Source organism: Vicugna pacos, chromosome 5, assembly GCF_048564905.1.
Source record: "Vicugna pacos chromosome 5, VicPac4, whole genome shotgun sequence".
In the NCBI taxonomy this organism is placed as follows: Eukaryota; Metazoa; Chordata; class Mammalia; order Artiodactyla; family Camelidae; genus Vicugna; species Vicugna pacos.
In genome coordinates, this window is record NC_132991.1 from 86,103,357 (window position 1) to 86,175,445 (window position 72,089).

The 72,089-nt window shown below is 43.0% G+C and overlaps 1 protein-coding gene across 1 annotated transcript; it reads right to left on the reverse strand.

Annotated features, from left to right (window-relative positions):
* Nucleotides 1–3,858: 3,858 nt before the first annotated feature.
* Nucleotides 3,859–59,984, reverse strand: IRS1 (insulin receptor substrate 1). The gene is made up of 2 exons (XM_031677936.2): nucleotides 55,236–59,984; nucleotides 3,859–5,065 (listed from the first exon to the last, which is right to left on the reverse strand). The coding sequence occupies exon 1, from the start codon at nucleotides 58,980–58,982 to the stop codon at nucleotides 55,257–55,259; it is 3,726 nt and encodes a 1,241-aa protein (XP_031533796.1). The 5' UTR covers nucleotides 58,983–59,984; the 3' UTR covers nucleotides 3,859–5,065; nucleotides 55,236–55,256.
* Nucleotides 59,985–72,089: the final 12,105 nt, after the last annotated feature.

Here is a 72,089-nt window from a genome sequence, read left to right on the forward strand (position 1 = left end):
CTGGAGTTGGCCTGACCATAGATGTTTTTCTGAAAGCTACCCAGATGATGCTACCCATCTCAGGCCCCATCCCCAGACCCCTCAGTGACAATCTGCATCAGGACAAGTGCTTGGGGCATCGGTCTGCAGACTGGAGGTTAATAAGGCGGTCCTGGTGTCTCCCAGCAGAACACATCTCTCTGCCCCTGGGAAGGATGGATTTTCGTTCCCCTTTCCCTCTTCCCATCACACCACCACCACCAAAAGCAACTCAGAATCTTTTCAGGTCTTTTTCTTTATACTCTTGGCCACTGAAAGCCAAGTGAAGAGGGACAGGGTTCAGGCAAACCTATCTGTTGCAAAATTGTTTATTAAAGTACATTACAAGGTGTTACACTGCTCTCACCCAATCAAATGCCCCCGAAAACTTTTATCAGCAGTTTCTGGTTCATGTCCCATAAGCAAATCCATGAAGGAGCACTAGCATTCACATCCGTGAATTCATTTAGACAGTTTTCTTTAATTAACGATGAAGACACTACAGATCTAAGTACCAGACAGAATCAAGGGGGGTAGAAAAAAACTGAAAATAAGCATAACACTATAAAGAAAACTTGGAAAAAGTGGATCTAAATAAAAATATATAGCTGGCCTGGTACCCATTACATATATACATAATACATATGTTATACACATATATACAATAAATGTTTTGGTAGCAATATAGACCATGCATTGGTCCTTTTGAACACAGATGAAGTAGCACCATAAACAGCACCACCATCTTAAGATGATAAACCAAACTGCACAGATGTTAAATGAAAAAAAAAAAAGATATGTATTTAATTTGGCCCACCCTGCAGCCAAGAGGTGTAAGGAAAGAACTTTGTAAGAAAAATTGTTCCAGGAACTACATTCTTAAGCCGAACAGCAAAGTTCTAAAAAAGAAAAGAAAAGAAAAGAAAGAAAGAAAAACAAAAAACCCAGCACTAATGATGTCTATACACATACAGAGAAGTTTTCCTGTTTCCCGAATTCGTCCCAGCAAGTGGTATATTGGTTAACACTGGGGAAATTTACAATGAAGACAACGAGATTGAAACGCCAGGTAAATAGCAAAAGTCTACAACACCAGATGACTTGGTGTGGACATCACAGAGCCATGTCATTGACGGATGAGGAAAAGGAAGATGACTCTCCAGCTACGCTGCATGTTTTTCTAATCGTATTAGATAATTCTAAGCTCTTGATTACTGATTAGAATTCATTAGAGTCAGACACCTCCAGTATCCCTCCATGTCCTCCCAGTGCCTGATTTGATGCTCTGGTTACAAGCAGGGAAGGAACTCAACATGCCTTCTGACTCACACCTTGCCTCTGCACCCTTAGGGGACTGATCTGCAGGGCTACCGAAGGACCCCCACTATCTTCTCAGGCTTGTCTTTGAAGGGACCAAAGGCACCAGTGCTTAACCCCTGTGTTCTGCTGATCACAAGGCTATATTTGCCCTCCATGACTAAGCTCACTGAGCGGCCGTCTTTCTCTTATTATTGGCGAGGTCTTATTTCCTCACATCCCTGGAAGTGCATGCTTCTTGTTCTCAAATTTCCCAATATCCTATACGAATGCAGCATTACCTCCAACTAACATAATGAGGCCCCAGGAACACCCACTCCCCCGTCAAGTCATTGCAAAGGAGAGTCCATATCTGGCTCCTTCCCATGCCTTCCAGAGGGTCCTGTCTCTCCCCAGTCAAGGTCTTATTTCCCAGTGTTTCTGCTTTCAGCGCCTCCTTGTGTGATGGGCTGACCTACAGACCTCTGCCAAAGTAGTCGAACACTACACATGATCCCCACTTTCCCTGCTTGTCGTCAGTGGACGATGGGCTCCCCTCTCCCATTTTGAAACTACCTGCAGTAAGTAAGTTGTCCAGTACACAGCATACTGTGTTCAGGATGCAAGATGGGACAAAACAGGGCTTCAGCATTGTTCATTACTATTTCTTACAGTATCGTAACATTGCTTAGTACTTTAAATGTCTCAGATTTAAAAGACAGCGAGGAGACAAGAGGTAGGGAAAGGAAAGTTAAAAATCTCTATTTCTGGCTAGATGATTTTTGGAAAATTCAATTTTGCAGTCAACCTAGATTAGTCAAGAGAGTCCCTGACCTTTGAAAGTTAGCAAGAAATAGCCACAAATGTATCATCAGTACTGAACTGTCATTATTGACTCAGGTGGTTGATCATTAATGGATTCTCTTCCATTTTAGCTGGTTCTGGGACTTTTTTTTCACTCAGAATGAAGATTATCATCAAAGTGGTGAAACATATTTGTTCTCTCCACAAAGGAGAATTTTAAAACTCTGCCTAAGTCTCTTAGAAGGAACACTGTGAATGGCTGGTCTCATGAAGAAAAAGCCACTAACTTATAGGTTAACCAGAGGCCACCAGAAGGCCCATTAAAGTAAGCCCTTGGCTGGCCCACAAATGCTTTGAAATGGATAAAAGGCAAGTGTCCTTAAGAGGAACCGAATACAAGAGCTTAGCAGCTGTGTCCACCCCTTGCTCCGGGTCCACCCCTCATGTAGACAGAGCACAAGTTTCTGCCTTAAATACCAGCAACTTCCAGTTTTAAAAAGGGGTGAAGTTTGAGACCACCCCCAAACCCAGCTCAGGGACCACTAGAAGCAGCTTAAATAAGAATTTCTACCTTAATGCTATTTGACTTCAACAAAGCATCAGAGAAACAGAAACCAAGAGATGCTTTTTCCAGTCTGGTTCATTTCTTGTTCTCACCCAAAATAGGCTGATAATGCCACATGCAGAGGTATCTTGGTCATACATATTCAAGGCTTAGGTTCCTAGAGAAGTAATAACCACCTTTGCAGGAAAATGATTGGGGCGGATTCTGCTCATTGATTTCTCGCTAACCACTTATGTCCTCAATGGAAGAGAGCAGGACAGCTTGTTCTCTTGCTCCACAAGCAAGAGTATGAGTCAGAATACTTGAAAAATGAAAGTTAGTTTGACTAAGAAAGTCTTTTTTTATAAAAGAGTGAAAAAAAACACTTTCCTATCAGATTTTTTAAATTGGTAGTGTTCTCTCTTGATAGGAAATGATGTAATTCAGCAAGTTCCTTGAAAACAATGCATTCTTATGACTACGGACCTATTTATCTTTAGAAACTGATGAGCATGCAGATGACTAGGATCTGCAACAATGAACACTGTGAGGTACATGCCATCCAGCTGAATTAACAGTAACACAGGCCTCAGCAGTGGGAGGGGTTCTGCTAGGCTCCACGCCCTGGATTGTGGAACAGGGTCCCCTGCTAGTTGGTGAGGGGCAGCGGCCATTGCAATGGCCCCCAACCCTGGCCGCTTCCTGGGGGCCCCGCCCCCACCCGGGAGCTGCAGCCTTCAGGGCAAGAAGATGTCCCTCCTTGCAACGGCAGGGCTGGGAATTCCGGATGGAGAGTTTACCCAGACTCCGAGGGAGCCCAATCTTAGCATTAATTCACTTAAGCTTTAGGAAGTTTCCTGGTTAAAAAAATGAAAAACTCCGTAGGCAATTTCTTTAAGTACCTTCCTTGCCATTTCTTTTTCACAAGGAAAAATTCCAAGATGTGTGGGCTCTCCAAACCAGAAAAGGGTGAGTATTTTCACCGCTGGCTGCGTGTTTCAATGGCAGGTCATGATGCTTTGATGTGCTCCCTGCACACTGGGTTTTATTAACTAATCAGCAACAGGCCAGTAGCCACCAGGGCAAATGGACCAAATTCCACTCAGTTAAATAATGTAAAACTGGATGTTCTCAAAAAACAGGAGTAAAGAGTCTTAAGGAAAGTGACATGCAGCCCTGGGCATGATAAAAAAAAAAAAAACACTTTCTGGAATTTTAATTTCTGGCTAGAAATTAAAGACAAGTACTCACTTGTCTTGCATCTTTCTTGAGACAATGCAGGAAATGAAATATCCTAACGTGTGCATGGGGGAAAAAATGGTGGCAACAGAACAGGAAGCTTAGAGAAGTGGGGGGAGGGGGAGAAGAAAAGATCAACAGTCTCTAGTTTATTATGAATAGAAAGAAATTTCCAGAATTTACAAACACCCACATTGTTCATTCCAAAGAGCTTTTGATTCAAAGGGATCCCCCATGTCTCCTCCTCTTTACAGTATATACAATGGAAGACTCTGATTTCCTTTTCTTGTGATTTTGCTTCCATTCGATTGCCAATTTTAAGCTGACACTTGAAAATACCCAGCAGAATATAGCCTTCTTCAGTTTAATTAACATGGCCTATAGCCTTACAGAAAAAAAAAAAATACAAAATTAAGATCAATTCTTGCAAGGATCTCAGCTCAACATCAGGGCTATATTACAAGAGACAAGATTATTATCAGTAAATATAACTATACAGTTGAGAACCCTCTATGGCACTATGATTCTTATTATATTATTTTTTTCTGAATTACAATCTTAAAACAAGGATCGTACCCTATTCTACTCTTGTCAGCCTTGTTTTAAGCATTTGCTCCACTCTTTACAACAGAACATTGTATACCTCAGTTCCACATCCCAAAAAAAGATGTGCTGTAAGAAAAGTTACATTTTAATTAAAAAAAATTACACATATAAATCAAAAACCTATGTTAAATATTTAATACTCTCTCCACCCGACGCGAACAGTTCCGTATGAAATAATTTACAAGGACGCTTTGTCGCACACAGTTGCAGCAGCAGATGAAATGGGTCTCGAAAATGCAATGAGCGTAAACCCCTTCTCTCGTGGCGTGGCGGGGGGGCACGTCAGCTCACGTAGCCAGCTAAGTCCTTAAGGTTGAAGATGAAGTTTATGCAGACTCATTGTTCTGGTGTCACAGTGCTTTTTTCTTGGCACGACAGAGAACGTGCAGTTCAGTTAACAAACTCCTGAGGATTGTGTAAAGTAAACAAACTGAAATGAATGCATCGTACCATCTACGGAGGAGGAAGGTGAGGTCCTGGCTGTGAATCGTGAAATATTTAGAGTCTGGGTACCCATGAGTTAAAGGAGGATTTGCTGAGGTCATTTAGGTCTTCATTCTGAAAAGGAAAACGAAAGAATGTGTCACCACGGGCATCTCAAAATGCACGTTCACTCACTTTTGGGGCGTTTTTTCTTTAAAAAGGGACAGCACCAGATAAACTGAAGTTACAGGCACAAACAGTACTGTGTACTTAAGTAAAATCAACAAACTCTGTTTAACTTCTTTTCTTTCAAAACGCAAGAGTCTAAAGCGATCACAAACTCAAAATAGTCAATATTAAGTCAGTAAACAAATCGATGTCGTTTGGAGGTTTCAGAGGTTTAGCAATACAAAAATACAAAACACTTTGATGTCCTTATGATCAAAACAAAAATGTCCACTACAGGTATTGTGTAAAACAGCTACAAAATATGGTAAGCAGGTTACAGGCAGGCTACGCTTGATCTTCTCTTGGTTAAAAATCAACTGCAGATTTTAGAATTTGAAGTTGCAGGGCTTAACATTGCAAAATCTGAAATCAGTTTTTAAGGTGACATGGTTTGACAAGAGAATTTGAGATGCAAGCGGAGATGCAAGCAAAACAGACCTAGTTGATCATTAAATAAAGAAAAGGGTTCCAATTTGGTCCAATGGAAAGAAGTCATCCTGGCAGGAATGCAACATTTCTTCTATGCAATTTAAAAATTCAGGCCTCAAGGGAGGGATGTTAACCACTTGCCTCCAGAGAGGAGACACTTTTTCAACCTCAGAAAGTTGCTTTTGTTCTCAAGTACTAATGTGGGATAGTCCTTCTGAGGTCCCAATTTTTCATGCACCCAAAAGGTATCAATAAATCTCAAGATTGATAGACTGTTAGGCGGCACAGAGTAGCAAATCAGTAAATGCTTGCTGAAGAAGTATATGGCTGCATTAAAAATGATAGAGGATACAAAGGTGAATTCTGCTCCAGGCCCTGCTTTCTAGAAATTCTAGAAAGGACGGTAAGCTCTGTTCACAAATAAAATGCAAAGTAGAGACAGGGTGAATCCCAGAATAGATGCACGCAGGCAAAAAGCTCTAAGTGCCCAGAGGAGGGAAGAACGCTTCTCGCTTAGAATGTAAAGGAAGCATCTCGCCCACACACCTGGCTTGTTTTGGAAGAAATGGAATCATCTGGGGAGGTGGAAATGGGGATGGTGTCTGTGCCGCTTCAGCACTGTGTGTCCAGCGCCCAGCACAAGGGCAGGCACACAGCAGGAACTCACTACCTATGAGCGGAATGGATGGAAGAGACAAAGCACACTTCCCACCGAGGGCACAGGGCCAGACAAAGCGCAGGGAGCTGAGAGCGCAGCCCCGAGCAGGCCACAGGGGGAACGTGGTTTTAGAGCACGAGGTACCTGCAAAGGGGTGAGGGCGTCAAGTCTACAAGTGTAGGCTGGGGTAGAGGGGAGGAACCTTGAGTGATGGGCAAGACGTCTTTCCCAGTGAAGGGGCGGCGACAAGGCCACGCCTTGTGTTATGATCGACACGCCGCAGTAATGATCCACATCCGCCCCAAGGAGAGCAACAGACTAACGTCCACACAGTCAGTGTTGACCAGCGCAACTTTGTTTTTCTCTCTCTCCTCTTTGAAGAAGAGTATGGCTGGGACCAGTCAGCATTCACCATCTACATAATGGCTTTCAGGTAGGCTGAAATCCACCAAATGAGATTTTTGTTTATTTCACAATATTAACTCCACCCCTAAATGATAGATAAACAGTCTATTTTTCTACTTACAAATAAAGACTTGACATGGAGACACCAAGGTAAGAACAAAACAAAAACTCCAGGCTTATATCTTTAATTGCCAGAGAAATAGGATTTACTTGATGTGGTTTCTGCAAGTGAGAGGAAAATCTAGCCTTTCAAAAGTCCCAGAGATCTTACTTTTAAGTTTCTCCTGAACGCGTGTTGCAATCTATCCAAATGTTCCTACCAGGGTTTCTAGATACAGCTCAACACAGCTTCATGTATCTGAGCCCAAAACTGGGTTAGGAAGGCCGTACTTTATTAAAAGGCTTGAGACAAACAAAGTGCCGATTTATATAAAATGGGAAAAGTTAAGGGTACACGGCATGCTTTTCATCTCACATCTGGCTCTTATCCGGAGCGGCTGAATGGACAGCTTAGCACAGTAACAAACTATATCCAGCTTTGTTATCACATGTGCCAACCTGAATGGCTGCCGAAGGGTGGAGACTGGGGGCCCGGTGAGGAGAGACAGAAAAAAAATGGCTTCACCAGATGGGGAAATCTACTGCTTTGGGCCCCTCTGAAAGCATCCTTGTAATCTTCCACAAGTAGTATGTTCAAAGAGCAGGAAATAAAGGGATATATCATTTCTGTCATATACCTTCCCCTCCAAAATCTCTGCATACTACTTTTCAAAGCCCGTATTATACGTCCTGATCAACACGCATCTCAGCCACTAATGCTACCGACTGGCGTCATCAACTTAGGAGTCTCAGGGAAAGAGAGAAAGAGGGAAAGCGGGAGGTAATGCTGACACAGAGGGGACGGGAACAGAACCTATAAACAGGCAATAGAGGCCTGGAAAAACTTAAAGAGTCTGAGGTTCACAACTGTTTATCTTTGTGCAAGGGTTGGGGGTGTGTGTGTGTGTGTTTGTGTGTGTGTACATAAAGTTGAGCTACTGAGTAGACCACATGGATTTTTAACAGACATCCTCGGTGAGGACTGTCCCCCATGCAGCCACCCTGGGGTCTGCACACTTATTCCAATCATGCAGCCATTGTTCGAAGCGTTTTGGAGGAAAGCCTTCTTAAGTTCTCGTGTCTTTCTTGCAACTGCCTTCTCAGCCTTGGGCATATTCTTTTGAATGGTCTCTATAGCAGCCAGTTTGGCCCTTTGAGGGCACATTTGATCTTTGCAGACAGCCAAAAAGCTTCGAGAGCCAAATATGGTGAATAAAAGAGCTGATTAAGCTGGGTGATGGTTCCCAGCGAGGTATTATTCTAAAGCCAAAGAACTCCAAAACTAAAGTTCCAAAAACATAGCTGTTCACAATGGCTCTAATGAGTTTTTTGGAAAGGAACGCTCATAACACTACAGACAGACCTTAGCGTAACGCTTCATGGGACTTCAGTTCATCTGCCTGTATCCCTGCCTCTACACGCTTGCAATCAGGAAGGGCTGAGCTCGATAAAGCAACTCGCTTGGAGAAGGGCAGCCACATATATATGTGTTTGTATGCATATGCATAATGTATGAATGTATATTCATACATCTTTGTAACTCAGGAATATGTTAAAAAAAAAAAAAGCCATACCCATACTAGACTCCCCCAGTCTTTCAATGCAATAAACGTCTGTTGAATGACAAATAAAAATACAATGATAAAGATTGTATTACGCCCACTGAAAAAGAAGGCATGGGTGATGTGTGTTTAATGCACTTTATATACGCAAACTCCAACTGACTGACACCAGCCACATGAGGCAAATATTGCTACGATGTTTTACAAAAACACATTTGTAGTGCTCATAAGCTAGGGGCCAAAAAAGAAGTGAAACATATCCTTGGAGAAGAGCTGTGCAAATATCAAACGGTGATGTTCCTGTGATACGTTCTCTCTAGTTACATCACTGGGGAATAACTTCTGAACCCAGAAATGCGATGCACCTGTCACAAGATTTAGAAGCAGGAAATTACATTCTGACAACATTCCATCACCGCATCGGCATGTACTGTACCCGTCCGCCTGTGTCTGCTCACAGGATAAACCCCCACCTAACCCTGTGGCCAGTAATGAAAAATGTAATTTTTAAAGCATTATCAAGTAAGTCAACACTCGGGCAATGCTACTCGAGACCTATGGATTATTGCATTATTGCATCCGGTAGCAATTCACATCTTCTGGACTCAACCCACTTAAACTATGTCTGCTGGAGCTGAAAAGCAAATAAAGCTTCTGATTCCTTTCACACTGTCTCAGCCTAGTGATTAGTTTCCACCACGTAAGCAGCTGAAAACAGCATAAGGTTCTGATGTAAGTACGAGAGGGATCTGCACCCTTTCAGCAAAGCATTTTCAGTCAAACCCATTGACGAAAAGTTTTTATTTTGTATTTAAGTGCCTTGAAACTCTTCAGGCCAATTGGTTGAGTCAAGTGCAACACAGTTAAAATCCCTGGTTAGGGCATTACTAGCAGTTTCTATTTTTACTTAAAAAAAAAAAAAAAGGAGTAAATACTAAAAGTTGCTTGGCTATTGTCATGCACTAAAATGTGGCCAGAAAGTAACTCTGGCTTGCTTTCAGATCTCAATGGGGATCATTGTTTGAAATCTTACACTGCAGATTCAACTAGAAAAATTCATAGAAATAAATTCCTCCACTTGAAGAAATGTGTCAAAACAGCGTATTTCCTTTTCCCTTAACATAAATTGCTAGGACTTAAAAAAAAAATCTTGAGTATAATGTAGAAAATTTATAAAAAACAGTTAATGTAAACAAGGAATAAATATTCCTTATCATTCCTGTCACCCAGGGAAAACCACTACTCGGCTATGGTTCTGACTTCACTCTTTACTTAAAGGATTTGAACTTTCAATATTCTACATTTCGTGTCAAAAATGTTTAAATAGAAAGGCAAATAATGTTTTACTCAAATTTAGATCTTTCTCATTCTGAAAAATCTGTGAGGAGAAGATAAAATGGTACGCAACTTGTTAAACCTTCTTGGTCTTCTATCCCTTCCCCATCCTCCCAGCGGACTATGTATGGGGACAAGGAGGACCATTTGAAAGCAGGAAAAATATTTCTGGCTTTCTGGTTTCCAAAAGCCTAAATCTTTAAGGGGATGGTGCAGGCAAACTGTTCAGAAGAACCAGAAGGGGAGTACTCCTCTCAGAGCAGAAAAATTTCCCCTGGGCGGGGCATGGGACGAAGAAAAAGGTGGCAGGGATGTGAGAGCGGAGAGGTCGGTGGGTAGCTCTGTACCTCGCAGGATGCTGAGCACGGCACCTGTGACATCTCTATATCCTGCTTCCCAGGTCTGTCAATTTCTTATTTCCCACAGTTATAAGCAAATTGCATACACTAACTTTGGCCACAATCCATTTCTTCAGCCACCTCATTGATGGTGATGCAATTAATGCATAGTCCTGCTCATTTACAGCCAATCGAGTCTTCTAGAATGCTTGCATGTGAATAAAACAACAATAAATCACTGCAAAAGGACCCTGTTTCCAAAGCTTACCTGAAACCTGGCAAACGGATACAGTAAAAAAATTTTTAAATCATCAGCATCAAACACATGTATAGTTCTGGTGGCGTATGGGTGGTCCTCATTTTAACGTTCACTGCGCAGTCTCAGATGGGTAAGCGAGAGCGTGGATTGTGTAGACTGTGAAACCCCTCAGGAAAGGAACTGCCTGGCTCAGAGCTTGGGTCCTACGACGTCAGTTAGACGACAGCATGTAGGGAGGAAAGCATTATCCGCCAGCTCTGCGGGCTATGGGAATCACCCAAGGGGAAAGGGGTAAAAAGAGAGCTTCAAGTTTGGGCCCTGGGGTCATCTCTCTGCTTTTCGCAGGGTATGGCTGGGAAGTGCGGGGCAAGCTGAGATTTGGGGAAAGGACCTAAACAGACCTAAACAGTGAAAAAGCATTCTGCTTTAAGGCCTTCAGACTATAATCACCAAAAATAAAATTAAAAAAAAAAAAAAAAGCAATTAGGACTGAACTACAGAAGTAAAGTGAGAGTTAAGATCTCCTTTACGTTGAAAGGAGAAAGCCATTTTAGCGAAAGAAAGGAAACCAGCACCTTTTAAAATAGGCCAGAATTGAGCTGGAAAGCCTTGGTTTCATGGTCTTAAATGGCAAAGGGTAACCGGCCGGCCAAGCCAGTGCTTTAATGGAGCTGCTTAAATAGCACTTTTGCCTGGTGCGAGTCACATGGGGGAGGGCTGGTGAAAATAACAAGGTTGCCGGCCAGCGCTTCCAAGCGCAGGGTTGCCAAGGCAGGAAACGCAGGGAGAGCTGCCAACATGTGCGAGGCCATCTCGCTCCAGGTCCCCTTTTGTCCCAGGGAAAGACCCTCTGCCGGGGCCGGAGACTTCAGGAGGCCACCAGCGAAGGAAGGCACACGCATTACGCAAAGGAAGGGTGGGAGGGGCGGCCCGATCTGCCGACCATCACGCCCGCGGGCTCCCGCTGTGGTCCCGCAGGGAGAATGTCCACACTGTGGGTACCTCCTTCCCCAGCAACGAAGGGCAGAAGGAGGAGGCTCTGGAAACGATTTTCAAGAGACTTGGGATTTAGGCAGAAGATAGATTTAAACAACAGCATATGGTTCTCAACAATTAAAAGTGTTCCATCAATGATATATTGAGGAAATCTGAATAAACATTCAGAAATCTTTAAGCCAAAGAATACTCACTTCAGTTACTTCCTGTCTCCTCTCATTAAAGATGGAGCATGCCGATAAAGCAAAAAGGTAATTAAAAGATCCAGCAAACGAGGATCAACACTGTAACAGTCTCCCGCCAAAATGTCAATCAAAATGTCTCAAATCTCTCTTCTGCCAAAATTGTAACATGTCCCCATATACAGGACAGTCATGGTGGAAAAACTCAGAAAGACAATCCCTTGAAATTAGCAAGTCAGACCACAAGTGCTGGGGGACAGGACACTTAAATTTTAACAGAGCTCAACCAAAATAAACCTGTTACTTGAAAACATGAAAGTAACATATCATCTTCCCTACCTGAGCAAGAAAGTCATAAAAGTCTCTTTCTTCTGCTTCCATGGGAGCTATTTCTGCAGTATATTCTGCCCCACAAGAATTGCAGTTCCAGCTCTGAGGTTTATATTGTAATTTCACATCAGTTTGGGCTTTTTATTTTTGTTTTTTGGGTTTTTTTTTTTTCTTTTGGTAATGTTCAGAAATCTAGGACGTAGGTTTTACTTGTCTGGCTCTGATACAAACCAGCAGATTTAAATTAAAATCACAACTTCATTTCCAGTGTGCTGCAGAGATAGTAAAAAAGTGTTTGCAATACTGTTTCTGGAATTAGGCAAAAGGAAATTAAGCAACCCTGGTCCCCCTACCTTCACTTCTTCTTTTAAACACTAGATAGATGTCGTGGTCTTTGCCTGCTCCCTGGAGTCATCTCATAACTTGCGAGAAAGCAAGTGCCTGACTTCACCTTCGAGTAACTGTCTGGCTGCTCAGTTGCTCCTCCTCATCCATCGTCAGCTTCTCTGCAGCATCAGAGGAACCAGAACGCTGAACAAGGGTTCCCTCAGACGGCCCTCGGTCTGCAGAGGGCTGAGGTAAGGACCATTAATGCCACTGACATCACTTTTGGCAGCCAGAGAAAAGGGAAAACCTGTGTTTAATCTATTTCCTGCTCACCGCAAGTTTTAGCCAGAGTCCCTGATAATATGGGTTGTGGTTGACTTTATGGAAGAATTTGGTAATGCAAGAAAAATGCACTGAACTGAACAGGCATCTTTAAGAGGAACCACAAGGTACCTCAGCCACGTGGCCCTGATCTCCTTCCTGTAGGTTTTTTTTGGTCATTAAATTGGCCTAACAGAGGACAGAGCCATTCCCAACTGTTCCTACAAAGGTCCAGCTCAGTTGAGACTTTCCCTACTACACACATCAAATTAACATCTCCTGATATAATATCACTTATATACGGAATCTAAAAAACAATGACACAAACAAACTTATTTACAAAACAGAAAGGACTCATAGACATAGAAAACAGATTTATGGTTACCAGGGGGGAAAGGGAGGAGGAGGGATAAATTAGGAGTTTGGGATGGGCTGATACAGACAAGTAGGTACAGAATAAACAACAAGATCCTACTGTGTAGCACAAGGAACTATACTCAACGGTTTGTAGCAACCTGTAATAAAAAGAATACAAAAAATAGTATGTGTGTGTATATATATATGTGTGTGTGTGTGTGTATATATATATATATATATAAAAATAATTGAATCACTATGCTGTACACCAGAAACTAATATAACATTGTAAATCAGAAAGAAAGAAAGAAAGAAAGAAAGAGAGAAAGAAAGAGAGAAAGAGAGAAAGAAAGAAAGAAAGAAAGAAAGAAAGAAAGAAAGAAAGAAAGAAACCAAAAACCAAAACAAACAAAAAATCACCTCCTGACAGGCATCGTCATACATCATGAACAAAAAGGTCCCAGCCCTTGTCTCCCTTCTTGCTTTGAGAATACCAAAGGGAAGTGCAAAGAATTTCACCTGGGATTCTTTGAGGTTAAGTGAGCTTTTTTTTTTCCCCTCAAGCAGTCTAAATAATGAAAGAACACTCTCTGAAACCAATTGAAACTGGCCATAAATATATAAGCATATGGCAGCATATTTCAAATGTATTCAACCCACAATTCTCTCTCATTTTGCCTTAAGAATTGTTGTTCAAGAAATGCAAGCCATAAAGATCTCTGGGCTATGAGAGAAAAAAATTAAACAAAAGTCAATGCCAAGGAGAATGGCAACCTGTACCATCCACTGTAGACTGTAGAAGGCCACAGGTTCTAAAATAATTGGGTTACTTTGAAGATGAGCGTAATATTGCTTACAATAAAGTAACAGAATAAATGTTTTCCCTTGAGCTGCTGCTACCGGAGTGATACCCGAGTAACCTGTAAGCAGTTTTGAATTCTAAGATGTAATTTAGGAAACTCCATCCAGACAGGTTATTTTGAGAATGAAAACAGAGCCATTGTGTGGCTGTCACGCTTTTTAAAGACTGGGTCAATTTTAACTCAAAGCCTATTTTCAAGTTAATATTTTTTTAAAAGGTCAAGATAATGTACAGTGTCTCTTCTCTTGTTCTTCTCTCTGTAATTTTGGGCAAGTTACTAGCCCTCCCCAATCTCAATGTTTTCACCTGTAACCTGGGGACACCCCTACCCAGCCCATAGGGGTACCACTGAGTTAAATGAGATAATACACGAAAGGGTCTCTCATCGTGCTTGACACATAACAAGCCCTCAAACAGTAGCTCCTATTGGAACCACTCTCACGAAGAACTAGAAATCCTTGGCTCTCATATCCCCTCCTGATACCTGAACACACACCAGCCAAAACACCCTGGTGGGAGGTGCAGGCAAGAGTGAATCCACAGACCAGATGGCAGCCAAGGACCGAAGCAAAAGCCAAGATGAGGACGTGTCTTGAGAAGAGAGAGACAGAGTTATTTCAGAGAGGAGGTGGGTATGGGGGAAAGGCCAGAACAGCACGAAAAAGTAAAAGCAGCAGCAGTGGTGGTAGTGAAACTAAAAGTACAACCCTGTGATACAATGAAAGGCAAAGACCTGCTCATCTGCAAAGGGAATAGCTCGAGTTAACTATGAGAGCAGACCTTTGAGCAGATCTTAAATCAATGCCATCCAGAGAAACACCGCAGAAAGGCCACTTGTGTAGCCTTCCCATAAGATAGCAGACGCCTGTAGCCCCCCACCCCCACCCCTTTCTAAGGAGGCTAACGAGAGGCTTAGAATGCTACGTGAAAGCATTTACAAGGCACGCTCAGGAACAGGCCTAAATGGATGCTCAGTGGGATTCTTCTGCACTATTTCCAGGTTCTAAAGCATGTTTCTAATTGTTGGGGAAGGAATCGGGTGGCTTTTGTTTCCAGATTCTTTCCCCCACCGTCTGTCATGTGAAGGAACGGAACAGGGGCAGGACACAGCCAGTCTATGCGGCCGGAGACACTTGACGGAAAACGGAAATTGCGGCCAGATGCCCACGTCTAATGGCTGGCAGCTGGAGGAGGAGGGAAAAAAACGGAATGATGATCTGAACTAATTGATAATGTACACATCGCCTGCGTCTCTAAGGTCTTTGAAGCAGACAGTGGTGCCGATTTCTAACTGCAAACACTTTCTTATTATGTCGGATAAGGAGGCAGAATTCTTCCAGTTGACAGCGAGGGGTTGACCTTTCACCCGCTGACCCCAAAGCTCCTAATCCTTGGCTTGCAGCTTTCAAGTCTCCCTTCCACGGTGACCTTGTCCCTCTCTCTTTTTTGCCACTATCTGACCTCTCAGCCTTTTCCTTTTTAATTTGGAAAATGGTATTTGCTGAAAAGTTCCTACCAGCATGCTGAATTCAGGGCATCGTGTGGCTGGGGTCCCATGCTGGCCGGCCAGGCTGAACTAGAAGCATCTTGAGGACAGTTGTGCCAAATTCCTAATTACAAGGTGGTGACAACTCTTAACTAAGGGATCTTTATGAAGAATCTTTATCAGTGACTCTGAGGAGATCACAGGCCTGAGGGAGTAGATGACATCAATGACAGTGACCCCCAGGCCCACTGGAATGCCAGGCAGGGGTCCTCTAGATCAGCTGAAATGTGTTTGTGGGGCACAACCCACTCCTCCCCGCAGAGAGACCCTCCAGCCTCCAAGCAGCCCACGCGATCTCTGGAGCAACAGTTCTCAGCTGGAGTCAGCAGGAATAATTTCTCCCCTCAAGGGGCAGGCTTGAGCAACGCCTGCAAACACTGGGTTGTCACAACTGGGGTAGGGGGGAGGTGAGGGAGACGCTATTGGCATTTATCGGGCAGAGGCCAGGAGCGCTACCAAGCACCCTCCCACGCACAGGACGGCCGCCTGCAACAAGGAATGACCTGGCCCCACGCTTCCGCAGTGCGGAGGCTGAGAAGCCCTGCTCCAGAGCAACTGCCTGCAGCAGAGGAAACGGAGGAAGCCACCCAACCCGCTCATCAGCTGTTTATGGAACAGTGGGAGGGAGGAGGTGTCCCTGCTCTGAGATCTCCCTGTATTTCTGACTGTCACGTCGTGGCCTCAGAGTCCCAGTGGAGGCCAGCCTCCCCACGCTCGTAGCCTCTCCCAGTGTATTACTAATGGAAAGCTACCTCCACTGCATCCTGCTCCCTCACGACCTTTTACGAGAAGACAGCTCATCTGAGTAACCAGTCCTGGCCCATCTTTTCACATGTCCCTGAGCCAAAGGAAAACAGGAAACTCCTGGGTGAAACGCAAAACACTGACCGAAGAGGAGAGCATGTTAGGTGTTTCTGAGGCCAAAGCCACAGAGTCTGAAGCCGACTAGCAGGGTGTGATGCTTCTCCGCCTCTCCTGACCGCAGGGAAGAGGTCAGCTGCCCGAGGAAACACATCTCTTCGCGTCCAAGTCTGTGTCTGCGCCCAGCTTAGCCAGGGCTTTCTGTGTGCTCCTGGACAAGTCGTTCGGCCTCATTTTGTCTCCACAATGCGAAACAGTGGAAGAAATACTTAGTCCTCCCTGACCTTTGCAAAACTCAGTGAGCTAACAAGAGGACACTGTGAACCAGCAGACACCTTCCTACTGTCACTTGTGACCATTAGTCCTGTTCATTGCCCTTCAAATTTCTAGGAGTTAAAAAAAAATTAATCATGAGGTCTCCTCTGCTCCAGAGTTAGTCAACTTTTAAAAATTAATCCACTAACTTTGCTCTCTAAGAGGCTACTCCTAAGTCAGAAAATTGTTTCCTACAGAATTTTTTCCAACTTACAAAACAAATACCCACCTTGGAAGATGATTTATTCCAAAAAAAACATATATATATATATATATATATGTATATATACACACATACAGTCAAAGTACAAGAGTGAGACAGAAACAGCAAGTGGAATTCCTAAATATAAGATGTCTTCCCAGGAAGACACTTTGAGGTCTTAATTTTTCCCTAAACTTAAACTTGAAGAAAAACTGGGGTGGGGGGGAGTGGAGGGGGTCAGGGCACTGCACGTGTACAGTCATTACTGAGAGTATATAGGGTTCTAAGTTCTAAAATCTAGACAATGAACAGAAAGAACAAGTTGATTTCCAGGTAGTGAAACACAAAGTTTTCCTGACTGAATCCCAAGGGAATGGCACTAAGAACAGCCCCTCTCTCAACACAGCCACGGAAGCTGCTGCGGTCCAAAAGCACACAAAGAAAACAATGGCTGCTATTCTGTCGAGACTGTAGCCCGAGATGCTGACAGAAGGCCTTCAAAATAATACTGGACCTCGCAATTCGCCACTGCTATCCACCAGCGACAGGCTATAATTAACACCTAATTAACGGCTCCGTTATGAGCTTTGCTCAATACAGCTCAAAAACTGCCGTACATTTTTTTCCATAAAACCACGTCACCTATGGACAATGGCCTACCTGTCTGCTTGGTTTCTCCACGCGTTCCTCCCTTAACAAGACAAGGACAAGCGTGATTAGGTTCAGGTCCAGGCCGAGACTGAATCTTCAGAGATGCTCCGTCCTTCTGTCTTCTCACTCTCAGCTCTCCTCACTCCCAACCATCAGCAGTTCCCAACAGACCCCTAAATTCAGCTGTTGACTCGCCACACATCATTTCTTCCAGGATCCTCCCTAGAGAACTTCCAGTAGAAATAAAAGGCTCTCCCAGAGTCTTTCAACAGAGGTGTGAGCATTGAGAGCAGCCAGGTGCTTGCTGATGTCCCATTCTAAGTCACAGCTAGAGAAAGTCAACAGGAAGGGGACTTGGGCACCACTGGACGTCAGTAAGTAAGCTGGGACCCATCCCGCGGTGACCTGCTGCCTTTGGCCATTTAGTGGTTGGGTAGCACTTCTCCTAGGGATAGATCCAAGAAATACAGGAAAACTCAACCAAAAACTCAACTCAGCAAGCTTTCCCTCCTGGGAGTTCTATCAAAGTGGTAAGGAGGACGATGTGCTCTAACCAAAATACGCATCTGGATGACAACTGTCAAATTTTTGTTTTAGATGCCCCATTCCTATCTCCATAGGCAGCTTCCACTGCACGACCAAGTCACTGTATAAAGGGGTCATGGATTATAGGAACAGAACAATCAAAGCACCCCAGGCCTGGTATTAGGTGGACTTCCTTGATCGTGTGGTTACGGGCAAGAATTAAAAATCATCATTAAATGAGCTGCCGAGCTCATGAAACTGGTTAGTAGCAGCACAGAGGTGAGACCACAGAGGTGGTGTCTCCTTACCCTCAAAGCAGTTCTCTTTCTAACTATGAGTCTTTAAAATCTTCAAAGCCCAACTCTTCAGAAAAGCAAAATGATTCTAACAGATGAAGAAAAACAGGGTGGTATTCAGTATAAGTGCAAAGCAAGATTCCTGGCGGCCAAGTCACTCAGCTACAAAGTGGGAGTTTCCATAGGTGATGGGGGAAAACACACAGCAGAGAAAGACCTCCCCTAAAGTCTCTGAAGATTACACACTGACTGTAAACGAAGATTGCACATCAACTTAGTTTGAAAGATTATAACATCACAGGTGCTCACAGGAATTGAGATAGACAAGTACTTGCTAAAAGTATTGCCACTACTGTTCCACCATGTCTGCTAAGGCAGACTAGAGAAGAGTACAGAGAAATTAATAACCAAATTATGAAGAGACGAAGTAAAGCAGTGCCTGTCAAACTTTCACGTGCTTAGGGTCTCCTGAGATTTGGGTAAAATGCAGATTCTGATTCTCTAGGTTTGGGCTGGGGCCCAAGAGTTTGCATTTCTAACCAGCTCCCAGGTGACCCCAGTGCTGCTGGTCTGAGAACCACACTTTGAGTAGCAAAGGGGTAAAGAATCTAAAAGGAAAGAGAAAACGTACTATTTAATTTATAGGAAGAAATAATAAGAGGGCTTAACTGGCAAGTTGTAAGGAGGCTACACTATAAGCCGTCTGTTCCCCGTCTCCATAGAGTAAATGGACTTAAATGGCAAAAACAGCTTTGAACTGAAACACAAAGAACAATTTCCAGGTGGAAAGGGTCCTAGAAGTGAAGAATGAGAAGCCTCCACCTCCAGGGCTCTTAAACAACACACACGATCTGGATGGCTGCAAAGAGGACCCGGAGGAAGAGGACAGTAGTCAGAATTCCCTAACACTGATGGGTTTGCACCCTGCCAAGTGTTCCGGTCAGGGGAGCCTGAGACGGCTGGACTGGGAAAAGGGGGATGGAAACTGTGACTCAGTACTTTTCTATCTCTTTTAAAAATGAATATTTTAAAAATAAAAAATTGATGTCTGGTGATCTCGGGCAAGAGGAACAGAGGAGGGCCATGTGTGTTAGCTCACAGATGACAGAACCAAATAAACAGGACCCCCCACAACTCAAGGAAATGCTCTCCACCCGTCTTTTACCAAATAAACCACAAGGCGCAAATCAGAGGTTAGTTGCCAGCATCACGTCTTTAGCATCTGAGGGGACCTGCTGGTAGTGAAAGCCACCAAACTGCCAACTCAGATTTCATCTCAAATAAATGAGTAGAATCAACACAACAATTAAATGACTGTAACAATCTATGGCACCTTTAACTTTGAAAGATCAAAGTACTGATGTCAAAATACGCTTCTGTTTTTCCCACGAGTGTTAATTCATCCTCCAAGACCCTTCTTAAGAACAAGGAAGGTTCCACGTGCAGAAAGCTCATCCCCAGAACCACGGATGTGTGCAGAGGAAGCCCAGGAGTAGCACGTTTTGTAGCATCAGGGGAAGCAGCCAAGCTGTCATGACTGAAAGGTATCAAAATTTTAAGAAGACTTAAAAATAAGCACAAAAGGATAGTCAGTGTGTGCTAATAACTTCCATTCGGGTCAACAGACAGTATCCAACTGGTCCCAACATCTAGAGGAAGGCAAACAGCCCCCCAAGTCGAGAGCATGCTCTTCAGTCTGATTTATGATACTCTGTGCTGTGACCTGGGGGTACGAGCATACTGGTCTGGAAGAGAAGCCAGGGCAAGACAAGCATAGATTTCGAAAGACTTTGGGAAACAGTAGGAAAATGAAGAGGTGGCCAGAGATACTCCCCTTCAAAAGCTAATTCCAAAACCACTGCTGGGCAGTGCGATTCACATGCCGTGCAATTCACAAGTTATTACCCTAACCAGTGGGGACAGGGCTCTGGGATACGACAGGAAGGGACACTTCCTGCAAGGCACTCACTGCTGGGCCGTGTGGCCAGCGCACTGTGGTAAGACCCTGGCTCCCCCAGTGCCACTTTCTGGGACTCAGGCACTAGATCAACCTCCACGAGCAGCAGTTCCTGGTGAAACAGCATTAAGAGCGCCTAACTCATTGGTTTGTTCTGAGGATTAAATGAGATGGTGACTATAAAACATGAGGCCCAGACCCTGACAACGGAGCCAAGGTCGAACAATTCCTTTATTCGATCCAGTAGCGAAGCCACCAGAAAACACGCGGGAGGGGGACAGCAGAAAGAGGAACAAAAGGGGAAGGAAGGTCCTTGACAATGAGGCTCTCTGCACTTGGCAATACCGCGGGCATGTCTGCAGAGAGAAGAGCGCCTCAGAAAAGGCTGTCAAAGAAACTCCAGCAGTCACACTCACCGCATGAAACCACTGGTCTCAAATTAGGGATGCCGCCCAAGTTATAGCTGTTCTAACACCGGGTGCAAAGGGGCTTCCCGTTTTGCTTTACAATTCTAAAAGTTGATCTGTTATGAAAATGGATTGTCCTTCACAATTATAAAGCACCTCTAACTTTTGTAACCTGCATTTTCATACTTCACGAGCTGCAAGGAAAAATTATACCCAGGCTTGGTAGACTCACACCAGATCCACGTGTGCCGTGAAGTTTAATTTTCTGAGACTGTGACAAAAACTTTCATTTGATTAATATCCTTTACCCAACAGTTCTTGAGGTTTCTTATCTGCAGCTCTCTACTTGATTTATCAGTGTTTTATACACAATTGGCACTCAATAAATAACTGTACAGTCTGAAAAAGTATCTACAGAAAAATCATACTTGAACATAGATTCTAAGGTCCATAAGACTTGATTAAGGGTAATTTCAGCCAAAGAAAAATGGGCTCAAGTTTTTGTGAGGTTCCCCTCACAGAAAGTTATCCCCTTTTGATAAATATATGTGAAAAAAACCCACATTTTTTAATGCTGCAAATTAAATATCATGACTAAGAAAATAAAGATATTTTAATATTGATTACAATTCTTTTCAAATGATACTTGTATTCTCCCTCCCTCCCCAAATATTTCAGTAAACCATTCTAGGGGTGAGGGTAGGGTGTGTAAACTTACCCAACCTACTCACACAGCCTAGTAATTTAGTCTCCATCAAAAACACAGCCAACATCTGCTCTCTGTTCTAATATGCACTATTTCATTTAATCCTTACAGCCATCCTGAGATTGTATTACTACCCCTGTTTTAAAGATGAAGAAACTGAGGTTCAGAAAGGACGAGTGAATTCCTCCAGATCTCAGAGCTAGTAAGAGGGGCAATTGGGATTCAAAAACCAAGCTCTTGACCACAAATGTATAGATAGCGCTATAAAAAGCATGGGTGGCAGTGTTGTCAAACCTCTCATCACAGAGTCCACTGGAACGTACAAAGTTATTTTTATAAAAGGAAGCGGGGTGAGCTTTGTGTTTATGGAGGGTAATGGGAAATTACATAGTGAAATGCCGTTCTGATAAAGCCAAACGAAGTCAGCTAAAACAACACTTCACATAGCAGGCACCTGGCTATCAGGAATGCCTTCGCTTCTGGAAGAGTCTGCAAACGAGACTGCCATCATAAAAGCACACTTCTCCCTTAATCTGTGCCCTCCTGTAAAAACACTAAATATGAAATCTCTCATCCTTTGAAGAGTCTAGACAGTGGGAGACGCAAGCAACTGGGTGTGACTAATAGATTCTGACAAACACGCACGCACAGCCCTCAGGTAAAGAGCAGGGCTGGGCATTTATTGGCCCTATAAAACAGAAACCCTCTTCACTCGGGGACCACAGCTCTTCTGGCCCCGTGCTCGCTGCAAAAGGAGAGCTGTAATTGTGCTGATTAACTGTCTACAGAAAACTCTCTAAAATCTGTATGTCACCGTTAAAATGTTATGCAGCTTAAGTGTTATGTTCCCCATGGTACGTACAGTACAGGACACGATTGGTTCAACAAGTCAAAATAATCCACAACTATACATAAAACAGATAAGCAACAAGTTCATGCTGTGTAGCACAGGGAACCACATTCAATATCCTGTAGTGACCTATAGTAACAAAGAATATGAAAATGAACAGATGTATGTTCCTATATGACTGAAGTGTTGAGCTGTACACCAGAAATGGACACAACATTGTAAACTGACTATACTTCAATAAAAATTAAAAAAAAATAACCCAAAACAATCCAAACAGCTTTTTCAAGTTGAACTTGGTGTGGGGGGGTGCAAGGCTTGGATGACACTGGATGCAATTATTGGGGTACTCTGGCCCTTCAACCCCTACTCCCCTCCCTCCTCCTCCTCCCAACTTTCCTATTTTCCTTTCCCTTAATCCCTTGTCCCTGTCACTTGGTACCGCCCACAAATGCTTGTCAGCATCGCTGTTGATACTCAGGCTTAGAAAACCGAGCAGCCCCAGACCCAATGACCATTTTTAAAATTCTTGCCTCCAAGTATTAAAACACTAATGCAACACTGAACAACCCCTACGAGCGTGGATCGCCCGCTCCCAACATCTCATGTGAACGTAGGAGAGGAACAGGGAGGCATTTAATCTCTAAAATTCTGGTTTGTTACATTTTCAAGACGTCAGCAGTTGGCACAAAGTCTTTAAAACACAACATCCACTCACGGACCTCACGCATTTGCTTTCAATTGTCCGGATCAAGAGAAAGACTTCATTCTAAAACGTTTCAGCTTTAACTTCACGCAAGCCCATTTCCATCAGGAGCACCCAATTAATATCAGCGGTAAGACAGCCAGTCAATTCAGGCAGATGAAAGATCTGGCTGCCCTGAGCTATCATTAAGAAGTCATTTATCCCATACCCACGTGTCTGAGGTACAAGCCAAGGTGAGTCACCAACTTCATCCCACTGAGAAAGTTCTGATGTTAAAATCTGGCATCGATGACCTCATTGAAATCAAAACATATGCTCCGCTGAAGGTGGTGAAACCGTCCTGGAAAGGCAGCCCCTGTCAGTGCATTCACTGTTGCCCCAAAGTGACCAAGCACTGTTTGTAAACATTAACCCTATAACTAGGTCAATGTCTTAACATCCAAAAAGGTGGCTCTAAGTGTTACACACCCAAAGGCTTAATGATGAATAAACAGGAACAATATGTTTTACCATTAGAATGTAAGTAGGAAAGATAGTTCTGAAATCAGATGACTTACTGAGCAATTATATCCTTATCAATGCATTACATCAGCAACATGAATGCAGGCTCAATGATCCAAACCACAACTGGAATAGAATAACAGGGCAGCACCGAACTGTCTCCGTTAAGACATGAATGGGTCCTCTCCTTAACAGCCTTCAGAGAAGGCAGCCACGTGCAGCCAGAGAGGTCTAGACACTTACGCGCTTGCACTCAGTGATGAAAGGCAGGTGTACAAAGTAAAAATTTGAGTATTTATAAAGTACTGCAATGAATGGGCCAGGGAATGACTCCAAATCATACAACATCTGGGGGAATCTACAATATACAGAGTAAGAGGGAGTAGCAGAGAATGGCACATGGCCCTTCTGCAGACCCTGGCCTGGGCATGCAATAAGCATGCAGTTCCAAAACGTGTTCCATAGAACGAGAGCTCCACGAGAAAAAAGGTTCTGCGGCCAACGACATTTAGACAGTATCTCCCTTTTACATAGAGCCATCACGTTTTGTTTAACCACGTGTTTCCTAAACTTCTGATCAGAAACTATGTAGATTTTATTTCACACTAACAACTCTAACATCCTGTGAAACACACTTTGGAAAAGACTGCCAAGAGCGTTTTCCGCTGAACTTTGCCATTCTGAAAGCATTCTGGCGGAGGGAGGAGGTAGCTCAGTGGTAGAGCTATGTGCTTGGCATGCATGAGGTCCTGGGTTCAATTCCCAGCATCCCCACTTAAAAAAAAAAGCATTCTGATAAAATATTAGACAAAATAATATACAGACATAAACAAAAGAAATGTATTTTGGATGGAAAAGTTGATAAAAATTGAGCACAAAAAATATACTTTGAGAATACCACATTTGTTTTTTATTCCTAAATTCCCAGCATGATTTGTAGTCAATAGGATATTAATGCTTCAATAATTCACAATTTGGCATACGATACGTTGAAACTATGGTTTGCCACTTTGATTTTGAAAGAAAATGAATATATAGAAAGCGAGAAAATGAACTGAAGAATGCAGAGAGCAAACTTCCTTCCCTAATTATTCATAGACTCAGTTTGAGTTCAGAAAACCACCCTTCAGTTTTCAGGACTCACATATGAAACATGTTTTATTTTTCCCTTCATGGCATTGATGGATGTATGTCATATAAATGAAATGGCTTATTACTGCACAAATAATTTAAAGTAATACTTGAAGAAATGCAGACAAAAGTAAAAATATTTTGCATTACTAGAAAAACCAACTGTCTCTACCACTATGACCAAACGCATATGATGAGTACTTTCAAAATTATAAAAAACATCATAAATGAAAATGCCACACTTTTTTCAAAATATTACACAGAATATTGTATTATTTTTAGCCTAAATATTTTCTCAATACATTGTTGTATATATTGGGAAAATGTGAAGTTTGAATGTCTAAATGTGAATATTTAGACTTGGGTAGAATTTTACCTTACAGGGTTAAACGCTGACAAAATAGAGAAAAAATTAAAATGAATCAAGACTATTATTTTCATTTCCTTCTTGGTTTCCAAAGGGCTGTGATGATATACATTTTTTTCTAAGATATTTTTATGTGTATAAATTATATACTGTCAGAAATATGGAAATGAAACATAAAGAGCGTCCTGTTTTAAAGAAAGCAAGTGGGAAAAAAAAAAACGGTGGCTGGGAAGGGGAACTTAAATAATCGGATGCAAATGGTAACAACCCCACAATTAGTCACAAGGACATAGTCCAATTTAAGATTCCTAAAATGTCCAAGGAAATAGAAATCTTGAAATTCTACAGATAGATACAGGGATTATCTTGAAGACATTTTTGTAAATTCCTTTAGCAAAGATGGTCAGGGCACATTACAAAGTATTCATCCAATAATTGTGGAATAAGAAAGGTTGTGCAATTGTACCTTCGCTTCTGTGTGCCTAGAAGATGACTCATAGAGGCCCAATGGGGGATAATGAAAAAATAAGTCCTAATATCCCAAACTGCCTGTTTCAGGGGGAAAAAAATACTACCCAAGGCTCAAAGCATAAATAAAAGTCACAAATAGCAAGTAGCATTTATTAGGCACCCATGTGGTTCTGAAAGACAAATCCAAATGCTTATGTACAAACGCAAGATAAAGTTGCTGTATTTTTCACAGTGCGATGCTGGTGAATGGAAAAGTTCTTTCCACAAAGCAAAACACCTTGTCCAAAGAAAACCTTGATGGAGGTCTGGAACAAATGAACTTCTAAACATGGTACCTGCGTCTAATAAAGGGGCAAGTAAGTACTGCGTTCTCGAGTCTGAAGTTACAGAGGTTTTGACATTGCCAGCAAACGACGTGAACCATTAACCACCCAGCAGCAGCTGAAGCGAGTCACATTCCAAAGCCCTGTAGCATTTCCTATAATACAGTACAATGTTGATGGTCAGGGAAATTTATTGCCTTCACTGAGGCTGAATGAAGATCACGTGAGCAAAGAGCTACTACGATCAAAGCAGACATTTTCCAACGTATTGAAAACGTGAATGAAAAGCAACATAGAAACTTATTTTTTTTCAAAATTCATACAAAGGCAAATACCGTTTTTAATATAATTTAAAACATGCCACTCTCTTTACACTAGAGAAAACTCAAGAGAGTCAAAAGTCACAATAAAATGTAAATGTGCCATGAATCACGAAGCCATGAAAATACATCGAAATGTTTTGTCTCCTAAAACTGTGTTAGAACATGTTACACAGGCTTAGATGAGAAAGAAATGTCACTTGCAGGATAAGCCCATCCTCCAGACAAAAGTCTTTTAATTTATGTGCATAAATTACATTCGAGGTTGATTTTGTTTTGGTTTTTTGTTTTCTTGGCATTGTGTTTTGTTTGTTTGTTTGTTTGTTTTTTGATTGTCTTTTGCCCTAAGACAAGATTAAAAGTTAATTTTAAAACCAAGATTCAGTACGTGGCCATACTAAAAGGTTGCCTGAAATACGATTTCAACAGAAGGTAGCATTAAGAATCTCTCTATTCCTTGGAGTGAGCACAAATACCCAATTCGTGTTTATAAAATGTCAATAGAAGAGGGTCTCAGAGAATAGCAAATGTCACGGTGTCCGGTCCACACTTCCCTCCAAAGATAAGCAGTCACACTTTTTTTTCCCCTCTTAATCTGCTGTGGCTCCATTAGTAAGCCCCTAAAAATGTAACCTGGCATTTACACTCTTGTCCATCTGGAATGTCTCTACGTCAGAGGAAAACCCTCACCCCCTGTGAAAGATGAACAGGCACACAGCTGGTCGAGATCTGGGCACAGAGGAAGGACCGGCTGACGGGCGTGCACACACATGGCTCAATGCTTAATCCCCCCTGCACCCTCTTCGTCCCACTTCTGGACGAAGCTAGCAAGGAAATGAGCTGTTTTTTTAACAACTGAGTTCGGTACTATGATCAGATACCAAACAAGTCCTTGTGGAAAAGCTATTGCAAGAACAAAGCTTGCAAACTCGCCATCGAAGCTGTCTGGAGTCCAGGGTGCTGTCTTTTACCGTCACTAGAAGCCTTGGAAGCACATGTGCACAAGGCTAGGGCCAGTCTTGTGAAAGGAGCATTGTGAAATCTAACCCTGCAACCCTGCCCCATCCGAGCAGCAGCAGACTCACATGTGCGCCTTTCGGCGGAGATGCGGGAATCGCTGAGGTTTTCCACGCCGCTTCCATGAAAACCAATACGTGTAGGTTTCACTGCTGGCTTGAGCAGTAAAGCTAAACTTAGAAATCGAGCTGGGTTCTCCATCAAGCTACACCGCCTAGCTAGCTGTGGGCAGGAATGTGAACATACAGACAGTTCCAGTCCTTGACTGTTGGTTTTAATGAGCAAAAAGCAGGGCAATAAAATCCAACTCTCTAGATAATTTAACTACAACAACATAATTGCTTTGAAATGCCTTAGGTGTTAAATTTGGCTTTCGTTAAAACTGAGGTTTTGACGGTACAACCACAGGGGGCGCTATTTACACCATCATCTGTGTGAAACCGTCCCAAGGAGTTGTGCCTTCCACAGCCCAGGTGGTTGTGGGTTTTATAAAGTCCAAGCCAGTTTCCAAAAGCCATACCAGAAAAAGTTGGAAATTACTCATTTTATCTTTGATACTTCCTATGGAATTCTTCCCAGCCACCTTCTCCACACTAGTCAACCATTATTTCCAGTGACAAAGTTTTGCTTCTTATCAAAATTTATACCTAATAAAGGCCAGTTGAGGTTTCACAGTGCTTCCATCTTCCTACAAAGAATTCTAAATTGCAGACGATAAGGTTCTAAAATTTGAACAGAACTAAGATTTTATAGGGACTTCAATAAATCTGAAATTCTCCGAATCCACAGAATCGGCCCAAGGAAGAGGCATTCGACCTCACTAGTTCAGCCCCAAATTGTGAGTCTTGAAACTTAAATGAATGTTTCATTAATGTAATTTGGAAATTATGACAGCCATTAGCATGGTTATGGATAAGAGAGGTTGCCAAGTGACACTGCTTCTCATCATAAACTATAGGAATATTAAAGTTCTCCAGTTTTTAGCAAAGCCCACCTGGTTATTGGCTTGCACGGGCCCTTCATTCTGATCTTCAGAAAAGCATGTACGAGGGCAAAAATGACTAATCTATACAAAGGGCTGACCTGTACATCGACGCAATGCTTGCTTACTACAGAAGCCCTCTAAATACAGATTGGAAGGCTCCCTAAGGCTCACTTTCTTCTAACAACTGCCAATCATTATCTTCCAGAACAACACAGATTTGAATTTTGTTTCATTTATTAATATAGCAAAGTTTTTAAAAGCCTTGTTCCTAATGAACAGAACGCACTATCACCATTTGGATGTGGCATCCTGACTTAGAATCAATGCCCCCAAATTACGTACGTCATATTGTACTAACCATTAAAAACACGTAACTCATGCCTGCTGTGACAAAACCATGTAAAATGCCATGAGACCATAGAAGAGTTAAAAAAAGATAAAGAGCAAAAAAAAGATCACAGTATTAGTTGCGCCTACCAGGTCTGCCTATAATCTCTTGTGACAACTCAACTGCTGTTACAGCTGGAAAGTGGCCAAGATAATGGCCCATAAGAAATAGGTGTAGCTGTGCCTCCAAAAACCTACAGAAACAGGTGATGGCCGGATTTTGGCCTGTAAGGCTAACTTGTCGACTCCCTGTAAAGTCCAGAAAACCACATATTTCACTGTAAATCAGGAGGAATACAAAGAGGGGCTGCACACAGAAACCAAATCAGGTCATGGTAACAACCCTACAAACGGAAAACGCCTTTCTAAGGAATCAGGCGAGGAAAACAGCTAACAAGTGGTCTGCCCAAGTATAAACCGGTGTTGTTATTCCAAACGGAGTATCACTGAAGGCCACTTTGATCACCAAGAAGAGAAGAGGACTGACTTCAGAACATTCTGTGTCATTCTCTTCCTTTAACTGCTTTTACGGTACAGAAGGCACAGTAATTTCCTGAATGGGAAGGGAAGAGGAGGGAAGAGCACTTTCAAAGGCCAGGAAGGGAGATTCTGAGCATGAGGAATACCAGACCTGCGGCGACCGCACGGCGGACGGCCTTACACTGGACGGTCTTGGTAGCTTCAAATCCACCATTCTCTCAACATTCCCCATACGTCCTATCTTGGGTTCCTTTTTATTCAAATTACTACATTTGGGGGATTTTTCTTTTTATACCATGTTGTGGGTTCTTCAGTCCTAGAATTATGCAAGATCCTGAGAGTCCTCATCAAGGCCCCCAGGGAAGGCGGCTACGATGCCCTTCTACAACACAAACACTGCGAACAAAACCCGCAAACAGTGCCACGGACGCCACATCTCAGGTCCTGGTGGTGACCCATCTTGGAATGCCAACATGACAGTGCAATGAGCAACTCAGCATGAATTTCAAGGGTAGTTTTTAAAGGATGCCATCTGCTTTCCAAAAGCCAAAAGCAGCAGAAATAGCTCTCCTCTCCAGCACCAGCAACCCGAAACATTAGCTCACAGTGCATCTGACTTCCCACAGCCAAGGTATCCATACTTCTGTGGTTTTTCTCTCTTGGTTTCTATAACTTTTATTCCATCTGGAATTATTCATCACCCTCACAATAATTCCAAATCAACTTGAAATGCCGTCAAAAAAGGCCGTACATAAGTCCCCCATTCACAAAAACGTTGACTGCTGAACTGAATTTCTCTCCAGCAACTCCCAAGCTGCTCTTTTCTTCATTGTCAATACCAACAATGAGCCTCAGGGTACTAATATATCCTACTTAATGTGATAATCTTTGGACCAGTCACTAGGTAGTCAGGGCTTCAAAACGCGTTTGTATCAATTTTATATGGGAAATGAACTCCAAATACTAATACTAGACTGAAAATCCCTGCACATAACTCCAGTTCACGCCAAAAGCTGAAAGATGGAGCCTGGACAACCTTTAACAGCACACGATCCAGTATCATTTCTATTCCATCTAAAAATAGGTTTTATGATTTCTCCCCATCCCAGATTTTCTAAGGAATATTTCGCTTTTGCTTTTACTGCACTAATCAAAGAGTGTGTTCCTTTGACAATAACAAGAGATCAGTAAAGGACTGTGACCAAGAATCAGATTTGAAAATACGGATTTTTTTAAATTGCTATGCAAAGTACTCCATCCACCTGACACGGGAAGATCAGTAAAAAGAGAGAGAATGAATGAGGATGATGCTTTGAATCCAAAAAAGGAGCTGAGGCAGGCATGCAGTGGCAGTCACAGCGTCCCCTCTGGACCAGGATGATGTACCATCTGTCTTGGTGTCACACCCGTCAAGGTTGAGTGCTCCTCTATCTACCGTGTGAGCAGATCAGAAACAGACCAGCCACCTAACTGGTTTTCCTACAAGAAAACGTACCAATGAAGTGCTGCCTAAAATCTGAAAAATACAGCAAACTAGTAATAGAACAAAAAAGCAGCAGACTCACAGACACAGAGAACAAGCCAGTGGTTACCGTGGGGAGAGGGAAGGGTGGTGAGCGATACAGGGGAAGGCGATGTAAGAGGTACAAGCTCTTCGGTAGAAAATAAGCTACCAGGATATATTGTACAATGTGAGGATGAAAGCCAATATTTTATAATAACTATAAACAGAGTATAACCTTTAAAAATTGAGTCACTATACTGTTACATATACTTGGAACGTATGCTATTGTACATCAGCTCTACTTCAACTATTAGTAAAATAAATAAAAATAAAGACAAACAGTGCACTATCACACTGACATGGTGGTTAGAGAGACGCCATCAATACAGTACTCAGAACTCGATCGCACAAATTTTGTGTCTCAGTAGTTCTCTTCAAAGCTAAGAAAATCTGCTTCCATTTCCATTTCCCTCCTCGATTATATCCGTAAGTATCTCAGCCTCCCTCTATGGCTTGATCAATTCATATTCCTTTCTTAGAAAAAAATCTGCTCAAACTCACCTCCCTCTGGAAATAAACGGAATTAGCCGTGTGATAATCCCTTTAAGATGTAAAGGTGTATTGACTTAGCAAGCAGCAAGCTCTTCATGAATAGCTATTTGTTGTCGGACAGACTACTTTGGAGGGTCCTCTTGATGCAGCTGTCTTCAGGATTAATCCATATCCAGCTCTAAGGGCCAGGAAGAATTTTTACTGGGGCCCCCTGAGGAATCAACAACTTCCTGGTGTTTGCGACAAGGCTGGCAAGTACCACTGTTCCAATGAGCTCCTGAAGACAACCCATGGCACTAATGGTCTTTCCAGTGAAACATCCCCGGAATTCTGCCATCTGCCTACTCCACCAACTGGCCTCCCAGCACTGGGACAACGAGAAACTCTAGTTTCTACTTCGCAAAATTTAGGGAAACAACAGGAAAGGGCAGCCAAAGATTGTCTTCCACCACATCCCTAAAAGAAATATGCAGGATATCTTTATCAGCTGAACATAACTGGTACCAGAAAAAGGCCATTTTAAAAAGTAAAATCGGGGCTTGGGTAGAGCTCAGCGGTAGAGTGCGTGTTTAGCATGCATGAGGTCCTGGGTTCAATCCCCAGTACCTCCATTAAAAGAAAAACAAAAATCAATTTAACACAGGGACCTGATTTTCATAGTTTAAAAAAAAAAAAGGTGGGGGGAGTTGGATGGAATTGGGAGACTAGAATATTGTAAATATTGAAATTAAAATATATGGGAACAAGCTCTTTAACGTTACATTTAACAAAATGTAAGTCTTAGTTGCGTCTGCTGGCAAGGTCTTGGAATGAACAGAGGATGATCAAGTGTTCAGTTTGGGGATTATTTTCCTTTCATGTTTCATCTTTGAATTCTTGTTTGGTTTTCATAGAACAATCATAAAAAGGATCATTTCTATAGAAATATTCAAAGGCTTTACCAGTTTCCCGCAAAGGTCCCTCTAATCCTGTATTTTTACAGTGTGTTTTAGAAGTACGGCATCTTTGATCCTGGTCATTGACTATATGTGAGTCTCAGCCATCCTTTAACATTACTTTCATTGACTTCATGAAATCCTGCACTTTTGTAAAATGCACATTTTCAGTGTTGACTAAAAGTGATGGAGGCATAGTCCCTGGTATTACGAACAGCAAGGTGATAAGCAAGGAGACAGTCTGAAGGTGGTTAGTTCATTAGTGCACATTTTTATAGGTTCTGCTTCCCTACTAAATGCTTAAAATTGCAGGAGTTCAGATCATGACAATCACTCTCCCACCACCACCCTCCCATTTAGGGTTTCATCAACCCACCGCATGTCCCCATGAAACCACTAAGAGCCAGCTGTCCAGAGCAGCTCCAAACAAGAATGGTCATAGAATTAACACCTTAAAGCAAATGGCATATCAAAACATCATTAAAAGTTAACTTGGCCAACATTTTCCAGGAAGTAGGTAAAATCCGGTTTGGAAAAAAAAAAGCAATAAAAGTCAAAGCTAACTCACTCCACCTGAATGATGCCATATGTTTCCATTAGCGGTCTTACATGTCACAGGAAGAACGCTGTGAAATGCAGGTGTTGGGGTAGACTAGTATCTCGCAAACAGAAAGATTAAAGGATTAAAGTGAACTAATACTATACTTCCTAAAACATACAGACTTCCACTCAGTGCCAGTCAATTGGCAGCCAAGCGTTATCAGCAAGTCTAAATTTGGATCTCATAACCTAAAAACCACTTAAGATAAAAAGAGTTTTGAAATACGTGCAAGTACTAGTAGGGTGACTATGCGAACAGGTCATGTTGGGTGACATGGATTCCAAAACAAAAATGACCAGATCAAGATATATAAAAAGAAGATTAAATTCTTTACAGTTAGAATGCTTGTTAGTGGCTTACACCAAGGATCCTACCCAAGAAGGAAGGGCCGTGGCCATTCTTAATAGAAGAACTGGGATCTGGCTTTGAAGAAACCAGAGTAGGCGTGTCTTGTAAGGAATGTGTCAACAGTCATCAGGTGTGTGGCCAAGCAACCAGACCGGCCTGGAACTGAGACCAAGCTAAAGTCACCCAGTTTGGCCAATGGGCATCCCAGGGGATTGAGCAAACAGCAATGTGACAAGACTAAAGAGGAAATCTCTTTAACGTACCCCTAAAATAGGCCTGGGTGATGCTGGGAATGAATGTAGGAAAATCTAGGTCACAGGTGGCTTTGGTTCCTATGTAAGAGGTCCCAGCTGATTGCCTTAATCAACAGAACTCCACAGAGAATGCATGTCTCTCCAATATGAAGCATGGTCGGCATGTTGGGTGGTCCTGGCACACATGGTAACCTCCTTAATGTGCTTCCGTCACCCTTAGAATGAATCCAAATGACTCACCACTGCCTATCAAGCCCTCCAAGATCTGGTCCTAACCTACGACTCCAGTTGCATCTCCCATCCCTTTCTCTGCTGCTCCAGAGGCACTGGAACGCGCCGGAATTGTTCCCACTGCAGGACTCTGTCTTCTCCTGCTCCTCCTGAGAACAGTCTTCACCAGCAAGCGGATGGAGAACGTTCTCCTTCACCTCATTCAGGTGTTTGCTCAAACACTGCCTCCTTTTCTGACTTCCCTTATCAAAAACAGCCCACCCCTCTCCTGTATCACTTTACGCTACTTAATTTTCTTTGTAGTGCTTACTCTTCAAAATTATATTACTTCCATTTACTTATCATTCATCTCTTCTACAAGAATAATATATACTCCATGAGGACAAAAACCTGTTACTCTGCCTGATTCACTAGAGAATCTCCATTTTCCAAAAACATATCTGGTCACAGAGGAGGTACTCAACAGGGAAGTATCTGCGGAATGAATGAATGGAGATATATTAGTTGCATTGATGCAAATACACTTTATGAAATAATAATGAACATAACAAGCAAATAATCGTTGATAAGATGAAAATAAACCAAATCACAACCAAAGGGCTAATCAAAGTCGTAAGTGTTTTGTGCACTGCATAACATGCCAAGAGTTGATTGGCAGAACTGCCTTGAGCAATGCTCTGTATTTACTGACCTTAAAGTCCATTTGAAACCAGGTTCCAGCTGTTACCAACTTGGATGACCTCAGAAGTTCACTAAGATCTTGATTCTTCTTTAAAGTTATCAGAGCTGACTGAGGCAGTGGATGGTTCCTTCTTTGACCCATTTTCCAACAACAACATGATAAGACTTGTTTGCGTAACAGGGCCACTCATATTTTATATATTTTATGTAACTCTATTCAATATATATCAATATTGTTTATGAAGCAGAAGAAACAATCAGAACCCAGAAATGAGTACTAGAATTCTGATCCAATGCTACCACCATCACCAAATCACTCTATGACCACAAGAATGCTCTTAAAGCATTGAAGACATGCCAAAGATTGCAATCAACTGTGTAGAGTCAGGAAAGAGTTATGAACAAACAGTGAAACTGAAGACAGCTAAGGACACTGGCCCTTGCCCAGCCAAGAACGGACACTGGCAATGCAGAGCATGGACATTAAGATTACAACAGTTCAGGTTCACATGGTCAGGGACTGACAAGGAAAAGCAGGCTGCCCAGAGTGTCTCCAGAAGTTCACACACTAGACCACAGGAAGGCATGCCTCCCCATGGAAACACAGGGCCATTTCTGGGCCTGGCCTTCCAGCCAAGGAGTCCATGGATAGAAGACCTCCACACACAGGACACATCATTTTAGGTTTCCTAAGAGTTTCACAGGAGGCTAGGGACCTAACTTCTGTTTGAAAAGCAACAACTTATCAACCCATCATTATACCATCAAAGCAGTTAAAGAAAGTAATTCTTTTAGTGGCAACAGGGGAGAAAATAGGGAAGAACTCCTCTGGTCATTATCTGTAGCAAACTTTGCATTGATGGCTCCAGGAAAAACAGGTACATAAAAAAAAAATCATAAGCCAATGGAATAGAGTCTTCCAACTTTTCTGAATAAACTCGGGCCACCCTGATAATAAGCATACATTTATCTTAGTCAAGACATACTGTCCATGATTGCCTTCCTATTATATGAGATATGCCCTTTCACGTTGTATAAAATACAGCATCATGGTTTCAAGTGCCTTCCTGTGTGAGCAGTGTAGGCACAGAAATACATTCCTCTCCCAGAAAGGAAACGGGAGGTTGGAAAGAAAGCATTTATAGAGTCCTGGTAGTCATAAATGCATTTTTAAAACTTTATGGTGAGGGTTGACTAAGTCATAGATACAGGCAGTTAATTACCAGGGTTCATAAATTATTTCCAAGCAGTGCTAATAACCAAAAACACTCTACATATAAAAGAGGAAACTCCATTTAACAAGCAATCTTTCAAATCCTTTAATTATTCTCATAAACTACAATTTTTCCCTAACATATCTTTGAAAACTTTGAGTGCTTCTTGCCCAATAGAATTTTTTTTTAAATCCTCAAAAATAATAAATTAAAATGAAATGTGAGTGTGGTCTCTTTAGCTTCTTTGATAAATTTATGATTGTATATTTTGCCCACACACTCCTCTATTCTGCTTGGTTTTTCCTAAGAGCACTCAGAACGATCTGAAATAAGTTTATTTATTACCTGCTTGTCCCACGGGAATATAAACTCCATGAGGGCAAGGACTAAGTCTTATTCCCAGCTGTATTCCTAGCATCCAGAGCAGCGCCTCGCATTGTAAATATGTGAGAAACAAATGAACGAACAATTAAATCTCTAATACACACACACACACATACACAGCTCACACACAAATGTGAATATGTAACATAGATGTATGTAAACATAAAATAGACAAAGCATTATATACATGCACGTCTGTACGCAGGACAGCAAGCAGGAAGTGCACCAAGCTGGAGATTACACACCAGGAATCTCTGCTGACACTACTGTAAACCAGCTGGGTCATCTTGAACAAGTTACTTCGCCCCCTGGGTCCAAGTTTATTTATCTATACAATGAACATTTGAAGCTTTAAGGACACTTACAGCCCTAATATTTTCCTTAATAAATTCAAAAGACTCATACAAAGACTCATATAATCTACTCTGCCTAGAAAATAAAATAGCAAAATAACTAAAATTCTAACCTCTGGGTAATTACAAATCATGAACTCTAGTCGTTGACTATTTACAAAAGGGTCATGCAATTTTACTCCTCCTCCAACTTACCCTTTGGTTCTTTTTTTTTTTTTTTTTTTTTGTCTCTATTTTCTTTTTCCTTGACCAATGGAGCCAAATGCTCTGAAATAGTTTTGGAATACAAACGTGCCTGGTGAGCCCCTGAAAATATTGTTCTGGACAGCTGACTAATGCTGTGCATATAAGCATGGGAAAGGGCACCCTGCTGTAAACTCCTCTACAACCGTGTGTACCCTACCGTCATTATCCTCCCCCTAAACCTGTAACTTTGACCAATGCAAGTCAGGACCAAGAAGGAGCTCACACCTAAACATCCACACTCCCCTGTTTAAAAAAAAAAAAAAAGTAACCTTTAAAATCACAACATAGCCAACACTACCAAAGTCATTTTATCACAGCAAGAATAAAATAACACTCTTTTTGCTAGTTTTCACTCTCCAAAGCTTCCTTTCTTTAGGACAAGTAAATGGCACGATTTCGATTCTAGGACCAACCTTAAAGAGCTGATCTAGTTCCTTCACTAAGTAGGACTCATGCTTTCCTTTTCCCACCCCTTCAAGACGGCAGTCCCTTCTGCCCAGCACAGCACAGGACACCAGGGCTCTCCGGCAAAGAGTGCTGAGATGTAAGAACAGAGAGATTTATCAACAAGAAATTCGTGGACGAAAACATTCAGTGCTACCCAGTCACACTTTTATCTTCCATGCTTAGTATACAATTAAATCCACAGGAACTATAAATGCACATTCCCATCTCCTTCTAAAATTTAATAAACACATTTCAGTCTTTAACCCTGATGGATACTTTCAGCTTATGAAATATTTTAGCCCAAGTGCAGAACTTTTTTTTTTCCTATGCCAAGCTAATAAATGCAATCCAATTTCCTCGAATTTCACAGTGCAACACACCCATACTTCATGAGACAAACACCTGAACTGAAGCATCCAAGTCAATGCATCTTTTCAGGCACTCAATCACAATACACTCGTCCAGCCAAGAAGTCAAGGAAGCCGACTGAATTTGAAAGATATTTTTAGTAAGGAAGGAAACATAAACCAAAAGCACCCATGTGTTCTAAGGGTGAAAGGGGAGTGGTGGGATCTAAACTCAAACCACTGCCAACCTTAAGGCTTGGAAGGCAATTCAGATTTCCCAAAGGCACTTTTCCTCGATCCTCAGAACAACACTGTCAGATTGGGGAAATTTCGCTACGTCCAATTTTATGGACCGGAAAATTAGGTCAAAGAATGGTGGATCCCAGGAAGTGGCAGATTCAGGAATAAAATTCACCTCTCTTTTCTTGGCCATGCTGGTTCTATAATATCATTCGACCTTTCATGTATGACAGTCAACCTAGCCTTGCATTACAACAGATACAGAATCAATCCAACATGTGCACACGACACAAGAGATACAGCCAACGGAATGAGTGAACAGCCGTCCACAGAGCTTCTCTTGGCTGAGGAAATACTCGTGAGTGGTGGGAAATGAAAGCACCTTATCAAGACAGGAAAAACGATGTTGGTAAATTCTCCCCAGACCCCTCAACTCCCCATCCTTTTTTTTTTTAATTTTTAATCCTCTTATAGAAGCTGATTACAAGAAAAGAAATCAGGAAAGCAGAACCGAAACCTAAAGCTTATCACACTGATAAGAATAGTTATACAGGAAGCAATAAATTGCCCCTGCTTCCTGTTTTAAGTATTCTTATCTGTAGGACACTGAATTTTTTTTTTTAAACCACAGAATCTCACATTTAGGACAGTTCCCAAAATAGAATCTTCTGCTCTTCAGCTGTCAGCTGACGTTTCATAAACAGCCCAGCATATGTACTCTGGAGGCTGGCTAACACTCTAAATGCAAATATAGTCCAGTCACACCAACTCCTCTTAGACTTGGGTGACAACTGAGAATGCGCAAAAGCCAGCAGCCCCAGAAATCCATGGAGGATACCATGACTGTCCCTAGTCAAAGACCTGTGGAACTCCATTTGGTTATTTCTGGAAACTTTGAAACAAAAGCCATTAGCAGCTATAAATTCCTATTTTTAATGTATGGTTCACACAAGCATGTAGGATTTATTTCAAGTCAGTTAATTTTTAAACAGGTTTAAAAACAGCTTTTAACCAGAGATTCATTTCGGTGAAAAGGATGTGTGTCAAGAGAGCCCTGGGTCCTGTATTTTAAACAACTTTTCCAGAAGCTTTCATAGTCAACAAGTACTGACAACAAACAAAACTGATTATAAGGGAATGTGTTTGAAAATTACACATGTAATCTGAGGTTAAATACACACACACACACACACACACACACACACACAGAGGTATAAAAGACGCTTAGCTATAAGCTTTATGATATAGTATGTCAAGAATTCTATCACCAGGATTACACAACAAGCTGAGGCCATTTCAGAGAGAAAAAGAAGAAAAAAACATCAATGTCTGTGTTTAAAAGGGGAAAGAAAAAAAAAAAAAAGGACTGTGTGGAATGGAACTTTGGAGCATAAATGACCTGGGACCCTATTTGTCTTTTGTGTCCTGGTATTTGAACAAAACATCTGTGCTTTTCCGGCCCTCTTATCACTTCTTCCTCTGATTAGCCCGTCCCCCAGCACTCCAACCCCAGGTGGGTAGGAAGGGGGTCTGCCTTTGTCAGTGGGAGCCACCCTAGGACGGAAGCCCTAAGGCTGATTTCACCTTGAATGGAGTAAATGCTCAAAAAAATAGTTAAGTGTTGAAAGACTCTGTATAAACATGCTTTTCAAGCCCCTTTTAGCCAATTGCTTAAGTAAGTGCCTTTTTCCAAGCCAATGTGATCAGCAGATTGACCTCAGTGTGGCCCCTTTAAGAGCCCAGGAACAATTCTGCAGTCAAGCAAGGAAAGCCCCGTCCCCTAGACGACAAACCCATACAGGGAAGAACCCTGAGGCTGCCCCTGTGAACCATGCTGTGCCCAGACCAGGCAGGAGTGCTGGATCAATCAGTTCCAGGTTCCCACTGGATGTCCAGAATTGATGATGACCAAGCTCACATGATATGGAGGAATTTAATTCCTTGAGACCTGGGAAACAATTATGGTAAGAAAAAAAAATGGATTTTATCAATATCTACCATGAGGCCACATTATAAAATCACTTTTAAAGAGACTACCAGTAGGATTCAAATAACTGTTTAAAGAATCCAAATAGCTAGGTCCTTGAAGGAAGAAAGCTTAAGGAAGCTGTGATCACAGTGGCTCCAAGGTGATAGAAAAATCTAAAATGTTCTGCTTTCACTGAGCAAATAAACACTGACACAGAGCATATTAAAATGGGAAGAAGGTGGAGAAATCAGGAAGCAAATCTCTAACTGTACCCTGGAATGTTGGCCAATTCTGGGCAGGAAAGAGATACAGAATACTTTATAGGTTTTGGAAAGAACTGCAAAATTGATTTAAAGTTTGAGAAATCAGAATGATGACTAAAATCTAATAATGGTTAATATTAAGGAAAAACTAAGATACATGCATCCCCAATGTTCACGGCAGCACTGTTTACAACAGCCAAAACACGGACGCAATCTAAATTCCAACAACAGATGACTGGATAAAGAAGCTGTGGTGAATGTATATACAGTGGAATACTACTCGGCCATAAAAAAGAATGAAATAATGCCATTTGCAGCAACATGGATGGACCTGGAGATTATCACACTAAGTAAAGGAAATCAGACAGAGAAAGACAAATATCATATGATACCACTTATATGTGGAATCTAAAAAAATAAATGACATAAATGAACTTACTCACAAAACAGAAACAGACTCACAGACATAGAAAACAAACTTATGGTAACCAAAGTGTAGAGAAGGGGCAGGAGGGATAAATTAGGAGTTTGGGGTTAACAGATACACATTATTATATATATAAAACAGAGAGACAATAAGAACCTACTATATAGCACAGGGTACTGTATTCAGTATCTTACAATAACCTATAACGGAAAAGAATCTGAAAAAAGAATAGATATATATGAATCACTTTGCTGTAACTGAATCACTTTATTGCACAATTGAAACTAACACTACATTGTAAATCAACTATACCTCAATTAAAAAGAAAAAATATTAAGGGAAAATTGAGAGCCGACTTCACAAAAGTCTTCAAACACATGCAGAAACACATCTCATAAAAGGTCAGTGGGCTGAATAAAGAAACTGTTGCGCATCCATACAATGGGATATTATTTACAATAAAAAGAAATAAACTGTCAAGCCACCAAAAAGGACATGGATGAATCTTAAGAGCACACTGCTAAGTAAAAGAAGCCAGTCTGATAAATGCATATACTATATGATTCCAATTGTGTAACATTCTGGAAAAGGCAAAACTACACATCAGGGGGTTATCCCCAGAGGTTGGGGAGAGGAAGGAGGTTTGAATAGGGAAGCACAGGTAATTTTTAGAGTAGTGAAACTACTCTGCAAGATACTGCAATGGCAAACACAAGACATTAAGCATTTGTCAAAACTTAAAACTTTACTAGCAGGGAGGGTATAGTTCAGTGGTAGAGTTCGTGCTTATTAGCATGCACGAGATCCTGGGTTCAATCCTCAGTACCTCCATTAAAAAAAAAAAAAGATAAATAAATGAACCTAATTGCCACACCCCCCCCAAAAAAAACAAAAAATTTTTTAAAAAGAAAACATTTTTCAAAGAGTTTCAAGATACTGGTCTTTCTCCAATTTTGTACAAGGAATAAATGTAGAGAAAAGCAAACATATTAAATATTTTTCCAACAGAATTTTCCAACAAAATTTCAGCCAAAGATTGGTATGACACATTACCAGTTTTGCGTAGTAGTCTCCCACAGAAACCTCTTAACACCCAGTGAAAATTATTGACATCCACTACCACACACGGCATTAGCTGTGGCTTGTGGCCCAGCACACAGTGGTGGCCACATTTGTCTTCCTCTTCCTTCGCTTTCATATCCTGCCCTATGACGTCAGAAGAATGTGACTTTGCTTCGTCTGTGAGTCACAAGGTAACCTTAATCATGACTGAAAAGCCACGAGGAATACAAATGATGTACTTACATCCAGGCAAAAAGAACGTGATGCGTTTTAAGGTGAAAGCACATGCACAAATCAATGTCAACCCCTCAAGGCCACAAAAGGGGCCAATAGTCCCTCTTATTTCTCTCAGTGGGTCTCAACTTGTCCCCCAAGGAAACTGACCCTTGACAGCCTCTCCTTCCAGGAGTTCTCAAGAAAAAAAGCTCTATATGGGCCTGAGTTTTTGTCTGTTTTCTTTAAAGTTGTAACTCAAGAACTGAGGTACATGCCTGGCACTAACTCCTAACTCCTTGTTGCATTAATTAACCAGAACATTCTCTCATGTCTGGTCTACAAACATTCGTGTCTTCAGGGATTCCCCGCAACTACCTTCAAGACCACTTATCATTTCTTCAGGTTTCCGGGTTCAGTAATTACAAGAGCTTAATTATGGAATGAAATGGAAACATTGAAGACAATAAGTACCCACCAAGTGTCAGACAGTGGTAATGTAGTTAAGAAAAATTCCCTGTCCTGCTGAACAGAGTATGATTCTGCCCTACAGATAAATGAGGTGTTGGCACATTTCCCCTGCTGTGGTTTAAAGACACATGGTCCCACGTTCAGTCATTCAGTATCTACAACACATAATGTCTACCGAATGTCAGACTCATTGCTCTAAGCATCTGAACCCAGTCAACCACCCTGGCAGAGAGAAAACTAGCCCAGCTCAATACCAGACACATACCCGGTGGAAACACTTTCAAGTTTTACAAAGTAGCATAAATGCCAAGTGACTGCAGAACTAAGAAAATGGAAGTCCTAGTTACAATGCAATAAAACACATTTGTGCCACAGATCTTGGGGCGTTGTGAGCTTTTATATTAAAAGATGACAACTGTTTTGCTATGAGGAAAACTGCTTGAATGCTAAGTGTCAGCCTAATACTTAAAATCTCAAGCAACGTTGAAAAAAGAATGGCTATGATAGCTGATAAACTAGTTCAGAGCACACATTCTGTTCCTTTGATCATCCGAGTAGCCCAGCCTCCATCCAGAAGGCAGGGGACTTAAACTTAAAAAATCTCTGGAATAACTAATTAGAAAACATTACAATGACATGGCTTATAGATCTTCATAACTTGCCTCGACAATTATCTATAAATTGCTTATAATAACTATGTATCACTCACCATGTAAGAACAAATATATCAAAGTTTTAGGATATGTAATTACAATAAAACTTTTTCAACACAGGAGAAAAAAAAAAAAGAATGCAGGGAAAAAGTCTCATGTCTTGGCAATGAGGGTCAACTTCCCAGACCAAGGTAGCTTTTTAGCCGAGTCATACTAAGTACCACCTTGACAAAATGGACTTGCTTAAATTTAATTCCTTTTCCCAGGCCTTACCCATATTCTAGGAGAAGGCCTAATTAGCAGCAATATACTCCAGGGGAAGAAAAAGGATGACCATAGGGACAAGTTTAAAGGGGACTTGACGCTTCACATACTGAACAACTGGCCTCTTTAAAAAAAAAAAAATAGAGGTAATACAATACAATAATTATTTTTCAAATAATTTTCTCATTGCTTTTGATATCTTTAAACCTCAGCATAAAATGCTATGCTATGACCTAGATCGGTAAGCTACAATTAACATCAGACGAACTCTGTTAGTAGGATAAAAGTTGATGAACTACTGTTGGAAGCAGAGAAATAAATCTTGTCAAAACAAAGCAAAGTTTCTGTCAATCTTGAAAAGAATGGTTTGGGGGAACAGAGGAAAGATCCAAGGATTTCAGACACAGCAACAATGCAGCTGTAATTAATTTCCCCCCAGTTTTCATGTACAGTCACATCGCGTTGCAAAGGCTCTCGTAATCTTGTTTGACTACTTTTAATGCATTGTTCAATCTCAATTGGATTTTTAAAAAATACTTGGCAAATGAAATGGTTTGAGGTACTCAAAATATACCCACAGTACTGTTTTCATTGGAGGTTTTCCTGAAGTCCTCTCCTTTGTTCCACAACTCTCTCCTGAACTGTTGATAAACAAATTTTTAATTCAGTGTTTTGTGAGCACCTCCCCAGATACTGGAGTCGTGAGATGATTGGTGAGACTATTCTCAAAGAGCTGGCAATTTTTAGTGGGAGAGTAACGTGAAACCAGTACCCACAGCCAGGACAGGGGTCCCCATCATCTGTTAAGAAGGGGTCAACTTTCTGAAAGAAAGAGAGACAGGGTGCTACGTACACAGGAACCGGCAAACCAAATACGCTAAATGTTGTCTTAAATGTATTGATTTTCCACTGCAAATGCAATTTTTCTTTTGGTGCAAATCCATTCTGAGATCAGATCTCTTTATGTTCCTAAGTACCTCCTGCCATTATTTTTTTTAAATTATTCCCCAAGCCAAAAAAAAAAAGTCTGAAGTTTCCTTATCTCGTGAGCACCAATAAATCATCTCAGCTGAGGTGGAGAGGGAGTGGTGGGGCTCCACTCTTAGAGAAGAGGCATTCATTTAAAATCCACCTAGAAGTAGCGAGTGGCATGGGTTTTTGTTGAGGACCTGATCAAGCAAAGACGCTTTCCGAAAGGCCATCTAACGCGTGGTGGGAAGCAGGCTCTCAGGGCACAAGAACATTCCTCCGGCAAGTTTCAAGCTGGAGGCTAAAAACACCAGTCATTCGTTTTTCCATCTTGAGACACATTCCTCACCCAGTTCAAAGGCCTGGAGAAACAAGCCTGCACACTTTCTGAAGGTCGTCCCTTGCAGGGACTAAACGCTCAGGCTGCAAAATATTTTAAAGACCTAGTTTTAGGCATATAACCCTTTTTGTTGCACCATAGTTTCCACTCCCTAACCATCTGCCCCAGCTCCCCACCTCCCCACACACACAAACCAACACACACATACATACACACACACTCACCAACTTGCAGGATACCCCACCAGTGGAAGTGAAATATTGTCAGAAATTCAGTTGTTACCCACTCTTTTTCAAAATGTAGTATTTCTATTCCTTAACCTAACCAGAGGGATGGGCTCAACTTTGAAAGGAAGTCATTGTTTAGTTGTGGTTCAAAGAGAGCCCTGAAATGGGAAGGCTGGCAGAAGGCGGGGGTCAAGGGAGGAGTTGGGGGTGGGTGGGAGTTGCCAAGAGCAGAGTATCAACACACCACCCAGCCAGCCCCTCAAAACGCTTTAGGAGCCTCCATCCCCTCCTCCCACCATGATGTAATTTACACAGGGTCCCATTTTGTTTTGTTTTGTAACCTCAGGAACATTTAAAGCACTGGAGATTCCAGTAAAAGAAAAATGTAAATACTGCCTGATAGAAGATCTGGGGCAGAGTCAAAAGTACTGCTTTGGCTTTGAGTGAGATATTGCTGACCGTCTGGTTTGCTTTCCAATAATTAGCAAGTCTGTATTGCCAAGATCGGGATTGGTGCTCAGGTAGGAAAAAACTCTTTCAAACCATTTAAAAGTCTTTGACTCCATTTCAGTCACTGCTCCCCAGCTCGCCCCACTCAAGTGTAAGTTCTCATATGGTCCAGCCTGCTGCGTCCTTGGGGAAGGGCAGTCCTGGTGAAGAGGCAAAGGGAGGGTGGTCCGAGATGTCTAGTATCTGTCCTCTGGCTCTGGGCACTTTCCCAAGACCAAATTATCTTCCGGTCCTATGTGAGCCCTGCAGACAGTCAGAAAGCGTAATCCTCTAGTCTAGGAAAAGAGTATGAATATTTTCACCAAGCACCAACGGCATAAAACATATACACAGCAGCTTCTGGTACTAGGAACCTCAGTAGCCACTTTTTACGGTTTTCGCAGAGGTGACCTTGCAGCTTTCACGCATCCAGTAAGAGGCATTCTCAAGAGGAAATCTAACTCTTAGAAAGAGACGCCACCCAAGACCGGAATCTGCACCTGGCCCCACCAACACGCAGTATAAAAATACGTGTTCCCCCTTCACAAGCCTGAATGGCAGAACTGCATTAGGCACTATTTTCTCAAATCGTTTCCTGCCCCCACATGGAAAGTGGTTCTCCATTATTCTGCCCCGTGACCCTGCATTTCATCTTCATCAAGCTGTGTTCTGCAGGAGCACAACTTCTACTCGCAGCTTTGTCGTCTGCTCCATCTAAAGGCACCAGGAGGACAGCGACTCACTCACTCCTGTCTTCAGGGCCTGGCTCCCAGGACAAACCCAATAAAGCTTTATTGAGAGAACATCACCTTTCATGTTTCTCAAAGAAAACTTGCGAGGCAAAAGGTGATACCACCTTAATATGAAGGAAATCCGGATATTTTGCCCAAAACTAGGAATATTCATTATAAACATCTAAGAATAATGTTATGCTAAATATTCAGCATGTAGCTGATATATCTCTGTTAATGATGACATACAGAACTGTTTGTAGATACATTTACATCCTGTATAAATCAGAAAAAAAATGGCTTCTCCCATCAAGAATTACTATCTATTTTTCCATCCCTTGAAACTGGGCATGGCTTTGTGGCTTGCTTTGGGCAATGGGAGAGTAGCAAATATGACGCAAGTAGAGACTTGCAAAGCGCCTGTGCAGGCTTGCCCTCTTACTGCAGAGACCTCGTCCCATATCGGGTTAGCCTGCGGGGACACGTGGTACAGTCAGCAGCAATCACCACCTGACAGCCAGCATCACCCACCAGACAAGTAAGGGAAGCCATCCCAGACCAACCAGCCCCCAGCCGACCCTCCAGTCACCGCAACCGCGTGAGCTCAGCGGGGTGAGACGCAGAACCGCCCAGCTGAACCCAGCCCCAATCACCAAACCCTCAGAATTATGATCTAACAAAGACTGATCATTTAAGGCGATCGGTTTTGGAGCGGCTTGTTACACATCAAAGCTAAATGATGCACACTGTTATGAAACAAGACGGCTTTATAGTGAAAGACTATTTTAATTAAAACATTAAGTCTTTTGAACTCTCAAAACTAGGAGACCTTAGTGTCCAGGAAGTCATCACAAAGATCCTTAACCTTTATACTTAATCCTACTACACTATATTAAGAACTAGTTATTTGTGCAGTCTTGGAGGGGGTAAGGGAGTTGGGTGCTGAATGCCTGAGTACTACCATAAAAGTAAACCGGGGAGGTAAATAAAGTAATAAAGATTAAAAATGCTAGTATTTGAAAACTTACACATCTTTCCCTTCTCAAACAATTGGTACAAACGCTTCAAAGCTAGAAAAGCAGATCGTTTTTTAACTTGCTTTCCCTCCTTCCTGCGTTATGTACTTTTTTCTTTAACCTGAGGATCCAGAAGAGGCATGGCAAATAAAGAGTACTTTGCTTTTTCCCTTCAACAAAAACAAAGTAGGCAGTCTATTGTAAGAGGGCTGTCGGCTGCTGTGTTCCCTCAGTGCAGCAATGTGGGATCTGAGTGTGTTCTGCCATGGAAGACTTGGAGCTGTTGGGCATTTAACCAACTTTCTATTACTAAGCTTCAAAATTTATGAGCAGCTCATCTCTGGAAAGATAAACAAAAAACCGGCATTGGTGGTGGCCTCTGAGAAGAGAAGCTGGAGAACAGGAGTGGGAGAAAGCCTTAATTTTCACTCTATATCTTTAAAAACAATTTTGTTAAACCACTTGAAACAGCATGAGTCTGCATTGGCTACACCAAAATATTAAAAGAAAAAAACATTATGTAAATAGATCCAGAAAACTACCATAAAACTTGGTGGTCTTTAAAAAACTGCTTTTTTTATGTCTCTGGAAGAAACTACTATAAACTTAAAAACAAATATGACTGCACACCATCAAAACAGAGAGAGATGAAAAGCGAGCAATGAGAAAAATCTCAAAGTAGATTATACTTCCCGCCAGAAGCAAGCACAGGATCCAGAGGTCAGAGGGTTAGAGGTTTTGCTACTAAAAATAAAAACCACCCACCCAAAGGGGAGGAAAAAAGTCCTTGAATAATAGAGCTTCTAAGACCCAAAGATTTTGCAATTTCTTTTGCAGCCCTCATCTTCACCCCACGTTTCCTAACACTGACTAACCCCTAACAAGGACTCACTAAGCTACTGACCATTTATCACCTGGACCCCTCTCCTGGCTGCTTTAGTTGGACCAAAGATCTCTTTTCTCCTTGCTTCTTGTAAATACTATGTTTGCTAGCTGCATATCCGAAAATGGACCACTCTGTCCAAAGGAGAGTTTGGACAGCCTTATAAACTATTTAAGTATGCTGGTGTTACTGTGAGGCAGGAAGCTATGGTTAGAATGATTAAGAAAAGCAGACAACTTTAAGATAGGTGGGCACTTTGGCCCAAAGAGCAGATGAAAAATACTGACTTCCATACATTGCAACTTCTGAATCTTAATTTTTTCCCAGATAAGTTGAGCCATAAGAAATCTGGTAATTACTTAGACGAATTCCCCTCCCTCCCATTTTTGTCCTCATTTCCATGTTCCCATCACCATCCTCTTAACAAAATCTGTGCTGTTGTAATGTGATAGGTGCTCACTGGTGTTTACTGAGGCAAAGGAGGGAGGGAGACCAATAAGAAATCATAGTTTAGTGAGGAGCGTATAGCTCAGCAGTAGAGCATGTGCTAAGTATGCATGAAGCACAAAGTCGTGGGTTCAATCCCCAGTACCTCCATTTAAAAAAAAAGGAAATCATAGGTTAGGTGTTGGGAGCTAGGTGGCCCCTATCACTACACTGGAGTTGGAAAGTTCTTCTGATTATTCCCACAATCTCTTAAACTCAAGGGTAAGTATGATTATTTCTCGTATCTCATAGAGCCCTGTCAATAATTTTTAAAAGAACAGGGAAATGATCACTGGAGAATACTGAATAATAGTTAGATACATAGTAATTACCAAATATTTCAGAGACCTTCAACTACTGTATTTTTAAAAAATTTTTGCCTGTCTTATTTCAATCATAACCTTCCTAAAAGTAAGAATCATGACTTTCTGTGCAGAATATAATTTGTTTGCCACACCACATATATTTGAAGGAAAAAAACCAGAAAACAAAAAGAAGGCCTCTTTGATCATTCCAACAAACACAATACAACTATCAATTTCTCAAGATTAAGTGCTACTTGTTCAGCAACGTGACCTCAAGATGTCAGGGAGGATCAGAGAACTAGCATCAAAGTATTTTTTGGTCAAAAAAAGAAGAGGGAGGAAAGTTTATTAAAGTCTTTTTTCCTTACTACAACTTGGCATCTCCTTCAGCCCAACCGACTAGCATCCAACGCACATGGTTTTGGCTCTAACAGGGCCAGCGGTAGACGGTGGAGAGTGTGACACTGAGTGGACAACAGCAGCAACAAACATGGAACAACAAGGGAAAACAGTGAATGCAACTCAGCTTCCTCCGTCAGACATGCAGGGTAGGGCAATAAAACCACAAAGATGGATACAATTAACATAATAGTCTGACTCATATTCAAGTCCACTGCCATCATTAACGCAAATACAGAAAGGAGGGGTGAAAAAGAATGTTTTCAACCTAAACACATCATTTTTAAAAGCTCTAATATTCAAAGATCACAGACTCACTGAAGAAGTACGAATAACATTGACCCAACTAAATTTCTTTGAACAAATAGATTGTAACAGAGCTTGCAGGAAGATTAAAATGGAAAATGTTCTTTTTCCCATAGATGACAGTACCTGATATTTATCTAATCTATCTCCCTTCTAGTCTCATAAATTAAGAATGGGAGAGAGACGACATTTTCATAATGTAAGACAAGAACAGAACCAAAAAGAGGGTATTTACTAGTCTATCAGTTTAAAAAGCTTTACAACTTTTTGCAACTTTCCCAACAGTTTGAAATTAGTGTACTACTATACCATACTAATATTAAAATGTAATTCTGTTAAGTTAAAAGTCAATGAGATTACAATTATGAGCATGTTTCCATAACATTTTAAAAAGAACTTTTCAAGTTTGCTGCATAGCTGTGGACTCATAAGGTAATGAAATAATACATCAATTGCATAACTATAAATGTGGTAGACTATCTGTTATTTTAAACACAAGAAAAGTATTAGTGTGAAAAAAAGTTACAGAATCTTTAGTGTGAAACTGACTTCAAACTGAATCCGCAAGAAGCTGTTTTCCTTGAATACAATTTCCAGTAACTCTGTAACATGAGGAAATAATTGAGGAAATGGTTTTCTTCAGCACAAAGCAAAATAAAACCTTAAAATTGTGAAGTGTTCCATTATACTGAATTACCAACCCACCAAAATAAAAGGAAACATTTATATACTATACAGCTAAGAAATACATCTGATGATAGCAGAAAGAGTAGAAAAGTAACTGTCAGGTCAATGAAGTTTTGAATGAAAGCATCAATAGACTTTTCTAATTTATGAAATCCACATGGAGGTGCCCAAATGGGAAGGCAATTCTGAATACATTGGCAGCCGGACAGCCAGGATTACACTGGGTCAGCAAAGCACTGTGCGGCTCAAGCAACCAATCAGAACTGCTGAAGCACAAAAAAGCTGGGCAACACTGATTTTACCAGCAAGAGAAGTTTTGAGTCTGTTCACACACCCAACAGAGAAAAATAAAACTAAACAAAAAATTGTGAAAGACTTCTTATAGTGCCCAACTGGCCTCTCAGATTTCTTCCCCATTCATTCAAGTGGATACTTCACCAAAGGATTCTCATGGTACAAATGAGAAACATTATCCATAAACAGACCACTGGCGCAAGAAGGGGTGATTTCCAGCACAATAAACAGAATAACATCACAGGCGTGGATTGGTTAAAGCTTTACCTGTACTGCCAGGTGGGGACGGATGCTTCCAACAGCTGACCTTAGGAGGAAGGAACCAGCGGGTAACCTGCATTCTCACACAAATTTTATTTTTAAAAAGGGAGGAGGGGAGATGAGCCAAATCCAGTCTAAAGAAGGTTCCAAAAATTTAGACTGGTAGAGTTAGCAAAGTTTGTCTGAAGGTCTGTTAAAGTCTGAAAATGTTCCCCTGACTCCAGATAAGAAAGGTTAAAATCAGCCCTAAATCAAGCCATAAAGAGTGATCCAGAAGCTAGAACGGGACAGAACCGAATATTCTAATGCACTTCATTAGGACCCCATCAATAGCTTCTTCAGAAAGAATCCTCATTACAACTGACCCATTAAAGAATATCATTTTCTCCAAAATATCCCTATGTTTAGAGCTGCAAAGGAGGTTAGAATAATTAAGAACAAAATTCTCAACTTACTGATGAGGAAATAGGTCCAGAGAAATTAAATGACTTTCTCAAGGTCACTCAGCTTAGTGAAGGGCACAGGCTGTGTTATAACCCAAGATCTCTGGCTCCCAGGAGCTGCTTTTTCCATTGTATCATTCAAGATAGCATTAAGCTATTTTCAGGGAATTTTGATAAACCAAAAAAAAAAAAAAAAGGAGAGAGGAGGGAAGTATGCCCTTTTGGATTCTGAGTCTCTTACTCTAGAACAGTCTTAGAGATAGTATTTATTTGGAGGGCAATCTGATAACTGACTACAATATATGAAATTTTTATGGCTTTATTTCTAACATAAAAAGCTACCTAAACAATAGCAGAAATTAGGAAGATTGTTAAATGCTCAAAGTTTTCTGGAACAGCAGAGCAGCTCTCTCCTACCAGCTCAGAAGCAGTATTGGGGCATAGAATTTTCAGGGGCAGTGTTTCTTCCTTACATTTTCACCTGTGACGTTTCAATCAACACCTAAAGAAAAACACTGCCTTTGGGGCTTATGATTCAGTGATTGCAACAGAGATTGGTAGCTGGTGAGAAACACTTATTTTAGAGGGATGGGAAGAAGGAAATACTTCCATAGTATTTATCTTTGTTATTTTCCTTCTTTATTCTAGAAAGAATAAATAAACAAATGCCGATCGCACTTGGTAATACATCCCACATGATTTTGGTTATGTGAGGAAGTACAACACAAATCTAGCAAGCTTTCGAAGTCCGTTCTCCCTGCCTGCCCTGATGGGCTGTCACTAAGGCTGCCACAGGTCAAAACACAGATCTGTTTTTGAGACGCAAGCAGCATTACCTCCAAGCCCAATAAGGAACCCTATCCAAGCCCTCGTAAGGAATCTCTAGATTCTCACGATTTGCAAGCTGTATCGACGTTTTCATTTCACTATGAGCTTCCTTGGGCTGAGGATGGTCAGTTTTTGTGGGTCTTATCCTAGCTCTGTGCTTTGCAAACTGCAAGCACGCAACAAAGTGTTGACCCTGATGCAATTTCGAGCCAAATGGATTTTCCGAATGATCCCCACACAGTGCCAGCCACAGCACTTGGATTTCCTACTCAGTTTTTCTCTCCTTCCTCCCAATAGTAAGAGATGTAAATGTAAAAATCTTGAGCCAACCCAATCAATCCTACAACCACGTGCTGTAGCTTCCTCCTGTTCACAGATTTCAAGACAGGAAGATTAAGGAACAGGAACGTGGCGTCGTAGTAAATCGTAGTAAAGAGAGGAGGGAAACAAAATGGGGCACGTCACATGGTCACGGCCTGGATTTTTCTCAATTAAATATAAGAGGAAGTGTGTGTTTCCGGCCTCTGTCAGTGGGCTGGTTGGACTTTCTCATTCTTAGGATTCTGGTCTAGATGCACGAATAAGGCTGAGCTCATAACATCCTCTGGGAGGAGGATGGAGGGGGCGTGTATTTGGCTCAGTTCTTCGAGCGGTAGAGGGAGGGGGCAGAGGGAGAAGGGTGGGCGACCGCCTGGCTGTCTGGCCGGCTGCCACCACCGGACCCCGGACCCCGGGACCGAGGCCCCCACCCAACCCTCGCCCGAGGTCCCGCCCCACCCCTGCTGCAGATAGGCCTACGCTCGCGCTGATTGGCTCCGGTGGGGGCCAATCAGCGCCCGGCTGCCCCGCCCGCTCGGGGGCCAGCCTCCCCAGGCTCTGGCAGGGGCCAGGGCTCGCCCGCCACCGCCACCGCCACCTCCCACCACGCCCGGGAGGGGACCCGGCCGCCCCCGCGCCCCCAAGCGAGCGGGGGTGAGCAGGGTGGGAGTCTTCTTAGGGTGGCCTCAGCCTCGCTGCAGATTCCCCAACCTCGGGCCTAAGGGGGCTTAGAGGAGGGAGGGGAAGCCGAGCGCAAAATAAATAGGGAGGGATGCAGGAAGCAGAGGTGACCGGGGAAACGGTGAAGTGCCAGGGCCGAGAGAGGGTTTGCGCCAGACAAAAAAGGCCACACAGCGAGGGGACAGGAGGGAGGAAGAGAGGGAGAGATGGGAGGTACTCGTGGAGGTAGGAATCCTTGAAATCACAAAGAGGAAATGGGGTGAGAGGAAGAAAAAAGGCCCATTTTTTTTAAGGGGACATAACCAAATGACAAAAAAAAAAAAAGGAACCTAAAAAACTATGGCTTGAGTCTGTCTTTACCAAAGCCTGCTCTATCCGCTCAGCTGCAGCTTCCAAACTAAAAAACAAACTTGAGGTAAATTCTGGGTGAAGATAGCTGGGCTGCTGTAAAGCCCTTTCTGCCCTCCGATTTGGGCTCTCAATTTACTCTGCAGAGAGTAGGCCACCAGTACTGCAAAATTCTGAAATGGAGCCGAAAAGAAAAGACAATGCCAGGAACATAAGAGGTGGGAAACAAGGGGATTGGGAGAGGTGGAGACTGGAAAACGATCTGGCAGGTAAGAACCAAGAGGAGACCCAGATGGACAAGAGAGAAGAGAAACAGAAAATGTGGTGGGACAGGAGGTGAATCAAGGGCAACCAACAGTCCTGCTCACCTGCACGAAATGCCTCAGAAATGTCCTGTAACAGACCGTGGAAAAGAGTAAACAGGCAGAGATGTTTCAAATGAGGGCTTAGGAGATAGAGCACACATCTCCTGGCCCCTTATGCCCTTTCCTGTTTCAGGTTTCACCTGAGAAATAGGAAAGAGAGGCAAACAGCAGTAGCTGAGGAAGTTAGGAAAACAATGTTTTCACAAACTAACATGCTCTTTCATAGGCAGAGTGGTTTGCTGTGGACAGGTCTGACTTCCTTTTTGTTTCAGATGATAATTGACTATCAAATCCCATCTTTAAACTCAACAGAGCAAAGGCAAACTCAGCAAGAACGAGAAATAAGCACAAGTCAGGGTTTAAATGTGCCAAGTAGCATTTGGTGCCTCACTTAAAACACACACACATATATACACACTGGCACGTGCATACACACACACACACACACACACACACACACACACAGCCCCCACTCCACCCATCTCTCATCTCTCTGCATTTACATCTTACAAATACACACTGTAGAATTTTTCTGGCATATTGCTGTCAAAGCATGGTCAATTGCTACTTCAGGATTATTAAGGATATGATTATATGGTTGTTGCAGAGTATTATATTTTCCCTCAGAAAGCTAAGAATAGAAGATTCTTTGGTTTTGTTGGTTTGTTTTTAATGTATCCTCCATATAAGGAGGATTTTATTTTAAAGCCCTTTTGAAAAATAAAAACTTTATTTGTCAATTTCCTTCCAAGCAAATATTATTTATTCTACTCTATAAAAAGAAACCTGTTCAAATTAGGAAAACAGGCAAGGAAATCTTACTGTTTCTTAGCCTCTTCTTTCATCTCCTTTAAAATCCAAATCTTAGTTCTGCAGGGGTTTTTCTCCCTTCAAATTCTCATTCCTTTATAAATGAAACATTTTGCAACACAAATGGCTAAAGTGTTAGAGGGATTCACATTCCCAAAAACATCCCTGGAAATAACCAAAATTTTTACCGTTGAGGTTGCTATACACAATTAAATCTCTCTTCCAGAGAATGAATCATGAAAATAAATCCTGAATACTTATCAAATAAGTGCTTTGTATCATATATCACCTTAAATCTTAGTTTGAATGTTTGTATACCTGTACCTTGTTCTACAAAAGAGAAAATGATACGGGTCAAATATTAGAATCAAAGAGACTATGACCACATAATAAATAACCTATCAACAGGAACCCACCGCACACATGAATGTCTTATGGATGGACACATATTAGGAAGAATCGTGCTTTTTAAAGCTCATTTGGTGAAGCATATATAAAAAGACTATCACAACAAGATAATCAGTTTGTCAGAATAAAGTGTTTCCAAATGCTGGAAACTTCTACATTGCCAACTCATCACATTATTTGCAAACTATACTCCTCTCTCCTTCCCACAATTATGACCACCAGAAAACAGGCTCAACAGAATGAAGGGCAAGCTAATTTCCTACTACAAACGTTTTTTGTTTTCAGTACAGCCTTAGCCCCAGAAGACCTGAAGCCAACTTTCAACATTCACTACTGAACTTAGAGGCAAACAGTAAATATCCTAAAAATGAAGAGAACAAGGTCTAGTCCTTACGTTCAATGCAGAAGAAAACCAAACCCTTCCATTTCCCTGTCTTAGGACTCCTTTTCAGCATAAAAATGTTAAGTAATTTTACAGAAGACATACAGTAGCCCCCAAATGATCTGTATGACGTCTTTGTGCAGGCCTTTGCAAGAACAGGCAACTGTAAGGCAGACACACTGGGATGAATTTTCATAACTCTTAACTCAATAATGGGTCCCAGACGCATACAGACTTCACTGCCTATCTGTATAAAAGCAGCCATGCCTGTGAGGTGGTGGGTCAGTGTGTGAGTAATATTTCACACATCCTGGTTCAGGAACAAAAAGAAAATGTCACCAATAATTACCTTCTAAAGAGAGTCACTAATTGACAGGTATTTCTCTAAGTACATAAGCCTAAGCAAGTCCTGACTCAATCTTTTCAGGGCAACAGGAATAAAAATTGGTGTTTCCCACTGCTATTTATATTGCCTTGGTGTTGTGAAATCACAGAACTAAAGTACACAGAGCAACTTGATAAGATCACCCTTAAGAACTCAGAAACACTACCTTCAAATGAAGGGCTCAGTTAATACAAATTTGTTAATTTGTATTAACAAATATTTTTTTGTGGAATTGTCCCTTCCAGAGGCTGACCTAAATATATAGTCAAAAGAAAACTTCAGTAGAGGTCAAGGTTCTTACATATGAACTTCACAAACCTCAGAACTAGTATTATAGGAAATATGCCTTGTAAATACCAGCGAGTACTTCACTTGGGAACCTCAAATGAAAAAGCTGTCCTGTGTGTGGCTGCTGCTACAGATTTATCTGACCATCAACCAGGTGTCACCTTGTGTGCCCTGACCTCCCCCCTCCCTGAGTACACTCCCTAAGGAAGCAGTGGGGAGGAGAGGGAAGGGGTGGAGGCAGAGGAACAGAATTCCAGCACAAGGTTAAAAGCAGTTTCGTCTTCTGACTTTGTCACCAGGAAACGCACCTGCTGTGATGTCCAGTTGAGCTACTGGAGGTCCTCTGGCTGCTTCTGGAAACTGATGCTGGCATAGGCGCTTAAATCCTCGCTGGAGCGGCTGGTGGAGCTGCTCTCGCCGCTGCCCAGAGGCTGATGGGGGGTCGGGGGTGGAGGAGGCTGCGGTTGAGGGGGTCTCTCCTGAGGGCGCTGTTTGAAGTCCTTGACCAGATCCAGGTCTATGTAGTTAAGACCATTCTCCAAACCCCCGGCTGCCCCGCACACTTGAGCCAGCTCCTTGGGGGCTCCCCCCAGCTCCCCAGGCCTCAGCCATACGTTCTCAAAGGAAGCAGAGCTGTGGCGCTTCACATCCTCAGCGCTGCTGCTGCCACCACCACTGCCCCCGACTGCAGCCCCGCCTCCGAAGGGCAGGGTGTTGCCCGCCCGAGTGGCACTGGGCGTTGAGGAGAAGGTCTCGGAGCTGTGCCTCCTCCTGCACCCTTGCGGGTCGGCACGGATCACTTTGGCACTCTGGTTACGGCTGGGACTGAGGTTCACCCGCGTGAAGGCGCTCGGGCCCCCAGGTCCCTGCGGGCCCCCCAGCAGGGACGAGCAGGCCGCCAGCTCCCCTGCTCCTTGAGGCGCTGCAGGGGGAGCAGAGGTCGTGGAGGATGAGGAGGGCGCGGCCGCTGTGGCCCCGGGAAGGCTGGCCTCCTCCACAACGATGCCGGTCCGCATATCGGCGTAGCTGATGGGGGCAACCGGCGAGGTGTCCACGTAGCTCTGATGGGGGCAGCCCATCTGCATGGTCATATAGTCACCCCGGCTGCTAGGCACTGCCCGGGTCGGCCGGCACATGCTAGCAGCTCCGGGGGGGGCGGGGCCCACCCTCCCGGGCTGGACCCCTGCGCTCTCCTGCCAGGTGGCCCTCCTGCCGGGCCCCAGGTCCATGTTCATGTACTCTTCCGCGCCAGCCTCTTCCTCTCTGGGAGCTGGCTGGAGCTGGGATGGGCACCTGACAGAAGGCGAGCTGTGGGGAGCCACCGGGCCAGATAAGTAGCCGGGCTGATCGCTCCCGAATTCAATATTCACATATTCCCCTGGGCTCTTGGGCTCCGGAGGGTGCAGCAAGGGTGGCGGCGGCTGCTGCTCTCTGGCCCGAGGTAAGGTGCTGGCCTTGGGATCCCCCAGGGACAGCCTCGTGGGCCGGGCCAGGCGGTTGTTGGTCTGGGCAGCTGTGTCCACCTTTCGAGGCAGATGGGGCTGCAGGACCTGATGGTGGAGATGCGGGAGGCTGGGCTCCAGCCTAGCCCCACAGTATCCCCCGCCCAGGCTGTCGCTGCTGGTGGAGGAGGAGGAATCTTCTGCCGCTGTGGCATAGAGGAGTCGACCAGAGCTGGAGGAGAGGCGGAGGTGCTGGTGCCGGGCGCTCTCCTCCAGCTCTCCCGGGCGCTGGGTGTGCTTAAAGGACCTTGGCAAGGAGTAGTAGGAGAGGACTGGCTTGTGCTGGGGATCCTCAGGGCCATAGTAGCAGTCGGAAGGGCTGCTGGTGTTGGAATCCCCCACTGGCGACATGTTCATGTAGTCACCTGTACAAGACAAGAGCTTGCCACTACTGCTCTCCACGGGGAGTTTGGGGTGTGGCAGGGCGTGAGAGTGGTGGCCTCCTACCCCGTTTGTCCACATTTTGCCATAGCTGCTCCCAGAAGGGGCTGCACCGCTGCCGCTGCCGCCACTGCCAGGCCCACCTCCAAGGTCAGGAGAGCAGCTGCCGCTTGGGGACATCATCATGTAGCCATTGGGGTCCACTCTCTGAGGATGGCGTCTGATGGGGTTGATGATCTGTTGTGGGGCAGACACGCTCTTGGGGCTCATGGGCATGTAGTCTCCACTGCCCTTTCGGCTGCCGGGCACTGGAGCCACCCCTGGGGACATGGGCATGTAGCCGTCATCAGTGTGGAGGCTGGAGGTGTCTGGGCGGTGGTGGCCCCCACGCCGCTCCAGGGGGTGCATTTCTAGACCCTCCTCAGGGTAGGAATGGGTGGGCACGAAGGCGGAGTGCCGGTAGCTGGGCACTCGGCCTCCACTGCCACCTCCTGGCGGGTAGGCAGGCATCATCTCTGTATATTCCTCAATGGAAGCCACAGAGGACTGGGATGGGGTCTTCTGGTGGGAAATAGTTGGGGATGTGCCAGCAGAGTGAGTTCGCTTTCGGAACCGATTATCCAGATCCGCGGCACTGGCTGCTTCATCTCCAGTCAGGGCTGGGCTCGTCCCCAAACCAGCTCCTGGGATGTAGCGGTGACCGTTGCCACCCCGAGGCAAAATGTAGTGACCGTTGGGGGCAGCGAGGGTGGAGGGCCCCTTGCCTCCCATGCAGATGTAGTTGCTCAGCTCCTCCTCACCGCGGGCCGGTGGGGTGTGGCCCAGGGAATCCGGAGTGACACTACGAAAGGAACTTCGGAAATCGCAGGGACTGGAGCCATACTCATCTGAGGAGATGAAACCGCCATCGCTGGGGGAACCGGACACAGAAGCACTGGACCGCCGCGGGAAGAGACAGTCCGAGGTGGATCCGTGGCCACTGGTGCTGCTAGACGACAGACTGACCGGGCTGGTGGCGGAAGGTGAGCAGCGAGAAGAAGGCATGGGGATAGAGCGGCTGTGGTTGAGAGGCGGGTGCAGCCGGGAGCTGCCTCGATGCCGGTGGGCGTGGGTCCTGTTGGTGCTAGGACTTACAGGACTACCGTCCACAGAGGCGGGGCGAGACATGGTGCCTTCGCCATCACTGGAGGCACGGACGCGGAAGGAGCCCTGCTTCCCGCCCACCAAACTGGCAGGGGAGGTGGCAGTGATGCTCTCGGTGCGAGAGCGGCGGGTCAGCCCTACCTGGCTGGGTGGAGGGTTGTTGAGGTGGTGCCTGCGCAGGGGGACACTGATGGGGTTGGAGCAGTTGGAGGAGGACTGGCTCTTGCTTCGAGGTCGAAACTCATCGCTCATGGCCCGCATGGCCTCCAGGATTGTCTCGTGCATGTTCTGGGCCACCACAGAGTCATCCACCTGCATCCAGAACTCCCCGGGTCCCGTCACTGCGGAACGGCCCACCTCGATGAAGAAGAAGTTCTCGGAGTGCCCACAGCGCCTGATGTTCATCAGCTGCAGCACCACAGCCGCCGCCTCCGAGTTCAGCTTCACAAAGCTGATGGTCTTGCTGGTCAGGCAGAGGCGGTAGATGCCAATCAGGTTCTTTGTCTGACCCAGGCCCTTGGGTTTCAGGATCACCTGCCAGACCTCCTTGAAGGCGGGTCCTGGGGGCACGTCCCCGTAGCTCAAGTCCTCCCCAGCCTCGCCGAGGCCAGAGCTGCCACTGCAGCTGCCCCCGCCGCCTCCCGCCCCGGGGGCCGCGGCCCCGTCGTGGTGGCCCTTGGCTCGGTTGTGCAGCTGCAGGAGGGCCTGGTACCAGCTGTCCTGCTCCGCCTCGCTGTCCGCCGCGATGGCAAAGTGCTCGTCCCGGGTGTAGAGGGCTACCAGGTGCTTGTTCTTGGAGTCCGCCCGCTTGTTGATGTTGAAGCAGCTCTCGAGGGGGATCGAGCGTTTGGGGGCGCTCGACTTGTGCCGCCACTTCTTCTCGTTCTCGTAGTACTCGAGACGCGCCGGGCCCCCCGCCTCGCTGGCCGCCCGCAGCACGAAGAAGCGCTTGTGCATGCTCTTGGGTTTGCGCAGGTAGCCCACCTTGCGCACGTCCGAGAAGCCGTCGGTCTCGGGAGGGCTCGCCATGCTGCCGCCGCCGCCGCCGCCGCCACCGCCGCCGAGCAGAGGGAGGCGCCGAAAAACAACCGGGTGGGGGGCGGAGGCTCCGAGCCGCGGCCCCGCACATGCAAACAGGGCTGGAGGCGGCTGAAACCCCGACTCCGAAATCCACGCCGCCCTCTGCGCCAGGGAGGGGCAGCCGAGGGAGGACGCAGCAGCTGCGCCAAGGAGATTGCCCCGACCGGAGTTTACTGGCGTTTCATGCCCTGGGGGAGGCAGCGCGTCCGGCGTGAGTTGCAGCCCGGATCCTCCGAGAGCCAAGTCTCCTCTCAGCCGCCGCGGCCGGGAAGGAGCAAAGATGCATCTCTCGCCGCCGAGGCGAGAGTCCGGCGCAGGCAGGCGGCGGCTACGGCCGGGGGTCCCCGCGTTGCCCCTCCAGGCGCGCGCGCCTTCCCTCCTGAGTTCCCCTTTGGAAGTAGCGATTCCCGAGGCAAATTAAATATCCTTGGGCAGGAGGAGGCGAGCTGCCAAGTCCCAACGTTGCACGGGGTTCTCCCTCCTCCTTCGCCTCCTCCTCCGCCTCCTCCCACCCCCCAACCGTCCCCGCCGCCACCAGCAGCCCAAATACCAGCTCAATCGCAGAGACCGCGGCGCTGCGGCTGTTGCTGCTGCTGCTGCCGCCGCCCGCGGACGCGTCCTCTGCAGCCCCCATTCGGGCCCATCTCGGCAGGCGGAGAAAGTGGCTTTTCCACGACAAACGCTACTAGGCAGCCTGGGGAGCTGAGGATAAGCTGGAGGGACAGGATCATCCCTGCCCCTCGCTCCAGTCGGGAGGGGAGGGGACGAGGGCGGGAGGCGAGGGGGGTAGGCTGGGGAAGGAGTCGGGGAAGACGCCTCTTCCCCGGGAGGCGCTGCCGCTGCAGTTACTTCTCCCCTCCTCCCTCCTCCTCGGAGAGTTGCCGAGAGCCCCAACCAAAACAAGCGGCGGCGTCTGGCTCTGCGCGCCGGCCCCCTCCGACCGCGCCGCCGTCTCACTCGGAGGAGAAAAACACGTGACGGAGCCTCTGCGCTCCGCAGCCCGGCCGCCGCCGCCGCCGCCGCCGCCGCCGCCGGGAGGCTCCCGCCCGGGTCTCTACATTCCGGGCCGAGCCCGCCCCGCGCCCGCCCCTCTCCGCCCCCCGGCCGTGCCGCAGCGGCGCCCGCGCCCGGCCTCGGCGCAGCGCTCGGGCAGCGCCCCTGCGCGGCCGCCCGCCCCGGCGCAAAGCCTTCCTCCCCACGCGCCACCCAGGGCGCCCCTGGCCCGCAGGAATCCCCGCCGCGGGCGCGGGCGGGGGTGTTTGGGTGGCAACCCGAAAGCACGAGGGGAGTCTGGGAAAACGGGGGGGCGAACTCGGGAAGACGCAGGAGTGAGGGTGGGGGGCGACGGGGGGGCACTGCGGCTACAGCGCCCTGCGTGGGAGGGCCCTGGGAGGAGGGGGCGCGGGAGTGGGGCTGGATCTTACCTAACAGGTAAGATCGACCCCTCTAGAAGGACGTTTCTAGTCAAGGCTTTTTCTCCCTGGAAATATAAAAGCTGAATTTCAGTTTCGGGGTGATAGGCGAGAGTGAGATCTGTATTTTTGTGGTTTTTCTAAAGGACTTTTTGGGTCAGCTTTCCACCTTGGAATCCTCGCATTTGCTGCAGTGAAGTACCTCGAAGAAACAGAGGGACGCCCAAGGGCAGTGACTGGGGGTGTTATGGTCACTTGCTAAACGGGAACAGGAATCCCTGGGAAGCGTCATACGTCCGGCGCCTTGAGGTTAGCGCTGGTCAATTAGGGAGAAAATATAAATATCACAGCGTCTCCCCCACCCCCTATCCCAGCGAGGGGGCGGGGGTTCACACCTTGGGCGAAGGCTTGGGGAGGAAATGAGATGCTCTCCCCTTACCATATTCCGAAAGCAATTTGTGATTTTTAAAAGACGTTGGGGACTACAGAGGGTTCGTGAGGCCAAAACCCTACTGTGTAAATATTGGCTGAAGTGTTTGTTTCACACACACAGCATCCACACCCATTGAACCACCCCATAAAATGTTTACCCTTGACCACAAGGATAATCGGGAGAAAACAAGGATGGTGCCAGCTCAACTGTACAGGAAAATGGGCACTTCAGGATTAGAACAGGTCATCAGCCTGGGTCTTCTGAGAGCGATTCTTAACACAGTTCCCTTGCGGTATCAGTCTCATCACAAGCAAACGCTCCCCGAAGTTTTTGTTTGTTTGTTAAGCTGACCTGTAAACAAGCCCCTGCTGGTCCAGCTGGCATTAACAACCCTTTTAAAAATGACTTCTGTCACTCTACTTAACGCTATCTTATTTTCCCACCCTATTCCCTGGCCAGTTTGGGGTCTCTGCCCCCTCTCCGCAAGGGAGACCCTCCTCAGACGCCAGCTCTCTGGCACTGCAGGATGCTCGCAGGGAAACGCAGTAGCTCAGGCGCTGGGCATGCTCAATGGCCGGACCGGCTGGGCCGAGGAGGAGCGCGCCTGGGCCTAATACCGGGGTGAGGGGCGGGGGAGTTTCTTGGCGAAGCCTGCTGATTGGTGACGCTGCCTGTCCTTCAAGCCTTGCCTTGAGGGAGGGGACGTGGGGAGAGAGGGTGAGGGTACCAAGGTAGGTTGCAAAGCGCAGTGAAAAAAAAGAAGAAAAAAGAACCAAAGGCGCCATTCAGCAGCGTTATGACACGTGAATTGGGGGAGTCGGTGTCTGCAGAGGGGCTACTCCCCACCGAAGCCTGGGAGTTTCTCATTTCCTCTCTCACCTTCTTGTTCCCTGCCATCATGCAGCCTCATCTCAACCCGGTTAATCTATAATTCGTGTGCATGCTTTTGAATTGAAAGCCCGCCCTTCTCTACCTCTGACAGCTTGGTGATGTGGGCACACGTGCCCACTACAGCAGAGCTATAAATAGCAGATATAATCTGCAAACGAGGCGGCAGTAACAGTGGCCGAGATTCCGGGGGAATAGCGCGCTTGATGGGGAGCAGGGGTTGCGGATCAGGGAAGTCTGAACTTAAAGCAGGTAAAGAGTAAAGTAACTGTGAGGTTTTACCCTTGGCGAAAGAAAAAAAAAAGGTAAAAGGATTGTTTACTAGTAACAATGAAATCTAAGGCCAAAGGGCTTTTTACAGTTTTGATGCTTAGGGCAGGGTCAGGGTGGAGAGTATATCACATTTTGTTGGAAAAACAATCCAAGTCCATTTACTTTTGAAATGCTCCCCCCGCAAAAAAATGAAAAAGCTAAATAAAGCTAAATAAATGGAATAAAGGAAAAGAAAATACTCTATCCTAGCAGGAGGAGGGGTCAGGGAGATCAAGATAATTTGTGAATATTCTACAATAATCTTCACAGAAAGGTTAGAATTTTGATCATGTATAACTTATTTTAAAGCCTTAAAATAACACAGTGACAAAGAATTTCAGCTTTAAAAAAGCAAATTCAGTGGCTAAAATATTCATTAAAAATCATGAAATAAGTCAGCTTGGTGTGACACTTTTTTTTTCCAAGCCAATTTCATGTGGTAGATGATCACTGATCATGGAATGTTATTGTCCTTTCTTCCTACTTGCTGATGCTTTACTACCAACGTTAAAGGTGGTTAACATTCTTATAATAATACTACAGTAATTTCATTTGTCCTTTACATTTTTTTAATGAGTCGGTTAACTCTGGAAATCCGTATTTGGTTAATACAGACTAGAAAGAGATGCTTTTGTGGAAACTGACTGAAGTAATTTTGAGCAGGTACAAGTATTATCCTGTCACCATATGTGAAATTAGTCTTGTGGTGTACTGCAGTTAAATATCCTGTATGAAAAATTCACTCCTAAGTGAAAATTTACAGAAACCAAGAAAGCAACCTTACCAAATATATTGCTCAATGCTGCCATCTATAGGACAGTTTGAGATGATTTGGGTAAGAGCCTAAAGTGCGTTTTAAAACTACAAGAGCTGAAATAATGATTCATCAAAACACTGGGACAGCTGTGTTGTTGTTGACAATGCAGTTATGATTCCAGGAGTTAAAACATTCAACACCACGAGTGCACTATTGGGCAATACTTCTGTAATTAGCTTTAAAATGGAAATACTCGCCTGTATGTGACACTATCACGGACATCATACAAACTATAAATTTCTACATATTCCCCTAAAGTGATCTCTAGCTAGACATTTATTTTGGTTATGAATTAATCTGTTATATAGAGTAACCATTTTATATATGCTCAACATACAGAAGTATAAGTTACTGTCATAAGAGAAATTAGAATTGAGTTGACTGAAGGTACAACTAACCATTTGAAAATTAAAAGTTTTACTTAAGATAAACAGGTCACAGCTGGAGGAGCTGTTTAACTATTGTCCTCTCTAGAAGTAATTTTGGCAATTTAGAATGATACCTGAAGGAATATCAAAACTTGTAGATTTTTCTCATTTTAATGTCTTTTTCAATTTTAAGATTGCTCGGTAGTAACCAATATTTGAATGTCTACTCTGACAAGCAGTATGAAATATATAAAAAATAGCTTCTTATAGTTTTGGTAGGGTAATAAGTGAGATACAAAATAAACATAATTGATCAATGAAATCCTGTGTGAGTGCATTAAAGGTCAAGTAAGTGGTATTTACTTGGAGCAGGTAGAGATCCTGGTAGATGAAATAACTAAAGAAATCTTTATGGAGGCGAGAAGCCTTACACTTGAACTTGAAGGGTGGTTATAACGCATAAGTATCTGGCTTTTTTTTTTTTTTTTCATTTAGGTACTTTAGGGCACCTCCTTGAGTTAGGCATTAGGCGAGGCACTGAGGATTTAAATATGTAAGACATGATCCTGCTCACAGGAAGCTTACAGGGAAGATGCAAGACAAATGAATACAATTGTAAGGTACCGGGATCTCAGATCAGTGTGACCTACAGAGCACTGGGATCTCAAATGAGATACCGTGATAACCAGTTGCCTTCTGGTTTAAGAGTTATCAGTCACAGACGCAGTTTGAGACCCTCTAGATGCCTCTCCCCTTAATAACCTTGTTTTCTCTTCTACTTAAAATCTTTCATCCTTTTGGATTAAAATGTGAAATAGTGAAATTAAAAGTGAACCAGAAAGTCACATTTAGACTTAGATTAAAATGTGAAATAGTGAAATTAAAAGTGAGCCAGAAAGTCACGTTTAGATTTAGAATCTGCTGGAGCCATGCATCTCAAACATGAGGATCTTGTTAATGCAAGTTGGGCTTTTGAAGGTCTAGGGCAGACTGAGGTTCTGTGCTGTTAACATACTCCCCGCGATGCTGATTCTACTGGGTGGGTGTGGGCACCACCCTTTCTGTAGTGCAGTTCTAGGTGATGGATGGTTAGTTTAAAGGCGCGATACTGTGGTGCTGTGAAATGCAAGCAGGATACTTACATTTTAGTATTATATACATACCAAGAATAACAGCAATATGAAAACTCTTCCTGACTGAGACATCACTGCATTGGAGTTTCTCTTTTCAATCACAAGTATCAACTCTTTCTGACAAATGTGAAGAGCTATTCTCTCGGAAACATTTGCATTAGTGTTTTCCAAGGTGTGATTAAAAATGCAAGCTTCTGGCTATATTCAAATCCTATCGAACCAGAACCTCTTAGAGAACGCTGGGCCCCTCAAGGAATGCATTCTAAGTAGTATTCCAAGAGATTGTTATTTACACTAAAATTTAAGAATCATTGGCTTAGGGCCAAAGGAAAATTAATGAAATACCTTGGGAACAAGATTTCAGAAAGACACTAATACTTTCAACAGATGACTTCAAAACATTTGTTGTTTTTGGTGTAAATAAAGCATAAAATATACTGATGGATGTGGGTGAAGGAGAGGGAGAAGGTGAAAACTCTAGGCCACTATTTTTTTCCATTTCAGAAATTTTACTGATTGGTGATTTTTTAGATTAGTCACTAATAACTGACACATATCTAAGAGATTTGCTTTCTCTCTTTTTTTAATGTTCTTGATTTCTTTAATAATTGTATTTTCATTTTCTTTTGCATTCTTCGATAAGGATTGGGAGTTTGTCATGCAATTTGTCATCTTAGTGCCACCAAATCTTTTGGTCATTTACTCTAAAGAAAGAAACCTCAGCTGTTTTTTGTATTTGAAAAGGCATATATCTTATCTAGAAAAGCACATGCCTACAAGAATTTGTAAACTTTATAACAACCCTTGTTGATTTTGCCCTATCATTCGTTCTAAAGTTTGTTTTTCTTTGGTTCAGTGCGCTCAGTCTAAAATTTGATAACCAAAAAATGTCTTCTAAATAATTCTTCAACTTTACTTGTTTTTTTTTCCAAAACAACTTTTTATTGAAGTATATTTGATTTACAATGTTGTGTTAGTTTCAGGTATATAACCAAGTGATTCAGTCATACATATATATCCTTTTTCAGATTCTTTTTCACTACAGGTTATTACAAGTTATTAAATATAGTTCCCTTGTGCCATATAGTAAGTCCTTGTTATTTCATATGTTATTGTGTCTATCTGTTAATCCCAAACTCCTAATTTATCCCTCCCCATCTTTCCCCTTTGGTAATCACAAGTTTTTTCCTACATCTGTGTGTCTATTCTTGTTTTGTAAATAAGTTCATTTGTATTATTTTTTTAGATTCCATATATAAGTGATACCATGTGATAGTTGTCTTTTTCTGACTTACTTCATTTAGTATAATACTCTCTAGGTCTATCCATGTTGCTGCAAATGGCATTATTTCATTCTTTTTAATGGCTGAGTAATATTCCATTGTGTATATATACCACATTTTCTTTATCCAGTCTTCTGTCAATGGACATTTAGGTTGCTTTCATGTCTTGGCTATTGTAAATAGTGCTGCTATGAACATTGAGGTGGGTGCATGTATCTTTTTGAATTAGAGTTTACTTATTTGTTTTTTTAATAGAAATTGATGTAGTGATGGATTTTCAGTACCCTCTATTAGGGGCTCTAGAGTTAAAACTAGTTGGTTTTATTAACAAAGAATCACTGGATCACCCCAACCCTCACTTTTCTCACACCCCCTTGCAATCACCCTGTTAATTACAAGATTTACAATCATCTTGTTTCTTTTCCTTTTCCTTTCTTTTTTTTTTTTAATAGTTTCTCAAACTGAGGCTCATGACTTCAAGGTGCTTCATTAAAAAAGAAAACTGGGAGTTTAGGAGATTTGTTAGGTGTGGATTAGGAAGATATGGGTTAATTTGAACTCAAGACATTTGTAATTACATTGCTACCTGTGCTGTTGCCTGGTGTGGCTCTTCACATGGGCAGAGGGCCACCCACATCAGAATCACCTGGGGGCTTGTTAAACTCAAAGCTTCCTCCTCTGTCCTACCCCTGACCCTACTAAACCAGACACTTTATAGGTGACTGTGCCCTTCCCCTATGTCCCACCCCTCCTCCCAGGAGTTTTATGTGTGCTAAGATTTGAAAACCACTCATTAGCCTCTGTCTAAAACCATATATTTTAAATGAGGATATTATGAAATACATGTGGCTTGACCTCCCATAATTGTTACAAGTCTGCTTAATAGTTTTATTCAGAAATATTCTACTGCATTTACTTACAAACTTACAAACAGATCATGACCTGCAGTAAAAATATATTTACGAACACATTGTACCTCAAGCCCTGTCCACACACACACACGCAACTGAAACACAACTATTCTTACTCTTTGCAACACACTCAGGTCCTTCTGCTCTTCTTTCTCTCCCCCTCTCTTGCTCTCATGCTCTTTTTCTTTTAATGCTTGCTAAGACCCACTAAATTCAATACCAAGCACATACAGCTGTCGTGACCTACAGTGTGAAAACAGTTGGACTTACTGTTTTCCTTGCTGCATGCGTATTTCTAAATTCAAAAACAAAACAGCGGTCATCTAGTTCCTTGGCTCTGCTCTCCGTAGGACTCCTTCACATCACTTTTCAGTGGAGTCTGTCTAGTTCCCTTAAATATCATTTTGGGTACCAGCCAAATTTGATTTTTCCACTGCTTTTTTTTCAAGCTGTAGTTAATCTGTACCTGCTAAACAATGAAATCTTATGCACTTAAGTTTTCCATGTATCTTGACAGTGAAAATCTAAGTACAGGTGAAAGGGCAAATGAAGAACACTGAATGTAGTTTTTTCAAAATTAGAGATATTTATTATCACTTCCCAGCTTTATTGTATTTTTAATAATGAGTTAATGTCATTTACTTTGCACTGTTTATAAAGTATCTGGGGGAAGGAGATGAAGTAGACATAAAGGTATCTAAAATATATTCAGGTAAATTTATATTTTGTTTCTGCATTCATTTTGGATTGAGCCTAAATAAGAAAGGAACTGTCCTCTTTGATAAAGGAGACATTTAAAAACGAGTTACTTATTAAAAATTTATATTAGTTTTATTAACATGTTTCCTTCAAACCAGATAAAATGTGACTATTTTGTATTTCTCAATTTACGAAACATAAATTTCTGCAAGTACTAGGAAATCGAACTTCTAGGGGCTAATTCTCCTGCATTTATTTACTCAACAAATATTTATTGAGAATTTACTATGTGTCGGTCACTGTTTCAGGGGCTTGAGGTACTTAAAGCACAAAGCAGACAAGTATCTGCTTTCACGGAGCTTCAATTCTAGTAAATAAAGACAAAAGGCAATAAAATTAAGCAACTTAAATGATGAAACTACCTAGTATGTGAAAAAGTGCTAAGGGCTATGGAAGAAAAGAGAAGATAAATTAAATCAAGATAAGGAGGATTGAGTGCTGGTGGCAGCAGAGGGTTGTACCTATTATAAGTAGGTGGTCCCGGTAAGCTTCAGTCAAGAAGGTGACTGACACTGAGTTGAGACCAGAAAGAGGTGAGCTAAGTAGCCAACTAGAAAGTGGTGATGAGTGTCCCATGCAGAGGAAATAGCCAGTGCAAAGGGCCCAAGTTAGGAGCATGCTTGGCACTTTCAAGGGGCAGTAAGGAAGGTAGTATGGCTGAAGCAAAGAGAAGGGAGGGAGAAAAGAGGGAAGAAAGATGAGAGACAGAACAATGGATGAAATCATAAAGATCACGTGGGCCTTTTTAAGGACTTTGGTTCTTACCCTGAATGAGACAGGAAGCCACTGCAGGGTGGGAGGGCATTTGACAGAGCAGTGACATAATCTGACATATTTTAAAGACTCATTCTGGCAGTTCTGTTGGGAGTAGACTGTTGGTGGGAGAGGAGGCAGGAATAAAGGCAGAAGCTGAAAGACCTGTTAAAAGGCTATTGCAGAAATCCAATCAGGAGATGGAGATCCAGCCAGCAGAGGAGATGGTGAGAAGTGGTCCATTTCTGAATATATTTTGAAGGTGGAATCAGCAGGATTTGTAGGTGATTTGGATGTGACATGAGACAAAAAGGTACTGCTTTTTTCTATCTGTGCAACTAGAAAGATAAAATTGCCTTCAACTGAGATAGCATGTCGGTTTTCAGTTGCTGGGTTTACAAACCACTCCAAAGCAAGTATTGTGAAACATCAACCGCTTTATTATGCTCTAGGATTCTGAGTCAGGAATTCAGACAGGGCACTGTGGGGATGACCTGTCTTTGCTCCATGATGTCTGGGACCCTGGCTGGGATGGCATGAAAAGCTGCAGGCAACTTGATTGGCTGGAGCCTGGAATAATCTGGAAGTTCCTTCATTCATGTGTTTGGCATCTGGGCTGGGATGACTGAAAGGCTAGATCAACCAGAGCAGTTACACCTGGTCTCTCCATGTGGCTGAGCTGCTCACAGCATGGAGGCTGAATTCCAAAGGAGTCAGCGGACTAAACATCCCAAGAGTGAGCATGCCAAGAGGAGGTGTTCCAAGAGAACCAGGCAGAAGTTGTGTTGTCTTTCATGACCTCATTTCAGAAATCATGGCGCTTTGCTTCTACTGTATGTACTCTGCTGGGTTAAAGCAGTCACCACGCCCAGCCAGGTTAAAGGGGAGGGAACCTACACCATTCTTCTTCACAGGATGAATAAAAAAGAGCAGTGGCCATTAAAAAAAAAAAACTACCACAGATTAAAAGACTGTGGACAAACAGGTAGAGTGATAATGGGGACAGATCAAGAAGATTCAGTTCTGTATCTATTGAGTTTCAGATGCTTGTCAAGCCTGTAAGTGGAGATATCAAGTAGTCATTTGAATGTATAAAATTGCAGTTGAAAAGGCTGGTCTGGGCAGAAGATGTAAATATGAAGGTTTTCAGCATATGCAGGATTTAAAGCCCAAAATATGGGACAAGATCATTAAGAGAGAGAAAGTCAAGAACAGAATGGAACAAAGGGACCAACCAAAGAGACTGGAAAAGCAACTAATAAGGTTGTTCTCTGTAAGGCAAAGGAGGAGAGAGGTCAACAACTAGTTGTTGCTGATGGTTAAACCAGAGGAGACCTTGGACTTGGCCTAGGTTTTAGCCTAATTGTGTTATTTGTAAAACTGATCAACATTGATCACGGGTGCACACAAAATGCTCAGGGTATAATTGGATTCTTCAGGGAAATCAACCCACTCTTTAGATGTGTACAGCACACTAAATATGTGTGACAAATCTGTAGTGCTTACATGGATAATTATGGCAACACATTTCATAGTTCCTAAATAATTTTAACTTGAAACATTTCCATGAGAATAAAGATTTGATGTTATATTTACTTAATCCTTACCAGGGACTTTAGCCTTCTGGTAGCTGAGGTGTAAACTCCTAGACATTTCTTAAAATTTTGAGAGAGAGGAGAAGGGAGGTGGGGAGGGGAAGAGAGAAGGATAGAGAGATTTACAGCAAGGATTTCCAAGATAATATATCCTAATTTTTACCAATAAAATATTTTCAGATGAAAGTTTATTTCTAGAAATCTACTTCTAGATTTATTAAATTTTATTGACTTAAAATCTTCTCTAAAACAAACAATAGCTTTCCACATTATCTTGAATTATTTTTAAAGATTAATGGGAAGTAATTTAGTGCATTCAAAGGACAAATATCAAAATAGTTTAGTGTTAATCTGAAAAAATAAGAAATAAAATATTACACAAAATAATTCAATATCCAACAATATAGTTATGTAAAACAAAAAATGACTGTATCATGGGTGGACACACAATTTTCCAAAGAATAAAAACCACAATTCTTGGAATCATTATAAAACTACAAAATATACTTAAACACATCTCTGTGAATTGTGAGACTATAATTGCTTTAATTCTACAATTTTCCCATCATGATATAAAAGTAAAAATAAAGGAAATCCGTGTATAATTTGATATATGTCAACTGAAAATGGTAGTTGACCCATCCCATCTCTGCCCAGTGGTGATCTGCCCACTACCCCATGTGACCTTGCTTGTGTATGGGGACATTTGCACAGATAACAATGTTTCCCACAATATTGTTTATTCTCGTTCAGTTTGGCCAAGGTTAATTGTGATTTTTTTTTGCTGGTAATTGACAGTGTTTAAAAACTGACAAAACAAAAATATTTTCTTTTGTCCCTCAACACTTTCTTTATTCCCTAATTCCCCTCTTACCACTTTTCAAATGATTCTAAAGCGGAGGGTGGTTCAGGACCACGGAGAGCGTGAGGAAGGGGCACTTCCAAAATGTTAGGCAGGTGGGGAAAAAAATAATCCTGGAATTGCTGATGGACAACTTTCACTTAAAAGACATTATTATAAAGAATGACAGTGGAATTCTGATTCCCTGATATTCGAGAGGAATGATTTTTCTGGACATTCTGTCAGTGTTTTTTGAAATTCTTCATTGAATTTCATCTAATGATAGTTGAGGAGACACCAAAAGTAGGGAAAGCCAGAAGTTGCAAAACATCTTTTGAAGCTTCATGTATAAAATGTGCTACCTTTTATGTAAATTTTCACATTTTGACAGTTAGAAGACCTACCAGTCTACCGTATTAGAGAATGAAATCATTCAGAGATTGTGGAGTTGGAAGTGGTTAATTAGAGGAGTATGTGCGGGCTTCAGTCCTAGGTCTCTGGAACTGCCCTAGAACCTGCAGCTCATCTTTCTGTCCTGTGAACTACCTAGAATCCTTTTAACAGTTTTTGTCCCCTCCCCTTTTAATTTTCCTTAAGCTAATTTCATATGAATTTTGTTACTTACAACCGAGTGTGTCCTACTAACGCAGATAGGTAGGATTTAAATAGACAAATGAAAAGAAAGGTAATTCTAGGCTAGGAGCAAGACAAAATTATAGGAACAGAGGCAGGAAATTAGCTTGGGGTTTTCTGGGACAGTGAGAAAAACTGGCTTAAGAAAATTGGAGTGGTTTATAAGGAATGCATTTAAATAACTTCTCTGTACTACAGATGAGTAAGAGTATAAATTCTTTCAACCTGTTCAGAAGGCAGTTGAACAACAGCTATAAAGACTTCACATGCATTTACCACTTGACCCAGCAATTGTACTTATATAAATGAATTCTATAGAAGTAATCATACAAGAATATTCATTGAAATGTGTTTCATCATAGAAAATGAAAACCAAATACATACCCATCAATAGAGGACTTATTAAATAAGTTATGCCACATTTACATGTTGAAATACTGCATAACCATTAAAGGTAATTTAGTAAATTTATGTGTGTCAATATGAGAAAATCCTCACAGGAAAAAAGGGCAAGGTGTGAAACTATATTATAAATGCTATCATTTATGTTTTTCAAAAGCACAGGTATATTTTTCTACACACAGAAAAATTATAGAAGGACAAACAGGAAATCTTAGCAATGATTTCCTCTGGGAGAGGGAATCTTTTTTCCCCGTGTTTTCTTACGGTTCTTTTTTTTTTTTTTCAACAACATTTGTGAATTACTACTTGAATTGAGCCACTGTAATTAATGTAACAAGTATAGAACAATGAAAACTTTAATGATATGTAATAGTTATCACTTGCTTGGGAATTTCTATGTAGCCATTGTTTTAAGCCCTTTAATATGTTTCTCATTCAGTCCTTGCAGCAACTTTATGAGAAAGACGTTTTCCTCAAATCACCCTTGAGGCTGCTGCAAATAAGGCTGCAAGAGTC

Excerpts from the sequence above, each read along its gene's own strand:
- IRS1 (XM_031677936.2), bottom strand. The coding sequence starts at position 58,982 with ATGGCGAGCCCTCCCGAGACCGACGGCTTCTCGGACGTGCGCAAGGTG.